We start from the raw sequence: 60,948 nt of genomic DNA, 5'->3' as shown, positions 1-60,948 counted from the left end.
GTTGATGTTTTCATTTAAAAAAAATCTTTAGAATCGAAATTCACTGGTATCTTCCATCATTCATTGTTGAAATGATATCTTAACTTACAACCGAAGATCAATTTTCAAACTTCAGAGAGTTAATTCCTTTTAAAATATATAAATTATCAAAACAAATTGTATCTTCTTTAATAAAAGGTTTCTTATATATGGTGAAAATAAAATCTTAATCACCACATTAGAAGATTTAATCATCCATCAATTAAGTCAAAATTTGTAGATAGTTTGGGTGTAAAAGCTAGGAATTACTTATTGGGGGCATGTCGGTGTTGGTTGTGAGCTTCCATCGGCGAAGGTTGCACCTTTCTGCATGCGAAGGAGGCGTGGCAATAGCAACGCAACGGCTCCATAATTAACAACTCGACGTGGCATCTCCTAAACTCTAGACTTCTCCTGAATTTACAACCTACCATTTCCAAATAAATAAATTGTTTCTTGTACGTCTACCCTTTTTCTTTTTCTTTTTCTAACAATAAAAAAATCAAATATTTAACGCTTGTTATGGAGAAAAGCTCACATGAATAATTAATTATTAAGAACAAAGTGTAGACTATATAAAATCGTATCGTTTTGTTTACTACAATGTTTTTGTAAATGGCATTTCTTTTATTTGATTTATATTACAGCACAGCAGTGAACCCCACCCCACGTCATCCAACACCAACAACGTAGATAGTAACGAAGCTATACCTGTCTGTCACATTTGGTATAAGTACAATTACAGCTCCTCTTCCACTCTGAACAACACTCCGTTTGGGGAAAATTTGATTTGGGTAAGTACGTTTATGGCTTTTTTACCGTACTATGTGTTTGGATGCTGGGGAGAGTAATTTACTCCTTTTTTTTTTTACAAGTTAGTTTAACCTCAGTTATTATACATCTATACATATATTTTTTGCAATTTTGCTATAACTGCTGTGGTTTGTGGGATTATGGGATGAGATTTATGATTCAATCTTCAAAGAATAACAATGATCTTTGCTGCATTTAATCATTAATCTATAGAAATGATTTTTGCTGTGATCAGTTATTCAATGTTCAGAAATTCAAGCGTGGATTTCTGTTTGTATGCTTCGTTTTGATTAGTATCCGAATTTGTGTATTGTATTTTTTAAAATATCAATAACCGAAGTTAGTGCCTGGCACAATTTTTGCAGGTATTGCCAGCTGAAAGAGTTGTTTGAAATGAGTTTTGTCTTCCGAGGGGGTAGGGGAGATATTGAAAGTGGATTTTCAGAATATGTTCCCGAAAGAACCTCCATGGTATGCTTAATGTGTGTGTGTGTGTGTGTGTGTGCGCTCGCTTTTTTCCTCACTCATTTCAAATTGTAATGAGTTAATAGCAATTCCCTCTGTTTTCTAAAGCTAGAGTTGGACTGTAATTCTAATGCTTCTTTTTCCCTCTTTTTCTATCAGAGGGTTCATCCAGCTAGGCCAGTTAATAGCAATTCTCTAGCTTTTCTTATTACAGGTGATGTAATCACTACAGTGTCTAATGCTTTACTGCTTCATGCGAGTAGTTTCTTAATCTGTATCTGACATGCTTCTTTGGCAGTTATTTTGATATTCATGATATTAAACTCCCCTCAGATGTTACATCATTTTTTGGTGAGTAATCACTTAAAATATTGCTAAATTTGATGCCATCACTATTTGGGATTTTACTTTCTCTTCTGCATTAAATTAAGGAAGTAATTGTTGCACAAATCCTTTCAGCTCTGGGTTGTACTGGCTATCTTTGTGATGGCTACAAGTCTGAGGATGTATGCAACTTGTCAACAGCTTCAAGCACAGACCAGGATTCATGCTGCTGCAGCCTCTGGGTTGCTTGGCCATACTGAATTCCGTCTTCACATGCCGTCCTCGATTGCAATTGCAACTCGAGGAAGATTGCAGGGACTTAGACTTCAGCTTGCACTTCTTGACCGTGAATTTGATGAGCTAGGTATTATTCTTCTGAGTTTCACCTCTGGACATTTATTTTGATATCTTTTCTATGTTGAAGATGCCTAAAATGGGTGCGGAAAACAATAAAGGCTTGTAAATATTTAATTTTGTTAAAATATGCATATTCATAAGCTTTTTGCTTGATTTTGTGGCAGATTATGACACTTTGAGAGCTCTAGACTCTGATACTGCTTCGAGTACTCATTCAATGACGGACGAAGAGATAAATGCCTTGCCTATTCACACATATAAAGTTCCAGCTCCTACAAAGTGAGTTCTGATTGTTTTCTTAAAAGAAATAATAATACCAATAATTCAGAATTTGGCATGCTGCATATGTGTGCATTTTTTGTCTCTATTTTTCTTTTATAGGTCAATGTTTGGAGGGTCACTTCGTCCTATTCTGCTGTTCTGTAGAACGCACCAACAGCTGAATTGTTGTTAGTGATTTTAAACTCCACAGTATTTTGTTTTAGAAACCCATTGAATGTGAAACATAAATCTTACTCCAGGCAGAAATAGGCATGCCACCGTGAAGCTGCTGAGTTGTATTTTGAAAACTTTGTGGAATATAGTGTGCAGACACCATCAGTTGCGACTCAAATTAGAAAACTAAATATTTCTTGCTAATGTTCATACAAAATTCGTGGTAAATTATATGTCATGCAGAAGAAACAATCACTGGCACTAGGTAATAAAATGATGATTTTGAAGGACTTATTGGCACTCATGCTTACTAGTTTACCGTTTGCAAGAAAGAGGCTGCACTGTTATTGGCTCAGGAAACACTATTTGATAAAGAGGAATGTGACAGACTTTCTAACATACTCTTTCTTGTTAGCTGAAATTTATTAGAAATTACAAAGTATAAGTGAGAATCATTAAATTAAGAGTGAAACTCACATGTTTTTTTTTATGATTTCCAATAAATTTAGCATATAATAGTGTGTTTGAAAGAGCGTGTTAGATAGTATGTTTTTAGCACTTTTCTTCAGTAAAAGCTTATTGAAATAAGTGCACCGGTATTAGGTTTCTTTTTATATGTTTAAGGTTCTCAAGGAAGGATAAGTGGTCAACAGGTTTAGTTTTCTCCTGTGTGGGACTATGTTTAAGTAAAGAAGAGCTAAACCATAATAATAAATTGATAAAATTTGTTATGTTAACAGAGATGGCTCAGCTGGTTTGGCATCCTCTTCAGGTGCAGCTGAGGTAAATATCTTTTATCTCTGTTTCTCCTTTTGGTTTTTTCAGTCTCACTAGTTTATTTGTGTTATGGTGTTCATGGTAATGATGATGTTAAAGTATCACTTGTTTTACTCGATTGTTAGCTTCATGCACCACCGGTTGTTCTGTATGAAGTTGCTGACTGCCACAAGTATTTTTGGAAATTCCCTGGCATATATATTGCAAATTATTTGATTTTTAGTCCTTTGTGATGTCCTCTTTATTGATATGCTTTTATAAAAAAAATTGCTTATATTTTATTCCATTCCCACTAGTAGTGTATGTTGGTTACTGCATCATTATGTAAATAAATAAAGTGACTATTTTGTATTCTTAGGAAGATCTTGGTTGAAATTGCCTCCTCTCAGTCTCAGTGGCTTCCCAACCTTCTTATTCCTTGAATGAAAATGATTTTTTTGTGACTTTCTTTAATGTTTCAATCAGATTAAACAGGAATGTGGAGGAACAGAGGCAGGTATCATCAAAGGTCCAGAAGATGAGTTGACATGTACTATATGCTTAGACCAAGTCAAAAGAGGGGAGCTTATTCGTAGTTTGCCATGCTTGCATCAGGTTCATTCATTGCCTATCTTTTTCTTTCTTCAATTTTTTTTAATTATTTACCACTAATGGAAATTAGTACTTGTCTCTTGAATTATCAGGTTTATTTTATGATAATCAATGCCATATTCAGTTAAAATTGCTGAATAAATGTAGTCAATATTAGTTGCTCGTTGTTGTTCTTGTGCTTTTGGCAGGATTGTGCTTCTATTTTTTCCAAAACACTCTCCTCAACGTGCCTAACTAACACATAATAATCAATTCTACTTAGCATATATCTCTGCTTTCTACTAAACTTGATTCATTTTCAAATCTGTAATCGTTTTGCATAATTAAAACATAACTACCGCCACTTAACTTCGTTCCAACTCATTCATCCTTCACTGAACTGACTAATACTTCAATATTACTTAATGCTGTAAATCGTGATTATGTCATTAATGACTACTTTCCTTCTTGATCTTCTTTCAGTTTCATGCCAATTGCATTGATCCATGGCTCCGGCAACAAGGAACATGTCCTGTGTGCAAATTTAGAATAGGGTCGATAAGTGGTGGAAGCAGGGAGAGCGAGACCAACGGTTCAGATATTGTGTAGCGTTATTCATATATGGCTATAAACTGCACTTTTTCTTATGTACAAGTATGTATATATTATTTGGTATTGGCGTATACACTAAGCTTGGCATGAGTATAAGAAGAATGCAGACCATGTTTAGCCACTTCACCTAACAAAAAGGGTGTAGCCTCTGTATCCACAAAATTTCTTAGATTTTCCGTAACATGCTTATTACTTGATGTATATATAATATAGCAATGACATTGATGTAATTAAGTGAGAAGTGAGGATGGTGTGATGCATCTTATCTTATAAAGATTAACATTTTTCTTTTTGAGGAGCACTCAAGTCCATCTCGATCCTCAGGCATGGTCTCTGAATGAACACCATTACAACTTCTGACTTAACAAAGTTTAAATAAGATTTGGATTAATTATACTTAGGCCCACTTAGGCAAGGGTGATTAGTTGTGACTATATAAATGCGTAAAATACTTGTTCTCTTGTAAAGTTTCCAAAATGTTTTTCTCTGTCGCCTTTGTTTTGCGTTCAAACCAAGAAAAATGATTTTGTCCTAAGCACTAATTTCTAAAATTTTGTGGTACGATAACGCTAATTTTTCCTTCATGTGATCGTCTCAACCAATGCCTATTATTAATGCATGCCTCCAACTCAAATCCGGCCAAGTGAATCCATGTGAACAGTTCTATAGATCTAATGAATCTACGAAAATAGTAGAGCTAGATTAGGTTAACTGTTATAGAAAAATTTGTGGGGTCATTTGTTTTTTTCAATTAAAGGTAGCCTATTATTAAATCTAGACCTTTTGATATTACTTTAAATTTGAGTTTATGCTTAATTCAACCTAAAAGTTAGAGCGTAAAGCGAAGGTTATTTTAAGGTTTATTATAATTTTTGTTTCAGCCATACAGTGAATGTGGGACTTCAACAAATGATGGTGGTTGGGTCTTTCGTGATGGATATGTAGCACAGTTTATTCATTCGTGAAAATATAAATCGTCAGCAAAAGTTATGAATGCAGAGAACAGGTTCGATTGTACACATTGGAGAGAGAATAAACCGTAACTGAATTTTGATGTCAGTCAAGTCTTAAAATCGGATAATTGTTATGTTGGCGCTTGATTGTTGTACCAAAATAAAAATGTTTCATTACTTGTTATTTTGTAGATATTAAATTGGTATAGATTAAATTCTAGTTCTAGGATGTATAACTAGGTTTATCCGCCACCGCCAGTTGAAACATGAAGTTTAATACTAACATGCTAAAACATTATAGTATTTGACTACTGCATGATTTCAAAATACAGTACTATCCATACAGTGTTTTTTAAGTATTTGTTTCATTTTGGCCTCATTTGATCAGTCACTCATTGTGCTGCATGTGATGAAGTATTGTATTTATCCTTTAAATTTTAAAATAAAAAAGCATCACGTTTTTTCTTGATCAGACGCAAAGAAGTATTAAATCAAATCTCTATCATACTATTTGGGATAAATGAATTGGCAATTGCACTTGGCTCAAGACAAGGAACATTGAAAAATAGTAAACAATGAAGATTTTAAGTTTGTTTAGTATCAAATATGAACTCAATCCATCATTGTGAATTTGACAGAAAACTGATGGATTGATTTTAGATGAATAAAGCCATCTATAATAAATTCTGTCTAACATTTGCATTTTAGTTTATGAAAGGAATGTTTGGTAGCTAAAAGGGTGTAGAAAAATAAGATAATACTATCTTCTATGGGTATGTCTTAAATAATTTAAGTAGGGCGTGAAAGGAAGTTTTGGGCAACAGTCAAATGGAGAGGGTTACACAAAAGGCTTCTTATAGTTGGCCTTCCATTTCTCTAATACCTGGTTTTAATGCTGTAATCTTGTAAGATGTGCAACTTCCCATATTTGGAATCATCTTAAAGAAAGAATAAATGCAGTGCCTAATTTCATTGACTCGTCAGACACTGAAAGAGAACTTACATAACATGCTTCAACTTCTTTGCATGCCTTTATAGTTGGAACCTATAAATATTGTATATTAATATTAGTGTTTATGTGAGATATAGAATGCTATGACCCTTTGCAGAATAGAGAGAGTTGCGAACTCAAAATCTTCCTCGTTGCTCAAGCTAAATGAATTATGACTTCTTCCTTTTAACCATCATGGTAACAAAATAGGCATTACTACAAAGTAAGTTCATGGTTAATATAAATTCGGTTATTTTTCACTAATAGAAGTTGAGTTCTGTGGGTCCCCAGAACAGAGATGTATTTCAAAAGCCCAATTTATATCAAAGTTCGTAGATTGTTGTCAATGTTGCTTTGATTATTTTGGCTTTATAATTAATCTTTCTATCTTAGTGATTAAGCCTACGATAGGGACGTTGATCCTAGACTAATTAACCGGAGAACCTACTCTGTGCCTGATTATGTGTCCTTTATTTTCCTTGCTAGAAGAAAAGGTTGATCAAATGTCCTTCTCCTTCTTTTGGCTCTGACTCACTTACTTACGGTACTGTTTAGTTGAGAAGTGTGCCATCACCAACCAGGCACACCCAATTAAGTCTTTAGTGAAAATGAGATGATTAATGTGACTTGAGCTAAGTGAATTTTTTGAGAAGGATTTGGAATTATTAGTATGGCTTAGTTAGCAAGCCTTAACGGTTGATTTGAAAAATGCCATTTTCCTCCTAAACGAATTTAACTATACGTGGATATGGTTGAGCCTGCAAACAATCGCTTTATCAAATTATAAATCGGTTTTACAGTTAACAATGTAAAATAAGAAATTTTATTTTTAATGCATTATGTTTTATAATTTTAATAAAAAATATTATATATAATTTTTTATTATGTGTCGTGAATACACATTAAAAAAATCAATTATAAGTTTATAAAAAATATTTCCACACCAAAATTTCATTTTTTTTACTGATATGCAATTCTCACAAATTCTGCCAACTAACAATGGAAAACTTGAAATACATTATGATTTTACTATTTTCAAACTCAGTTGTGTTCTAGTGTGTTTGAATTGCAATTTGGAATCTCAAATCATGGGTAAGACTTTTTTTAGAGGAAATCTAAACACACCTTTAGTATGTTAATTTAAGTTTACAAAGTAATACACTCTCACCATGACTTTATTGACCAAAAATTAAGTATTGTTTCTTATAAAACCTAAATTTGCACATATTTTTGGATATTATAACGTAATAACCGCAAGTTTACTCTTTAATTTACACAAACTCGAACTCATTAGTAATATCGTACAAGCCATGTAATTTAATTTACACCTGTCAGCAACTTGTTTCTATTTGCACTTTCAATTAATTAATAAATGCATTGGTTTTGTTTTGTTTTTTCCAAATTTTCTAGGAGACCACTTTTGTAAAATAAATCGTTGGCAAAAGTACATGAACAGCAGATGTTGGGTGCACATGGAAAAGAAACCTGTAATTAGGGAGTAAGAAATGGGCAAGTAAGTGAGACAAAAAAATGTAAATTAACGTTAGTGGCACTCCAAAGTATAAGAAAAAAAATGGGACCATACAGAGTAGGTAAAAGCCAATCTTATTCGGGTATGCTTTGTTTTGAAACATGGACACACTAAGATAAACCTATTCGACCAAACATTAATTTGTAATTTGTGTCTCAAACTACTCTATATATACAAACGAGTTCAACATGCAGTCAGTGTGACAAATTCTCTTTTATCCAAACTCACTTACTCACTCACTCTTTGCGACCCGAGACAACGTTTGTGCAGAACAAAATGATTGCAACTATTCCTTCATCATCAGCATTTTTTGTGGCATTCCTCTTTGCTACCAGCTTCCTCTCGACCTTTCCTGAAGTTGTTCTGGCTACTTCAAAGCAAGGAAGTGTCACAAGGCACTATAAGTTTGATGTAAGCATTGTATACTTATATGACAAGTACTAGCAATATGCGATTTTGAATACACTATTCAGTATACTCTTTATTAGTTTACTTCTAAAAAAGTGATACTTAATTTGTCTTTTTTAATTTTTAATTTAATTAATTATAAAGATTGTATTGAAAAGTGTATTGCTAGCAATCATACTTATACTGCAAAATGTTAGTAATACACTTTTGAATATATTAGTCAAAATTTATTAAAAAAAAAAAACTTGTAAGTCTTATTTTTAATTTAATGATTCATTTGCATATTTTTAATAGTTTTTAATAAATTTTAATTAATAATAAAAAATGTGTTAATCTTTTAACTCTTCTTTATTACATATATACACATGTACAAAGTGAGATGAGTTGATCTAAACTATTTATTTACAGTTGTACGTGTCAAATTTAATTAATTAGTTAAAAACATATTCACAATATATATATACACCTGATTTTATAGCCAATTAACGCGGCTAAACTAAATTAGCCTAAATGCCCACCAATTTCTACGACTTTGTGCGGAAAAAGTGTTACTAATCGATTTCTTATTACTTTTGCAGATAAGGCTGAAAAACTTTACAAGACTATGTCACACTAAAAGCGTAGTCACTGTTAATGGAAAATTCCCTGGGCCTAGAGTTGTTGCAAGAGAAGGTGATAGAATAGTAGTTAAGGTGGTTAATCATGTTCCAAATAATGTCAGCATACACTGGTATGAACTTGATTTCTTTAACTCATGATTTTTCATTAATTATTCTTGGCCTCTAAGACAAGCCAGTACAAAATAATGATCATATATTTTTTAGCATTTCTATGGTATGTTGTGCATCTTCTAGCTAGGATATGCCCATGCATGCGTTGGATTATATATATTGTGTGGCTGGTAACTAACGTATCCTCTTGACAATAATGGTTTGGATGAGAACAAAAATAGGCATGGAGTGAGACAACTTCGAAGTGGTTGGTCAGATGGTCCATCTTACATAACTCAATGCCCCATTCAAACTGGCCAGAGTTATGTGTACAACTTCACCATTGTTGGGCAAAGAGGGACTCTCTTTTGGCATGCCCACATTTCATGGTTAAGAGCCACTTTATATGGACCTCTTATCCTCCTCCCTAGGCGCAACGAATCTTACCCATTTCAGAAACCCTACAAGGAAGTCCCCATCCTCTTTGGTACATACTTCAGCCATTTATATTTTACACAAATTTTTCTAATTTCAACACAATGATTTGCATTTTCATTTCTCTATATTTTTTAAAGAAAATGATAACGAAAAAGAAATAATCTTTTTGATCTTTATCCTTTTAATGATCAATGTAGGTGAGTGGTGGAATGTGGATCCAGAAGCTGTCATTGCACAAGCCCTTCAGACAGGTGCTGGCCCAAATGTCTCTGATGCCTACACAATCAACGGACTTCCTGGACCCCTCTACAATTGCTCCAATAACGGTAACAGTTTCTTGAAGCTACTTAAACTAATATTAACCCATAGAAAAAAGCTACTTAATGAAAAATAAGTCAATTTTCCCTAAACCATATTTATAACCTAACTAACAAATTCACTAGGGTTATATTAATAGGTACAACTAGTGATCTTCTAAAAATATACTATCCTTTGGGTTCTATTTATAAAAAAAGATTTAATATAAATATATTAGTTGTTAATATTTTTTTATATTTTCATTCATTTAATGTAACGTAAAAGAGATCAATCGAACTTATTAATTAGAATCATATTAATTAAATATTTTTTTAATAAATACGACTAAGAAGTAATATTTATTGAGTTGTTAATTACTAAGTACTGATAATGAATTAATTGGTTTTGATGTGCATGGCGGATCATGGTCAACAGAGACAGACACATTCAGGTTAAGGGTGAAACCAGGGAAGACATATCTTCTTCGTTTGATCAACGCTGCACTCAACGATGAACTTTTTTTCAGCATTGCAAACCACACCCTGGTAACCGTTGAAGCTGATGCATCTTACGTTAAACCATTTGAATCTGAGATCATACTCATTGGGCCAGGACAAACCTCAAATGTTCTATTAAAGACAAAACCACAATACCCAAATGCCACTTTCTTCATGCTAGCAAGACCATATTTCACTGGGATGGGAACCTTTGACAATTCCACAGTTGCTGGCATTCTAGAGTACAAGAAACCACTTGCTTTAAAAAACGTTACCCCTTTGAAACCCTCACTTCCAGCCATCAATGACACTTCCTTTGTTGCCAACTTCAGTAGCAAATTTCGAAGTTTGAATAGTGCCAAGTACCGTGCCAACGTGCCTCAAACTATTGACAAGAGTTTTTTCTTCACGGTTGGACTTGGAACAAGTCCATGCCCAAAAAATCAAACCTGCCAAGGACCAAACAATAGTTCAAAGTTTGCTGCTTCCATAAACAACATATCTTTTGCTCTACCTTCTGTGGCACTTCTTCAACAACATTTCTTAGGGCAAGCTAATAATGGTATTTACACCACTGATTTCCCAGTTGTTCCATTGATGCCATTTAACTATACAGGGACCCCACCAAACAACACAAGGGTCACCAATGGAACCAAAACAGTGGTGATTCCGTTTAACACTAGAGTGCAAGTGGTGCTCCAAGACACAAGCATTTTGGGAGCTGAGAGCCACCCCTTGCACCTTCATGGATTTAATTTCTATGTTGTGGGTCAAGGTTTTGGAAACTTCAATCCTAACACTGACCCTCCAAAATTCAATCTTGTTGACCCCGTTGAAAGGAACACTGTTGGTGTGCCCTCTGGTGGTTGGGTTGCAATTCGATTCCTTGCTGACAACCCAGGTGCTCACACTCAAGCAATTATTATATATCATTCATATATCCTAATTTGAATTCTCTCATGATTATAAGTAATATGATATAATCACGTCAGAGAAAGAAAGACAATTTTTTTTTTATCAAATATGATCCATCCTAATTGAATATTATAAGTTTCACTGGTTAAAGTTGATTAAAAATTGTGTATTTTATTCACGTTAATATAATCATATCGTCTTATTTAACATTAGGAGAGAATAAATCTTTTATATTTTCACAAAAGAATATTTTTCTTTATTTACTTTGATCAACTTTTTGGATAATTTTTTCTTAAACTAAAAATTAACTATATTTATGTTCTTTTCTTTCTTTTTTTAGGGTTAACACATTGCACACAATTCAATTTTAGTTATTTTATTGGTGATCCACATACTAATCAATTTGATGAGTTATATGTGCAAAACAGGTGTTTGGTTGATGCACTGCCACTTTGATGTGCACCTTAGCTGGGGGTTGAGGATGGCTTGGATTGTTGAGGATGGGAAGCTCCCTAATCAAAAGTTGCCTCCTCCACCAGCTGATCTCCCTAAATGTTGATGATTTCTGGATCACTACCCTCATGCCAATTTTTTCTTCCTAAAGAAGCTTTCTTCTGCACCTTTTGATTTCCCAATTCTAAGTTAATTTCCGGATTTTTGGTTTGCCTACCATCAAAGAGTGAAGAGTCGTCAGTACTGGCATTTCAGTTTATCTTTATTTGTATTGATTTGAGATTCGGGATGACTTAACTATCTACCTGATTCCAGAAAAATAGAGGTAGGTGGTGTTATATCATCTGGAATATCAATGTACTTCCATTTCAAAGTTTAATAATAACATGCCTCAATTTAAATAATGTGTTTCTCATTTTCTCTCATTCTCTAGCTTAGTAATTTGTTGTCTTTGTCTTTTTGTTTTTCACTTTCATAATAGAATTGATGTAGTATCAACAAAATCACTCACACTGCTGGTATGTATATGAGCCACCATGTATTAGCAATGTCCCGAAGGAGTTGCTAGATGCATTTTTAACCTAATTATTTCCTCATTCATTGATTAAAATAATGAAACTATATAAATTTTATTTTCTCTTAAAATGAATAATTATCGCCTAATATAATTAAAAAATAATTTTACAGGTTTGTAGAAATTCATCGCTTCTTATTCAATAAATAGAAAAAAATTGAATATAGTTATTTGAGATCCAAATCTAGAGGGTATGTATTGTTGTTTTTACGTTCTTATTATCATTTTAATTTATTTATTTTTATGTAAAATTTAGTAGGATTATAAGAGAGAGAAGATGATATTTTAGATAAAAGTCACTTAAAAAATAATAATAAATATTTAGAAGTGATAGTAAATATATCTCTAAATTTATCACAAATAATGTGTCAAATATAATTTTAATTATTATCATTAAAAAATGTAAAGTTATAATTATACAAGATCAGCGAATATGATTTTAAGTTATTATTTTATAATTTATCATTTATTATTATTTTATTTGTATTTATAAGAAAACAATTTATTAAGCATCCATAATGGAATATTTTTAGGCATCGATCTTTTTATGTTTTTGAGATATATTATTAAGATGTAAGTATACCAAAAAAATTGAGATAAAAATAATTTAATATAATATCATACACGACAATATTTTTAGTGGTTCAAATTTCATTAATTTTAAGAAGATTTTATCATTTAAATTTTATCCTTTATTTTAAAAGTAAGTGATTAATATATTGTTGCAAATGGCATAACATAAATTACAAAGATAATTTTTACTGTTTTGTAAATTAAAAGAATATTTTATAAAATAATTATTATTGTTAATTTTATATAAATAAATAATAAAATTAATAATTTATTTAAAAAATATAAATAATTTAAATTTCTAAATATTAAAAGAATCACTCATAGCAATTAATTTCCCCCACTTTTTTGCGAGAAAAATCCACGTAATCGTACCTGTTTGCCATTTCAAGTTTCAGAAAACAAAGCCATCGTGCAGCTCCGTTGACTTAACACTCAAAGAGTGGAGGGTGCTTGCTCGTTCGTTGCAACAAACTCTGCTTGATATTACCGAATTCGTTGATCATACTTTATCCTTTGGTTCTATGCTGTCATAGCAACAATATTTGTTTCCTGGGCTTTGGCCAACATGTTTATAGAAAAAAAAAAACATCTTTTGATCTTATCAGCGGTGACAGAGAATTAGATAACATTGTTTCCTCCAAGCATGAATTTTTCAAGGATTGGGTGCTCCTTCTCGCGCTCGTCTCGTGCCAGAGTAAGCTTTCGCTTCTCTTTCACTCAATTCAATGCACAAATTTACGAGCAAACCAACAATACTTTAACTTCGACGACGCTCTTAAATGGGTCATAGATTTTTTCGCATGGTGATCGGAGACTGGGAACCCTTCTCGGAGCGCCTTGTGCGAATGTCTATTCCGACGAAGCCGAAGGGCTATTAGGGTTTTTTTAGGGGCTACTTGTCTTCTGCCAGAGGTCGCAGTAATGCCCTCGTTTCCAATTTCCCTGATTTTAAATGTGCTGCCGCAAAACCTAGGCTTCATCGATTGCTGTCCAGCGAAGCCCCAAAGAAGAAGAGTAAGTTTTATTGGCCGTTAGAGTGCGATTGAAGCTGCTTCGATTGCCTTCAGCAACTTTGCTTCTGGATTACAGTGCTGTGCTTCAGTTAGTGTTCTGATTAATATTTCTCCTTTTTGGCAGATTATGAGAACTTCTATCCCAAGGAACAGAAGGAAATTCCAAATGGAAATGACAACAAATATGAGTCCCAAGGTAAAAGAGAAACCTGGTGTGTCACCCTTTCTTATTCTGAATTAGGAAGCTGTCATGGCGAATTGTTTGAAAGTGATGGTCACAACTGATGTAATGAGCAAAATGGAAGGATGCCTTTCTCATGACTTAGATATTGATTATTCATGCGTTGTTCACTGGTGTGTTCGTGTGTTTTGATTTATATATACTCATGCGGGGGTTTTGTTATCCTTTATTTGCTATAATTTTTATATGTAGTTTTCTGCCATGTTGGAACTTGAGATGGTTTGCTCGTCTTTTGTTAGTCTAGACTTTTTAGAGTTGAGCTATTCTTTTATTGCATTTAACGCATGAACTTCATTTGTGATGGGAAGATGGAGAATCAAGTAGGATCCAATTCTTCTTGCCCATGGCCAAGGTTCAATTTTCGGTTGAGTCCAATTTTAAATCAAAACTTCACAGAATGGACATTTTGGGTTTTGAAATTTATGTTTCAATCCAAAAATATGCTCTCCCTCTCTCTCTCTCTTTTGTTGGTCTGCAATGATTTATCATATATCTGCATTCCAGTTTATCTTGCAATAAAGTGGCACCACTAACAACTTTTAACCCTTGACTTATCCTTTTGATGTCAGACGACTCAAACACAGATGCAGATAATCATGAAACTTTTGAAGGAGATTTTATAGAGAAATTTCTGAAAATAAGCACCCCATTTTTGGTGATGGGGCTATTTTTTACTTTCCGTTATCTGAGTTCTCTTAAACAAGACCAGGTAAGCATTACTTCAAATGTATTACCAGGGCCAGTAGTGGATTTAATTTGTTTATGTGGGTGGATTTGGGTTGAGTTGAGTTGAGAAACGAAATGTATGAATTTATACATTCTATATGACGAGTGCTGAGTGCAATGTTTCAAATGCTTGAGAAATGAACTTTTTTCTGTTAGACTCTATATGCCATAATGCCACGCTTATCTTGAAACTCTTGATGAATGGGAGAAAATGGAAATATACGGGAGATTATGAGAGATAAGATTTGAGTTTTTTCTGTTAGACTCTATATGCTGCTGGAATTGCCTGCTTAGATTGAAGCTTCATTATGCATCTGGTTGCAAGTCTTAAAATAGCTTGGCTTTTGAACTATGCTTGATATTTTTCTAGTTCTCTTTTGTTCTGAGGGTGCCTTTGCATGATAATTAGGGTGTGAATACAATCATTTGCCATTTGGCAATGAGATGAGTGTTTGCATCTGGTTTTTGTAGCTTTCTTATCTTTCATTTCGTTGTTATCATTTTTCTGACATGGACTAGAATTTGAATTTTGCAAGATTAGCTTTCAGGAGTTTAAAACCAAGCTTTTGGAACCAGGATTAGTAGGGAAACTTGTTGTCTTTGACAAATCATTTGTCAGTGTATATGTTCGCAGCGCTCCCTGTAACTAACCAGACAGTGAAGTAGTCCAAGGGACCCTCCCTCCTGCAAAGAGATCTGGAGACCAATATAGATATTATTTCCTTATTGAAAGTGTTGAGTCTTTTGAGAAGAGGCTAGAGGAAGTGCAAAAAGCACTAGGCATTGACCCTCATGATTATGTCCATGTTATTTATTATGATTCACTTTGGGTTGTGCAACTGATGAGAATTGTACTAACACTTTTGGTTTTGGGACTCCTCTTGTATATCGGAAAGAGGACGCTAGATGGTCTTACTGTTGGTGGCAGTGGAAAGAATGCTCGTGGAATATTCAACATAGGAAAAGTTCATGCAACTAAATTAGACAAAAATGCCAAAAACAAGGTTGGTAGATTTCCTTTTCTTCTATATATGAGACAGCCCTCTGTTTTTTTAATTTGTTTTTAACAGCATGTCTCTCGTTTGGCATGTTTGCCTTTTTAGTTATAGTTATTTCTTTTAAGAAGTGGTGGTGAATAACTTAGCTGTAAAGTCAATTAAGAGACTATATTTTTCTCATTTCTGTTCATTTTGTTCAGGTCTATTTCAAGGATGTTGCTGGTTGCGATGAGGCAAAGCAAGAAATTATGGAGTTTGTGCACTTCCTCAAGAACCCAAAAAAATATGAAGAACTTGGTGCAAAAATTCCAAAAGGTGCTCTCTTGGTGGGTCCTCCTGGCACTGGAAAAACCCCTTTAGCAAAAGCAACTGCAGGGGAGTCTGGTGTGCCATTTCTTTCCATATCTGGTTCTGATTTCATGGAAATGTTTGTTGGTGTTGGACCATCCAGGGTGAGAAACTTGTTTCAGGAAGCAAGGCAGTGTGCTCCTAGTATAATATTTATTGATGAAATTGATGCAATTGGTCGAGCAAGAGGACGTGGTGGTTTCTCAGGAGGAAATGACGAGCGTGAAAGTACTTTAAATCAATTGTTGGTGGAGATGGATGGTTTTGGAACTACTTCTGGAGTTGTTGTTCTGGCCGGAACAAACAGGCCTGATATTTTAGACAAAGCTCTACTTAGGCCTGGGCGATTTGACCGCCAGATATCCATTGACAAACCTGATATTAAAGGCCGTGACCAGATCTTTCAAATCTACTTGAAAAAGATCAAGCTTGACCATGAGCCTTCATATTATTCTCAAAGGCTCGCAGCCCTTACTCCTGGATTTGCTGGAGCTGACACTGCTAATGTTTGCAATGAGGCTGCTCTGATTGCTGCAAGGGGTGAGGAAACCCAAGTCAAAATGAAACATTTTGAGGCAGCTATTGATAGGATCATTGGTGGTTTGGAGAAGAAGAACATGGTATGTCTTTTTAAGATTTTATATTACTGTGAGATAGGCTTGGGGGACGTGAAGGGTGGAGCTGGGTGTTTTAGTTTATAAAAATTTGCATATCATAGGCAGAGTTATTGTTGTCTTCATTTTTCTCGTATATCTTTTGTCATTGTGGGAGCAAAATGAAGTTTCACCATAAAATAATATAGTTTAGTTTTAATAAACTGATGTCAAGTTTGATTACTTACTCAGGTTCTTTTCCCACTGTTATTTATAGGATGTAGAAAAACTTTTCTTATCTCCTGAAATAAGACACTTCCCTGAAAACTTATCCACCTAAAGTTGGTCTTAATCTATCTGAATCTTTTAATCTCTCTGTATCTAATCTACAGAAATAGTTGGTCACTTGATCTTTGGCTGTTGTGAGTTAAACTTCATGATGTGGAAACTTGTTCACTACATTGAATTGAAAATGTTGAACTATTTGAAATTTGGAATTCTCATTCTACTTTTTCCATTACCTTGTTAGAGTCTCTAATACTCATGTTTCTTATTCAGGTAATAAGCAAGCTGGAAAGGCGCACTGTTGCTTACCACGAATCGGGCCATGCTGTTGCAGGTTGGTTCTTGGAACACGCTGAGCCCTTGCTGAAAGTAACTATTGTTCCTCGTGGCACAGCAGCTCTTGGGTTTGCCCAATATGTTCCAAATGAGAATCTTCTGATGACAAAGGAGCAGCTTTTTGATATGACTTGCATGACACTAGGTGGTCGGGCTGCGGAGCAGGTATTTTTGACTTTTCCTGATGTCTTTCTCTTATAGATTTTTAATACGACTTGTATGACACTTAGTGCAGAACTTTTTCCTGAAAAAGTTTAACATGTTCATGTGCATTACGCATATTTTTCAACTGTAAATCTCATTACTGATTTCTATGTCGTGTTCAATGGCTTTTTCTTATCTGGTTCTTGATTCTTGCCAACCTTCAAAGGCATGAGCGTGAGAGTGATGGTTCCCATCCATTGTTACTGCAGGTTCTTATAGGGAAAATCTCAACAGGAGCACAGAATGACTTGGAAAAAGTGACCAAGATGACATATGCCCAAGTAGCAGTTTATGGTTTCAGCGAAAAGGTGGGTCTCCTCTCTTTCCCTCCGAAAGAGGGCTCGTACGAGCTGTCGAAACCATACAGCAACAAAACTGCTGCAATCATTGATAGCGAAGTGCGGGAATGGGTGACCAAAGCGTACGAACGCACAGTACAGCTTGTCGAGGAACACAAGGAAAAAGTAGCTCAAATTGCAGAGCTGCTGCTTGAAAAAGAAGTACTTCATCAGGATGACTTGTTTCAAGTTTTGGGTGAGCGGCCATTCAAGGCTGCTGGGTTTTCACGAGGAGGAGGAAAAAATGGCAGAGAGCACCGGGCATGCGCCTGAGGAAGGTGGTGGCGCATCACCTTTAGATTGTTCCCACGTAGTTATAAGTTTCTGTTTCTGTTTGTACATGAATTTCTTGTTTCGTCAAAATGCTAACTTGGACAAAACTTGGACGTTAGCTGCTTAATAGAATAATTCGTTTCTGATTTTTCTTAGATGGATAGATTGGATGTGCCATAGAGTGCCCAATTCAAATCCTATTTTCAGTTGTTCGAGCCTATCTACTTATTCTCTTGCGATCAAATTTTCGTGCTATCATCGGACGACAATGCGTGTACATATTCATCTTATTATGTCATCAACTCTTGTCTAAATTGTTATAATGTCTTTTATGATAAAGAATACATAGTAGTGTTACTAGTACTATCTTTTTAATACACTTTCTATTATTAGTTAAATTGTACTGAAACTTATAAAAATCATACAAGTTTTATTTTTTTTTACTCTTAAGTTAATTTTTTTTCTTTTACTTTTTTTTAATTTTTAATATATTCTGGTCAATAATAGATAGTTTGTTTAATGAGAGTGTTTTAAAGAATGTATTGCTAGTATTTATTAAGATGTCTTACATTAGTTAAAATTAGAGTCAAAATAAAGGTTAAGACTAAAGGTTAAGATAATCCTCTTTTGAGTTAGTCTTTTAGAATGAATTAGATCTAAATTTTTTAAGATGGTATTTTTTCTGTTTCTGCTGTTGATCAATTATTTTTTTACATTAATCTAATGAAAAGGGTTAAAGAAGATAACAGAAAATTAAAGACGTCATTTTGTATTTGTAGAAAATTAAAATAGCAAAATAATTAGATAAATATTAACAATTTTTTTATGAATTTAGTTTAAATAAAAAAATTAAATTGCTATCTAATCATGTACTATCATATCTATTATATATTCTCGTTCACTTACACTATAGAAATCTTTATACTAACAATACTTCAAAATTGAACACATTTTTTATTTTATAACGACTAATACATAATTTTAAAATATGAATAATTAAAAATTTATTAAATTATACATTTAGTTTTTATAATTCACACTTATTTATGAATTAATGATATTTTAAAAAATTTATTTTATTTTTTACACAAACTTTTTATTATATTTAAGTCGTGTTGTTATAAGAAAACTACCTATATAAAAATTAAAACATAAATTTTTTAAGTATAAGAACTAATTTATAAATAAATGTTAACTACAGAAATTAAATATATATATTTTTTAAAAAATTGATAAACTTATTTATAAAAAATAAAAAAAAAGTGTCAAATAAAAGAATTATAAATTTTAAATAACTAAAAACTCATATTTAAGTTAAAATTATTATTTATGATCCAGAATCATGCCTATTGCTGGTTGAGATGTCAACATAACTATTAAAAAAATAATAACTATATTTAATAAAATGCTAATAATAATTTATATATGACAAAAAAAATGTATTATAGTTGACAAAATGACTTAGATATACTTATATATATTTTTTATAAATAAAATATCTAATTAATAGAGAAATTACCATAAAAATTAATTAATGGTACAATAAAGTTGATCTTGTAAGGTTTTAAATAACGATGTAATTTTATATTTCAAATATAGTAAAAAGTTTTTTCTTGTAAAAAGGTCTTTTTAAAATATTTTAAAGAAATTAATATGTCAATAAAAAATTAAGATAGTTATATATTAAAATATTATAATGAGAATGTTAATGTTGATATTTTATTAATTTCTATAAAAATAAGATAAAAATATAAAATTAAGTTAAATTTTTTTTGTTAGAAATGAATGAAGTGTGTTATAAATATAAGATTGAATTATAATACAAGTATTTTTTAATTAAATTTAATATTTTGTATTATTTTAAAAATTATAGTTGATTAAAATATATAAATAACTTTTATAGGTATTATGCCAATAGATTAGTTTTTATATATAAAAAAATGCTTACATTTTATTTTTATATAAATATTTTATTATATTTTAATCTCTTTCTTATCATTAATTAGGTGATAATGTCAAAAATTAAAATATAATAAATGCTTAAACAAATATTAAAATATAATCTTTAAATATATAAATTAATTTACAAACGAGTATTAACTATACAGACTAAATACATAGTTTTAAAAAAGTTTACTTTTTAATTTTAGAATAATTTTATATATTGCATTGAAGTTGTGTTCCATGTCATATCTAGCTCCCGAGATTATAAGTTGGAAATGACTCATTATTATTTTGTGATTTCATAAAATTACAATAAGAGTTATAATCTATTTATTTTTTAATTCCAAACTCTAATCCATGTTCAATTCCCACATTCACTCTCAAAGTTGATGATATCTGTTCTGTTCGTATCGTTCTGAAATTTTAGCGATGATGTTAATTATCGGTTAGCAAGTACCATCAAATGGACATTTGAAAATTAAGCCTTTGGTGTCGTAAAGTTGGTTTGTGATCTAGTGCCTGCTTTAGCTTGTGCATCATGAAACAGACTTCATCTAAAGTCGTTTCGTGATTGGGAATTTAGGAAAATCTATCTTTATTGGGGGCAAACGTTTGTGTTTGCATAATCCCATGTTAAAGCCGCACAAGAATGTTCTTTGATGTTGATGGTCTTTCCAACTGATAGAACTCCTCCATTAATATTTGTCTTGTTTTGTAGCTATTTCAAGACACCATATTCATATTTAATGGCAAATGAGTACATCTTATTAGCTTTTGTCTCCGTATAAATTCATGGCAGTAAATATTATTAAGATTTCATATAAATGAATCGACACCAACTTTAAAATTTTACACGAAACATTGAGACTCAATATGTGAATGCCTTCATATTTGAAGTGAACTAGTGATTTCTCCTTATACTCACATTTTGGTGAAAACCGTGAAATCTTATAAAGTAAAGCCTAATTAATGGTTGGTGTACAACATGGACGAGTTGGGGTGGGTTAAAGAAAAAGAAAGATTCCATCGTTACAATTATACTGTCACAAAAGAGGAGTGCCTTGTAAGAAATTTTTTAACGCATTTTTTAATATATTTTTAATTATTTGTTAAAATTTATTAATAATTATAAAAATATGCATAAGAATCAATAATGAAAAGTCAAATCCACATATTTTTTAATAAATTTTAATTAATAACTCAAGTGTATTACTAATATTTATGATTGTGAAATTATGAATTGCACCTAAGTTAGATAGCAATTTTCCCCTTTCGAATGTGTTAAAACCAAAAAGATACTTTAAAACTCAGCTCTGGTAAGTTTTAACATTTTGAGCCAAACAGTCAGGGATCACTTTTGTTTTTTTATGGGAAAAACGAAGAAGGAATGTGGCTTGCATTTTCAATGCAGATCCAAATACTAATATACTAATACATAATGGTAAGTTGAACCAGATGAGTTAAATATCTCTACAATTTCATTCTTTGTACGTGAAAATTTTAATACTAGGTATAATATTGCATTTAAATTATTTTTTTCTCTCACATTTTTATTTATTCATATATACACTATACACTTCAAAAAATATACTCTTAAGATCATAGGACAACTTTTTTTTGTCTACTTTTGCGTTCAAAAAACAATTTCATATTCCTTTGCTTTACCATAAAGTGATCTTTCCTTCTTAACACAAATAATATAGTGAAAGAGAAATAAAGAGAGATGACAGAATCATGGAGTCAGGATGAGATTAAGCACATTAAAGCTTCCAGAGGATCCTGAACCAATTTGTAAATCTTAATTATAACTCACCTTTATGTAATTGGTAATTACAAAACGAATATATTTGAAGTAGAAAAAACCAGATCACTTGAAGATCACACAGACCAACAGACCAACATGTCCATTTTGCAACTATACCCATAGAATCTGACATGGGATCTGAGCAATTTTCAAGAATCCCCATGCTTGTGCCAGCAAACTAACATGGCAACACAGCGCCTCATGATGTAAAATCTGGCTCTGTGTTCCTTAGCTATACTGGTGCATTTCCGACCTATAGATGGATTCTTCTGCGAAAAGCTCCTTGGAAGATTGCTTGTGGATGTGGAAGAACTCTTTTGGGATAAGCTCCTCAAGAGAGGTGAGTTTGAGGAAGAGCCTCTTGTCGAACAACTCCTTGAGAATAATGACTTGGTGGATGTGCTTGCATGTTTGCTTGAACCTGCTTCCTTCTTTGATAGCTTCCACTTTTCATCCATGAGAAACAAAGGAACTGTAATATCTAGAACTAGCTATGTATTACACTGTGTGTGTGTACACAAGGATTGAGAGGGAAAGGAGAATAATGATCGGAAAGAAGAAAGAAAGTTGGTTGAAGTGTGACTGATAGTGTATAAAAAGGGTTCATAGAGGGATCATAAAAAATTCTCGATCAGATTTGATGTTATAATGAGCTAATTAAATATTGAGAATATTAACTTCGTTACCCTTGATCAACTCTGAAGACAAACAACTAAAAAGTTATAAATTTTTATTGAAACAAAAAATTTAGTATCTTAAAAATATAAAAATGTAATAAATATCATATATTTTTAATAAAAACTTGCTATTCATGTGCGCTTAGACTCAGTTGGGACTGAGATTAACAAAATCATTAAATATTAAATATACACAAAGTACATATGCTTACTCATCATACATTTATGAAAATTAGTTTAAATAGTTAAAATATAAACAAAGATATGTTGAAATTTGAGTAGTGCACTACCAACATTTTAAGCATTTTATTTCTTCATGTCTTGTGTTTTTCTCCACTTTAATTATTCATCCCTACTTTTCACTGTTTTATCCGGGCTGGAATTTGGAAGTGGAAAATTTGTGCTTTTAGTCGATATGAGTGGCTTTGGGAGTGATACAGGAAACCTTGTCCGTTGAAATAGGGTCTTGTGCTTTTCGGAGACACACCTCTTGTACGGTTCTTAAATGAGAAATCACTTATTATAATTGTCCACTGCAGTCAATGTTGGCTGGTTCTCATGTGGAGGGTTGTGACACCTTGTGCCCGTTACAAGCATCTTATCACTGCAGCTTCCAAATCTTTATGACTTCACAAAACTAGTGCCCCAATTCGCTTAAGAATTTGCACATGGATGAATGAATCAACCTTGACACTAATCAGCAATATATCCATTATAGTCAAAAGGTGTGTTTGAATCACGAGTCATAATGAGTAGCTTACTTAGGAGCAGTGTTCATGATCCATATCTTTTTGGTATGAACGTGACTCTTGTTTGTCAATTATATATTGCCATTGACGAAAATGGTTTTGAAACTCTGTTTTAATATATATATAAACATAAATAATATTTTCACTCTCACCCTTATAATATATATAAATATAAACCTGTATACACGTTGTCTTTGATGAAGATCGATGGTTTTGAAAATGGTCAATCAACTTGTCATCACGGCAATAGCATAGAACTTTAATCTGCTTCCTGAAATATATTCGGTTAACGCATCTTTTATTCCTTTTTACCTTGGATATAGGTTTCAAAATTTTCTACTCTGAAGAAAAATAAGCATCACTTGGAGAACCTACAAATCGATCCTGCCAATAATTTCGTGACAATCACAACCACTGCAAAGTATATTCTAGGATACAATAATACCCGTATTATTGTATTCGATAATTTATTTATTGTAGGCATGGATTCACAGGCACATGATGACTTACGTAGCTAGAACAGTAGTGCTATCAGATTTCAAATTTTTCAATCTGAAAGTATTGACTGAATTGAATATTTTCAACGAGACAGTCCTGCTCAACTTAACATGTGAAGGAATTGATATGTGTTTTTTTGGAATACTGAAATAGAGAAATGAAATACAGCTAGCAATTTATTTGGTTGAGACAATGACCTCAAAAAAATCGATTAGGAAATATTAGAATATTTCTTTTTTTTTTTTTTTTTTTTTTTTACTCTTTTCATTTCCTGAGTCTCTTAAACTCATAATATGGAGAAGTTCTCGTATATCCTAATTACAGATTTTAATTAAAAAAAACTCACTTTAAAGGTGATTTTCCCTTTGAAGAAAATTATATAAAGAATTTCTTTTTATTTTTGGGTATATAGCTACCACTATACAATAAATGTGAATTTTCGTTCTTAAATTATTTTGAATGAAAGTATTTGTATTTTTTTCATTATGTCATATAATTTTTCCTACAGAGCTTTCAATTTTTTTAATGCAATAATTTCTATATATTATATTTTAGTTTTAAAATTTTATCTCTTTGATTTAGTCATATTTAATATAATAAAATAGTTTTTCTTTTTCTAGTTATAATATTTGTACAGGGTACAAAACTTCACCGGTGTAAAATAATTGCTTGACTAGCTGCACACCAGTAAAAATTGACAGTAAAATTTGAGTCTTTGCATAGCATATATTCAGCATATACAGTCAAATTTTGAGGTACCCAAAAATGCAGCTAGTGAAAAATATGATTTTGTTAACCTCATTTTCTTAAGTTAAGATTAATTTTAACTGTATAAAAATAGTATTTTTTAATTAAAAAGTAATATTATTATATTTTCAACATAATAAATATTTTTAAAGTAAAAATTTGCTGTTTTTGTTGTTTAAAATTAACCTTACAAAATTAACAATTTCCTTTTAAAAGATATTTTTTTAGTTCCTCAAAATATGAATTTTCATTTAATTTATTAAAAGTTGTAATTAATCTTTGTAATTTTTTTAAAAAAATTATATAGTATCGTTATTAACCTTTGGTTAGTTTTGTCTATTAAATATTATTTTTTATTTACTTTCTGATTTCTTACATCAACAACGTTTACGATATTTTGGTTAGTTCCTTTACATAATTTTTCATTTGATCTTTCACTTTTTAAAGTTACGTGTGTACTTACAAACAAAAACCGAGTAGAAAAATTACATGGGAACGAAAAATTTGAGGACTAAATAACATTTTTTTAATAAGAGATCAGATAAAAATATCATGACATGATAAGGAATAAAAATATAATTAAGCTAAAAGATAACAAGAGAGAAAGAAAGAGTGTTTATTTCAAAACAGAGACTATTTATTTATTAAAGAAGAGAGAAAGGGATAGAAATAATGGATCCGTAAGTGTTTTTTGGGTTTTCACAGTGGTTTTGCTGGCCATGTCGGCTTGGGAGAATATGAACAATGAGGAGTCCCACATGCAGACATGTGAGCTGCACAAGGAATGGTCAATTGATTTTCTGAGGAAATAGGAAGATTTTGCTGTAAAATAAGAAAAATGTTACTTTAACATAAGTGTTAAAATATTTGTTTATGATTATTTTATATTATTCTTTATTATATTAGTATTATTTAAATTCCTTTTTACATAAAATATTTTTTTAAAAATATTTTAACCCTAAAAAAATACTATGTAGACACTTATTTTGGGTGTTAAAATAGGACCCTTTATTCCCTGAACAACACAACTCTTCTACGTCCTCAACGGCTGCACCTCAAAACAAGACTTGGCGTGGCATCAGAGACCAAAGCATTGCTCCTATTATTATTATCTACAAAAAAACTCAAACATTACTACGATATTATGTTTTAAAAAAATTTGGTAAATGGTAATATACTTTCAAACAATTTTTTCTAACATGTTTTAAATTATTAGATAAATTTTATTGAAATTTATAAAAAAATTATGTGATATTTTTTCACTTTCAATTTATTTTTTCAATATATTTTAAAGTGCCTTAAAAAATATATTTATAACACCTTATTTTATATTTTTCTGTGGGAGAGACACAGCAATATACATAAACATGGCAAGTACACCAAACCTGAAAATTTTGTGCATTTACAGCGTACAATACAACTTGCGACACTCTAGAAACTTATTGTAACGTATGTCGTAGTGTGTCTATCATAAATATGTTATTGTATCTATGTATGCGTGCGCATGCTTTAGTTAATTTTTTCTTTTTGTGAAATATCACTTATTTATATTAATTTTTTGAGATTTTTTTTAATAAAAGATAATTTTTCTAAATTTGAATTGAAACAAACATAATAATATATCATGTGAAGTAATATTAAAAACATACTTTTAACGATTTCTTTTTTTATTTACAGAGGTATATTATTAATTAATAATAAATTATACTGATTAATTAAAAAAATGACATACAAAAAATTTACCTAGCATTATTTGTATAGTAAAAAATTGTTAAATAAGCAACCACATTCAATGTGCAATAAATTTAATTTTAAGTTTGGGCTTTTTTGTGCGTGTGTGTGAACAGAGCCCAGGCTCTTGCATGCTTTTTTCCTCCACTATAAAGTGTTGCATTCTCCCCTTTGCATTAACTTTTTAGATTACAAAGTTAGAGAGTTTACAATTTGTTGACCTAAAACCAAGGGTTTACAATTCACTGTTGTTAGAATATTACGAGATAAAATTCTAGCATAAAAAAATTATTATTATCGAGTATAATTCACGGCCGAAAGGAAAAAATATTTAAGGGAAACAATTTAAATTATATTGAAATGAGTTAAATTATATTAGATAATTTTATTTTAAAATTATTTGTTAAATTATATAATTATATTATATAAAATATATTTATAAAACTTTAAATTAATCTAAAATTATTTATTCGTTTATGTACATTAAAATTAATGTTATAAACTTTTATTAGCTTTCAAGCTTTCTCCTCTCTTTTTTTAAATAATAATGATGCACTTTAATATAATTTTATTTTTTTTCGTTTTCTATAATTTATAAAAAAAACCACTTTTTCAATTTAGTCATATACTAACCAGAGATAAATTCACCCATCTTATTCAGTTGCACAATCTTGATTGGATTTAGATTAAGCTAACCAAAATTACGTCTATTATTTCACTATAAAATTGTTCATATGTATTTCACATTAAGTGCATTTATTTTAATTTTAACATAATTTTTTTACACACAATTTATTTATTTCATAAAAGTAAAATGTTGTCATCAAACCTTAATACAAATATTTAAAATATTTACATAATAAATTTAATTTATAATACTTTTTAATCATATATGAAAACAATTATATACACGATATGATAGGTTACTTTTTTTTTATTTGGCAAAATTGACTCTCCATTCTTTACACAACTATATGTATAATTTATTTTGTCATTTATGAACTTCTATGTTATATTAATATTTTTTATCTTTACTTAGCTATTCAATTAAATAATTTTTTATTGAATTTTATTTTATAAACTTTTATTTTTTTTTAAATTTGTGTTAAAGAATGTTGCAAACATATTCATTAACTTATTTTTTATTATTAGTTAAAATTTATTAAAAATTAAATAAGACAAATATTAATTTATGAGTAATAAAAAGTGAGACTCATATAATTTTTATAATTTTTAATAAATTTTAATCAATATTAGAGATATCACGTGAGTCATGAAATATATTATTATTACTCTTAACTAATAGTTGTTAGATGATAATTAATCAACTAATATTTTATGTAATATATGTTAGTTTCATATACCACACCACATAATTTTAACAAATAATTAATTCTAAAAATTTATTCACATTTAAAATTAATTATTTTTTCAGTTATTCAATATTTTAAATAAGTTAACATTTTATCATTACATTCAACATCAAAATATTTTATTATTTGAAATCTATCAGGATACAATGTTTCAAAACTTTCTAATTTTCTTACTTTTATTGTTACAATAGAATGAAATTATATTCTTATTGTTTGGATGAAACTATAAGTAAGAGGAAAAAAAATGCAATGATCAAAAGAATAATTTAGTTTACAAGAGAAATTACTTTTACACTATTTTTAAATTAAGATTAGATATAAAATTACAAATGATGTTCATAATTTACTAAAAAAAAGATGTTTAAGAAAATAATGTTAGAGTTGAAGAACTGTTGTTTTAAAAAATTCTAAGAAGTCTTAGATAATGGTAGAAAATTTGCCTACTTGGAGAAAGAATTTTTGGAGATATAAAAGAGAAATTCTTCATTTATTATTGATGAAAATTTTTTCATGAATTTAAGGAAATACAACGTAAGAAGTCTTCTTATCTCATATAATACAATTATTTTTTTTACTTTGAAATTATTTTAAAAAAATATATATTTTTGTTTAAAATAATACTATCTCAATGAATATTCCTAAGACAAATCCGAGGTTTAAAATGCCATCTAAATCAATAACATTAATTTAATATATAATTGTAAAATTTATTTAAAAATAAATGAATTTTACAAGACTAAAAATATATATTAATTTTAAAAATATTTTTTAAAAATTAATTACTTATTTAAATTTGGTTACATCTGAAACTAACATTTCATATAACAAATTATTACATTGTTCAATGTTTAAAAAATAGCATTTCATATAACTAACATTGTTTACTTAGTTATCATTTAACAACTTTCAGTTAATGGTATTCATTATTTAAAAAAAATTTACAAAATTAAAATCAACTAAAATTTTCACACGACTAATTCAAAAAATATATTTTTTTATGACTATTTACTTATTTAAATTATCAATAAATTTTATTATTACAAATTATAATGAAAATATAGAAAAAATTAATAGCATTACATATAATAATTTTAATAAAAGATTTCACTTTTAATATTTTAATAATTATTATTATAAAATAAACGTAAAACTATAAATGCAAGATCAAAAATTACAATTTTGATAATTATATAACTGTCATTATTTTATCATAATCTTAATTATTATTTTAGTTAAAACTAGCTGAGAAATGGCTTTTGAACATTTTAAATAAAATATCTTTAATTATTTTTTCGAATTATGAGATATAATTTTAGGACATAAACATAAAAAAAATAGAAATATATAGTATTATAGATGGTATTATTTTTTAATAATTCAAATTACATAATTGTAATTTTAATAAGACTTTACTTTTTAAACTTTATCTTTATCATAAACGTAATTAAATATTATTATTATAATTAAGGTGATGAGTAACATAAGTTATTGTATTATATAATCCATAAATAAGTTAGTAAGATGAATTTTTTATATATTTATTTTTTTAATTTTTAAAATAATTTATAAGTTATTAATATTAAATATTTAAAATTAATCATTCAAAGTTTTTTTAAGACATTTTTTTAGAAAAGATATCACTGTTACAATTTTGGAAATAAATTTTTTTCACATGAAATTCATTCATATTCTCTTAAATATATTGTCTTTCATCTTTGTCTTTTTAAGTTAATTTGAGCTTTTTATTTTATGTTTGTAACAACTAATTCGATATATTTAGTAATTATGGTTGATATAAGTAGAAAGAGATATTAAGTTAAGAGATTGAATGAAATTAAATAATTTTCAGTGAAATTAAATAATTTTCACTTAAATTAGCAGCATAAAAGCTCGATTTATTTTATGTGAATATTATTTCTCCCTCCTAATATGCAAAAATGTTTTTCAAATCCAATAACTCAAATAATTGTATTCTTTTTGTATTGTCATATTTTAAATTGTGAATTTTGTAAGTGTAACTAGTTAAATTTAAAAACATGATATACTCATATCAATTTTCTTAACAATAGACAAATTGACTAAATTGGAACAAAGGTAATAACTAAAGAGATGCAGTTAAATCTAAAGAAATGTAGGAAAATATTCTCTACAAAATTTACTTAAGTCATCCAATATTCGTTTAAGTTAAATTTATATAGTGATGATCATACACTTAAGTACAATTTTTTTCATTTAAACTAAAATGAAAGGATTATTTGTTAGCACAATTTGCTTAAGTCATATCAATTTTGTTTAAGCTAATAGTGATTCACTTAAGTGAAAAGTCATATTCTTAAATTACTTTCAATACAGGTTAAGTGATATTTTTCTAATAAATAATTTATTTTTCTGTAACTTTTGTTTAAACAAGATTAAAATGATTTAAGCAGATTTTGTAGATTATGTTACTTAGTTAAAAAGGTACAACTAAGATCTGAAATGACATTGAACATTTTATTAATATAAAAGTTATTTTTTTTTTAATGAAATAGAAGTGCGAGAATGCATGTAGAAACTTCCATTATAAAAATTATGAATTATATACATAATATTTTTAGGTTGATGCCTAAAATTTTAAGATGACATTCAATGTCTATTAATTTAAAAGCTACTTTTGATTATTCCGTTGTGAAAGTTTTAATTATTAAAATAACTACTTACATATAAGATACATACGAAATTTGTGTAAAAAAAATAAAAAATGACTATCAAAATAATTTTATAAAAATCTAAAACAATAACTTTTAATACCTAAAAAATAATTTTACAAATTCTTTCACAAGAATAAATCATAAATTTACCAAAATTAGTATTATTACTAAAGATAAAAAAATTCAAATATTAATTATTTAAAATATATATCTAACGATTTATATATACTAACTTACTCATGCAACCACTTGATTACTACTTCATTTTAACTTCAGTATTTCAAGATAGAATATATATTAGCATGTTCAATTTATTTATTTTTTTGTTTGAGTAATTTAGTTTAAATTTTAAAAAAATTGAACACACATTTTTAAAAATAAATTAATACGTATTATTATTTTGTAGAGAGCGATTAGTTTTTTTCCCCCTTATTGATCACTTCTCTGGAGAAAAAATCTATGGGCTCGTACCGTGTTTGCCAAGACAATTTTTAGAACGAAGGCAACGTGCGTCTTTGTTGACCTCAAGCTAAAACTATTTGCGTTATAAAGAGAAGGCTTCGTCGTAAGTTCTAAGCCAAACACAGCTTTAAACCACCGAGTTTGCAAATGATGTTTTATCCTTTGGTTCTATACAACACCAACAGCAACAATAATTTTATCGTTTCAGTGGCGACATAGGATTAGATTAAGTTGTTTCTCATTTTGATTGCTTCAGATCTAATTTCTATTTTCCCTTTTAAATAAGATTTTCAGTTCCACTTAGATAACATTGTTTCCTCTAAGCATGAATTTTTCAAGGATTGGGCGCTCCTTGTCGCGCTCGTCTCGCGCCAGAGTAAGCTTTCGTTTCTCTTTCACTCAATTCAATGCAAAATTTTACGTAGCAAACCTAAAAGAATTTAACTTTGACGACGCTTTTAAATGGGTCATAGATTTTTTCGCATGGTGATCGGAGACTGAGAACCCTTCTCGGAGCGCCATGTGCGAATGCCTATTCCGACGAAGCCGAAGGGCTATTAGGGTTTTTTAGGGGCTACGTGTCTTCTGCCAGAGCTCGCAGTAATGCCCTCGTTTCCAATTTCCCTGACTTTAAATCTGTTGCCGCAAACCCTAGGCTTCACCGATTGTTTTCCAGCGAAGCCCCAAAGAAGAAGAGTAAGTTTTATTGGTCGTTAGCATGTGATTGAAGTTCTATTGCTTTCAGCAATTTTGCTTCTGGATTATAGTGCCGTGCTTCAGTTAGTGTTCTGATTAATATTTCTCCTTTTTGGCAGATTATGAGAACTTCTATCCCAAGGAAAAGAAGGAAATTCCAAATGGAAATGACAAAAAATATGAGTCCAAAGGTAAAAAAGAAACCTGGTGTGTCACCCTTTCTTATTCTGAATTAGGAAGCATTCATGGCCAATTGTTTGAAAGTGATTGACACAACTGATGTAATGAGCAAAATGGAAGGATGCCTTTCTCATGACTTAGACATTGGTTATTCATACGTTGTTCACTGGTGTGTTTTGATTTATATATACTCATGCGGGGGTTTTGTTATCCTTTATTTGCTATAATTTTTATATGTAGTTTTCTGCCATGTTGGAACTTGAGTTGGTTTGCTCATCTTTTTGTTATTAGATTTTTTAGTGTCGAGCTACTCTTTTATTGCATTTAACGCATGAACTTCTTTTATGATGAGAAGATGGAGAATCAAGTAGGATTCAATTCTTGCCCATGGCCAAGGTTCTATTTTCGGAAGGGACATTTTGTGTTTTGAAATTTATGTTTCAATCCAAAAATTTTCTCTCTCTCTCTGTCTTTCTCTTTTTCTTGTTGGACTGCAATGATTTATCGTATATCTGCTTTCCAGTTTATCTTGCAATAAAAGTGGCGCCACTAACAACTTTTAACACTTGAATTATCCTTTTGATGTCAGAGGACTCAAACACAAACACAGATAATCATGGAGGTTTTGAGGAAGCTTTTATGAAGAATCTCCAGAAAATAATCACCCCATTTTTGGTGATAGGGCTATTTTTTGCTTCCCTTTCTTATGATCCTAATGAACAGAAGCAGGTAAGCATTACTTCAAATGTATCACCCAGGCCAGTAGTGGTTTTAATTTGTTTATGTGGGTGAAATTGGGTTGAGTGGAGAACTTGAAATGTATGAATATATATGCATTCTATATGGCGAGTGCAATATTTCCAATGCGTGAGAAATGAACATTTTTTGGTTAGAGTCTATATGCCACGTTTATCTTGAATCTTTTGATGAATGGGAGAAAATGGAAATATATGGGAGATTAGGAGAGATTTGATTTGAGTTTTGTGTCTTGTATTATACTACTATACTTGAGGAGACCTTCCTCTGGTACTTTCTTTGGTATCTCTCTATGGTATCTAAAATGAAAATCATGTTATTATGATTGCTGTCTTTTTTTCCCACCCTTTTTCAAGAAATTTTATATTAATGGACCAAATTCAATTCATATTACTCAGTAAAATCAATCATGAGATGAGCATTATGCTGCTACAATTGACTGCATAGTTTAAGCGTCATTAAATAAGAGTGCTACAAGGATAGGCTTTCTAGTATCTGGTTGCAAGTCTTAAACTAGCTTGGTTTTTGTTATCTTCTTTCTGACATGGAGAAGAATTTGATTGTTCGCAGATTAGCTTTCAGGAGTTTAAAAACAAGCTTTTGGAACCAGGATTAGTAGAGCGTATTGTTGTCTCTAATAAATCAGTTGCCAAAGTATATGTACGAAGCACTCCCCGTAACCAAATAGACAGTGAAGTAGTCCAAGGGACCCTTCCTGCAAAGGATTCTGGAGGCCAATATAAATATTATTTCAATATTGGAAGTGTTGAGTCTTTTGAGGAGAAGCTAGAGGAAGCACAAGAAGCATTAGGCATTGACCCTCATGATTATGTGCCTGTTACATATTCTTCTGATGTGGTTTGGTACATGGAATTGATGAGACTTGCTCCAACACTGTTGCTTTTGGGATCTCTCTTGTATATGGGAAGGAGGATGCAAAGTGGACTAGGTGTTGGTGGTGGTGGTGCTGGAAAGGGTGCTCGTGGAATATTCAACATAGGAAAAGCTCATGTTACTAAAGTTGACAAAAATACCAAAAACAAGGTTGGTAGATTTCCTTTTCTTCTATATATGAGACAGCCCTCTGTTTTTTTAATTTGTTTTTAACAGCATGTCCCTCGTTTGGCATGCTTGCCTTTTTAGTTATAGTTATTTCTTTTAAGAAGTGGTGGTGAATAACTTAGCTGTAAAGTCAATTAAGGGACTATATTTTTCTCATTTCTGTTCATTTTGTTCAGGTCTATTTCAAAGATGTTGCTGGTTGCGATGAGGCAAAGCAAGAAATTATGGAGTTTGTGCACTTCCTCAAGAACCCGAAAAAATATGAAGAACTTGGTGCAAAAATTCCAAAAGGTGCTCTCTTGGTGGGTCCTCCAGGCACTGGAAAAACCCTTTTAGCGAAAGCAACTGCAGGGGAGTCTGGTGTGCCATTTCTTTCCATATCTGGATCTGATTTCATGGAAATGTTTGTTGGTGTTGGACCATCCAGGGTGAGAAACTTGTTTCAGGAAGCAAGGCAGTGTGCTCCTAGTATAATATTTATTGATGAAATTGATGCAATTGGTCGAGCAAGAGGACGTGGCGGTTTCTCAGGGGCAAACGACGAGCGTGAAAGTACTTTAAATCAATTGTTGGTGGAGATGGATGGTTTTGGAACTACTTCCGGAGTTGTTGTTCTGGCCGGAACAAACAGGCCTGATATTTTAGACAAAGCTCTACTTAGGCCTGGGCGATTTGACCGCCAGATATCCATTGACAAACCTGATATTAAAGGCCGTGACCAGATATTTCAAATCTACTTGAAAAAGATCAAGCTTGACCATGAGCCTTCATATTATTCTCAAAGGCTCGCAGCCCTTACTCCTGGATTTGCTGGAGCTGACATTGCTAATGTTTGCAATGAGGCTGCTCTGATTGCTGCAAGGGGTGAGGAAACCCAAGTCAAAATGAAACATTTTGAGGCAGCTATTGATAGGATCATTGGTGGTTTGGAGAAGAAGAACATGGTATGTCTTTTTAAGATTTTATATTACTGAGATAGGCTTGGGGGACGTGAAGGGTGGAGCTGGGTGTTTTAGTTTATAAAAATTTGCATATCATAGGCAGAGTTATTGTTGTCTTCATTTTTCTCGTATATCTTTTGTCATTGTGGGAGCAAAATGAAGTTTCACCATAAAATAATATAGTTTAGTTTTAATAAACTGATGTCAAGTTTGATAACTTACTCAGGTTCTTTTCCCACTGTTATTTATAGGATGTAGAAAAACTTTTCTTATCTCCTGAAATAAGACACTTCACTGAAAACTTATCCACCTAAAGTTGGTCTTAATCTATCTGAATCTTTTAATCTCTCTGTATCTAATCTACAGAAATAGTTGGTCACTTGATCTTTGGCTGTTGTGAGTTAAACTTCATGATGTGGAAACTTGTTCACTACATTGAATTGAAAATGTTGAACTATTTGAAATTTGGAATTCTCATTCTACTTTTTCCATTACCTTGTTAGAGTCTCTCATACTCATGTTTCTTATCCAGGTAATAAGCAAGCTGGAAAGGCGCACTGTTGCTTACCACGAATCAGGCCATGCTGTTGCAGGTTGGTTCTTGGAACACGCTGAGCCCTTGCTGAAAGTAACTATTGTTCCTCGTGGCACAGCAGCTCTTGGGTTTGCCCAATATGTTCCAAATGAGAATCTTCTGATGACAAAGGAGCAGCTTTTTGATATGACTTGCATGACACTAGGTGGTCGGGCTGCGGAGCAGGTATTTTTGACTTTTCCTGATGTCTTTCTCTTATAGATTTTTAATACGACTTGTATGACACTTAGTGCAGAACTTATTCCTGAAAAAGTTTAACATGTTCATGTGCATTACGCGTATTTTTCAACTGTAAATCTCATTACTGATTTCTATGTCGTGTTCAATGGCTTTTTCTTATCTGGTGCTTGATTCTTGCCAACCTTCAAAGGCATGAGCATGAGGGTGATGGTTCCCATCCATTGTTACTGCAGGTTCTTATAGGGAAAATCTCAACAGGAGCACAGAATGACTTGGAAAAAGTGACCAAGATGACATATGCCCAAGTAGCAGTTTATGGTTTCAGCGAAAAGGTGGGTCTCCTCTCTTTCCCTCCGAAAGAGGGCTCGTACGAGCTGTCGAAACCATACAGCAACAAAACTGCTGCAATCATTGATAGCGAAGTGCGGGAATGGGTGACCAAAGCGTACGAACGCACAGTACAGCTTGTCGAGGAACACAAGGAAAAAGTAGCTCAAATTGCAGAGCTGCTGCTTGAAAAAGAAGTACTTCATCAGGATGACTTGGTTCAAGTTTTAGGTGAGCGGCCATTCAAGGCTGCTGAACTCTCCAATTATGATAGATTTAAACAAGGTTTTCAGGAGGAGGAAGAAAAAATTGCCTCAGAGAGCGCTGCTGAATCGCCTGAGGAAGGTGGTGGCTCTCCACCTTTAGAGCCTCAGGTTGTTCCCACATAGTTAAGAGTTTCTGTTTGCTATTGTACATGAATTTCTTATTTCATCAAAATGCTGACTTGATCGAAACTTGTATGTCAACTGCTCAATGAAATAATTCGTTTCTGATTTTTGTTACATGGATGTGCCATAGACTGACCAATCCAATTCCCATTCTCAGTTGTTCAAGCCTTACTAATTCTCTTAACGTTCTAATATTATCATTCTACCATTGGAAGATGTGTACATGTTCATCTTGTTATGCCATCAACTTTCTTCTAAATATTATTTCTTTCATTTGAAGGAATATATGGTTTGGAATCGGATTCCTGTTAATTATCTTTGTGTGCACTTCAATTATAACAAAAACGATTAAAAAAAAAAAAGAAATATGAAAGGGTTACTTTTGACAAATTCTATTTTACACTAAACCTGTCTTTTCATTTTTTTCTTTATTGTAAAAATTGTTGTACAATTTTCTTACAAATACAATTACTTAATTCTATTGAAAAACTAAGAAGAGATCCAATCAATTACCATAGCTCTTTCTAAAGCTCTTGTTACAGTATCATTCTCAACAACTGCATAAAACAAATTTAAATAGAACACACATATTTTGAACAACTCTAAACTAATTGTGGAATATGATCAATCCACACCAGGGTATCAATTAATTTTGCAAACTTTATCTATCTTTCTAGAATAATATATTCAATGTTAAAATTGAAAAAAATATTCTGATAAAAACTTAATAAATGTTATTTTATAAAATTTGACACTGATATAACTAATCTTATTCATCTTTACTAATATAGTGAATATTTAAAGAGTAAAATTTATGTCATACTTTTCGAAACTAGAAGAATAATTTAATTTCTCTTTTAAAAAGAGTTTTTAATTTTTTTTCTAAATATAATATAAATTTATACTATATTTAAAAAAAATAAAAACTCTTTTAAAAATAGAAGATAAACATACCCTAAATAAGTATTTTTTTAACAAAAATCAAAATACTCTATCTTCATAACAATTTAGCACGTCACCAGTGACCGCAAAAACGAGTACGTTTGGTGATCATACTAGACCTTATGTTTTAAACTTCCATTCGAACAAAATTAAATAAGTATTGACCAAAAGAAAAAAATAACAAAATTAAATAAGTGGAAACGTGAATTTTAATTTAACATTAATTATTGTTTTGGTCTTGTTCTTTTAATTTCAATTAAGTAATATCAATGATATGATTCAAGTGATAATCCATATGATTGATTGCTTTTAATAAAAATATAATTTATGTTTAGGAGTTCACAGTTTTTTTGGCACATAGTTCACGCAGGTTATTAAAATTTTAAAAAAAATATATACATATATTTCTTCTTTCCTAAGTTCACACGTACCGTTCACATATCGTGATTATTGGAACATTTCTTTTTTAAGACGCGTGATTATTAGAACTTAAAAATGAAAATAAAATATACATTTTTTTTTATACTTGTAGTTTATTTATTTATTATTAAAGCCTGGAAGTAAAATGTGATGAAATAAAACTGAAGTCAAGATATGTTAATATAAATGGTCAAATATTCGGGGAAAAAAAATCTAGCCTTTATTAAGAAGGCAGCTTATAACACTTTCGAAACTAATTAAAGTTTTGTATGATACATGTACAGTTGTACTTTTGATTTCTATTCCTTTCTTAACCTATGTGAGATTTTAATCTCTTAAGTTATAATTATTTATATTTAATTTTTTTAATTTTCAAATGTTTAAATCAAGTTCTTCATGTCAAAATTATTCTTTTATAATATTTATACATTTTATTTATATAAATTAATAAAAATATATTTTATTAATTATTGAATAAAAATTTAAAATATAAGATTTAATTTAAATATTTAAAAAATTAGAAGAACTAAATGTGAGTAATTATTAAATTTACACATACATTGAAATACAGATTATGAAAATTATAATTAAACCTAATTTTAATTTTATAAAACTTCTTATGATTTAAGCATGTGTAAAAATTCAATAATATCCTAATTAGTAAGAATGAAGGTCTCATTTCCTTATTATTACTTCTTTTCCAAAACATTAAAAATTGAACCAAATTCATATTTTACAGAAAAAATTAATTTTAATTTATTATTAGTATTTTAAAGACATAGGTATTTTAAAAAATTTTGAAGAAAAAAAAAAGCAGACGCAGATGGTAGGGTACTATGGTAGTTGTAACTGTTAATGAAGTATTATTATTATTATTATATAAAGAAGAAGTGAAGAACGTGGGAATTGTTAATAGAGCCGAATCACATGATTGAAGTCAGAAAGGGATGGCTTGAAACGGAAAGTATTGGATGTTTTTATTATTAATTGGATTCTAGATCTTCAACTCAAATTAAATAAAACGTCGTCGTTGACAAGTTACGACTCAACGATCAAACGCGATTATTTTTTCCGTTCAACGTTTGTTTTCTGTTTAAAATCTCGTCTCCTCAGTATTCCCTCTGTTCTCCATTCTCTCTGTTCTGTTGCTTTCGCTCTCTTCTTGCAGTAAGTTGTTATTCTCTCTTGCTTTTCAATGCCTCGTCCTTCAATTTGCCCATTTCTGAATCTATTTCGCTTTTACTGTAACATTATCGAACTGTTTTCCACCCCCCCACTTTTTTTCCTCCGTATAAAACAAAACTTTTTCGCTTTCAATCATTGCCCAGTTTCTGAAATCGTTTGTTGGCGACGTCCTAGTTGTTTCTCGTTTATTTGCTCATATTGGAACTTTTCTTTACCATGTTCATTTTGATTTGGACATAATAATAATAAATTATAAAAAAATTATTATTATTTAATCTGCAATCTCTGTGTGAGCATTTTTAGTTGTTTTCATCAATGTTAAATTTGATTTTTTTTGGGTATTAAAATGCATATTTGGAACTAATATGCGGTTTCATTTCATGTGTCTGTCTCGGGGATTATTATTTCTTCACACTGAGTGTGCTTTTTACCTTTGCATTTGTAATTAGGTCCACTAAAGTCAGGTCAAAATGGAAGGCGGGCATAAGTTCCAGGAAGCATCAAAGGCAAAATATGATTGTCTTTTATTTGGTAAACGGCTACTTCCTTTTCTACTATTTATTCTCTTCATAATCTTTTAATTATTGTATTAATCGTTAAATTAAAAAATGCTAATATATTTTTTTACAAGCATAAAATATATTTAATGGAAAGATTTTTTTAAAAAAAATAAATGTGAAGGAAATTTTGAATTGTTCATTTGGTAACCCTCACGACCAATGCTAAATTTCTACCTTGCATTCTTCATTATTCTGCCTAGGTTATGTATAACTTGTTTTGATAATTTCAGATCTTGACGACACCCTTTATCCTTTGTGTTCTGGAATGTCAGCCCAAACAGCAAAAAACATTCAAGGTGATGAATTTACCACATGTGAGCCTTCTATATGTGAGGGCTCGGTCGTGTGAAAAATTGCCTGGTATTGAAGCTGAACATTTTTTTAATAAAATATTGTGCTCATTGCAGAGTTTATGCTTCAAAAGCTTGGGATGGAGGCTGCTGAAGTTCCCGAATTATGCCATTCATTATATAAGACTTATGGGACAACAATGGCTGGTCTAAAGGTAAGCTTTAATTAACCTCTTAGTGAATTGTATTAGAAACATTTTTTTTTAATGCAGAAATGATGTTTAATGATGTATCTTGTCCTCTCGCCAGGCAATTGGCTATGACTTTGACTATGATGACTTTCACAGGTAATTTGTTGACATACGTATTTTTTGTCCAATTTTCTATTTGACCATTCCTTTCAATAAAGCTCAAACCGTGTGCAATAGACATTTTTATTGTATTGAACAGTTTTGTTCATGGGAGATTGCCATATAATATGTTGCTGAAACCAGACCCTGTTCTCAGGAGCATTCTGCAAAGCTTGCCGATTAGGAAAATTGTAAGTTCGTGTTTTATTTTGTAATGATTAAAATAGTACCTAATTAAGAGGAAGTTTTTCTTCACTATGACGTATTTATGACATCTACTCTTGGTTTCCCTTTTCAGATTTTTACAAATGCAGACTCAAAGCATGCATTTAGAGCACTTCAAAGCCTTGGATTGGAGGACTGCTTTGAAAAAATTATAAGTTTTGATACTCTGAATTCTTCCAACAACATTGATCCTTCTTGTGATGAAGATGGCAGTGAAACCACACCAATCACCTCGGGAATTTTTGACTTTTATGAGCACATACGCCAACCTGATTCAGATGTGGTGCTCCCAAGGACCCCAGTTGTCTGCAAACCCTTTGATGATGCTTTTGAAAACGTTTTCAAGTTGGCAAACATTGATCCTCAAAGAACAGTATGAATGTGGACACTTCCCTCTTTAATATTCTGTTTTCTTTTGTCTCAAATTTTTAGTGTACACTTTTAACAACTGCTAACTAAGGACAAATATTTTTATATTTACACGATCCTAAATAGTCATTAAATAATACCAAAGGGCACTATTATCATCATGCTAAATTGGTCATTTTTGTTTCTATTTTTCAGACATCTTTTTGTGATAAAAGACTTTATGTATTTACTTGTTTTTGCTTTTATTGTTTTTGTTCTTTGCAGCTGTTCTTTGATGACAGCTTCCGCAATTTAGTAACAGCCAAACGCTTGGGCCTCCACACAGTCGCTGTAAGTAATGAAATATCAGTTACAGGAACCATATTTTATGCGACATCTGATGTAGTTAGTGGAATGGAACATTAAATTAAATTGAATTAAAGTAAAGTAACATAATCAGAATTAAATTAAGTAATATAGTTTGGTACAATACGAATAAAATTAAATGTCAAATCCAAATGCCACGTGGATGCAGGTGGGTACATCTGTTCGTGCAACAGGAGTGGATCATGCATTGGAGTGTATCCATAATGTCAGGGAGGCGTTTCCAGAGCTTTGGGATTCCGACGAGAAACATGAAATTGTCCAGTACAAAGTTGCTATTGAAACATCAGTAAAAGCATAGCATAGAATTTGTATTTGTATTTGTATTGGCACCTCTTAGATAATTGTAATTTTAATTGTTATTTAAATTTGATATATATTGAAATATGAATCTTTATTCAATTTTTTGTCTTTCTTTCGATGCAACGATGTAATATTGCTTGAAGAACTGCGACACCGTGTGTATCTCTCTTCTATATTATCTACGGGTCAAAATTAGTAGAAGTTTAAATATGTCCTCTTTGTATAAAATCTCAAAATACGTCCTTTCTTTAATACATAAATCGCGTAAGGATGTGTCCACTTGTAATTGGTACCTTAGGTTATAAGTTGCGACTAAGTAACTTATGTTTATGTTCTGTTTTCACAATCCAAATCTTTTTTATGCAATGAAAAACATTTTGGCGTAGAAGGGTTATTTCAACATTCGATCTTATGAATCAAGGCACGATTTTAAAATTTTAATTGCAAGGTTACTAATAAAAATGAGGTTACTAATTGAAATTTCAACTTGATTAAGTAAATGTTGGACCAAAAAAATTATATCGAAAGGATGGGGGGAAGAAAACAGAAAAGTAGCCTAACAAGAATCAACTTCTTAATGAATATTTCTTTCCGGTGAAAGCTTGAAATTTTGGCTCTTCTGCCTTCTGAGGTGACTCTTCACTCGTGTTCAGAGAAGCCTAATAACAGAATAATTGGGTAAATCCTTCATTGAACCATAGGTTAAGATCAAGTCACTTTCTCCACAAAGATCACCACAGATAATAAAACTCACCTTTGTTGGTGTCTGAATCTGGGGTGCATTTGCATTTGACCCGAACACAAGCTTTCCAGAAGGTCTACATGAAGCAGTATTCGATGGTTTAGAATTGGAACTCTTGGTTTCATTTTCAGTCTGTTGGTGCTTTAGCTTTGATGAGGAAGCTTGTTCAACTGATTCTGTTGAGGCTTTTCCATCCAAACGTCTTCCAGAACCAGTAAATGGAATGATCTTGGTAGTCTTTGTTGCTGGTTCTTCATGAACTGTAAAAAGAATGTAAACAATCAGAATCTCCTAATGAACTTTACACTACAGAAAGCATATTCCAACTGAAAATAAAAGAATCACAACCTGATGGCAACTGTTTCTCAGGTTCTTTATAGTCAAGAGGTTGGGCAAATTCAACTTCACAGTCAGTATCAATTATACAGATTGCAGGCGAGGGTTTTGTTTCAACTACATCAATGTAATATTTCTTCTTGTTATAAGAAATCATTAGTGTCACCGGTTGTTAAACACGAGTATCTCCTCAGTGAAGTCTCTAAGCTGCAAAATAACCAAGGGAAAGAGTGAGAATATTAATTGACACACAATTATGAGATTTGTCAAATATGGACAAAACTTATTTTATAAATGTTAACGTTATTTACCAATTAAAGTTAATTTTTTTTATTTTAATAAAAAGTTTACATTTAATGTTATTGCTGACAACACCTAGTAATAACACTTAAATTTGGTTCTATGTTGTATTTGTACATGGCTTTTGGATTGGAGATATCCATAAAGTCAGTGGTGCGAGGCTGCAGCTTCACAAATTTTCCTTTTGGAAGGCTGGCGCTTCTCAGACTCACACTTTCTCCCTCTTCTAGGCGCATATTTTCCATCATCTGACAATAACAACAGCAGAACATGGAAGTTGTGAACAAAAATGACCAATCCATTGGTTGAAAGAAATAAATATGAACAAAGAAGGAAAGAAAATCACATACCCACTTTGGCACAAATATGCACCCTTCATTAGCAATGAATTCTAGGACCCCACAGTGAGTAACTCTTTCACGAGAAGAACATCCCAGTTCAAATAACATGGGGTACTCTATTTCCGAAAATGCTGAAAGGGTTTCACATGCATAAACCAACTAATTTAGCAGGAGAGAAGAATGAACCAAATCGTTAAAACCAGACAAATATATATAGACTTACCAAGGCTTCTAAGGACTGAAGGGGGCATGATAACTGGAAGCAAAAAGAGTTAGCATATGCAAATTTATAGGCATGAATAGTTATCAAAACATCATGGACATTTCATATCAAAGAATAAAATGTAAGCTATTGGTATACATACTTTTATCACCGTCCTCCAAATTAGACTGCAAAAACAAGCATAAGCATTAAAAAATTAAGTTACACCATATTTCAAATGATGATGAGAAAAACTTTAGTTTGAAATAGAGGTTGGATACTTAGTTATGCATCAGGTGACATCAGTGATCATACCTTTCCAATAAAAGAGGCAGGGAAACAACGATAAGCATTTGCAAAGAGCACATCCTCTTCATCCCAGTTACCTTCGTCAGAATCCTTAAAAAGAGGTTAATGCAACCCCATCATTCTCATAAAATGGACAAATGCCAAAACTATCAAGCAAGTTGACAAAAGAATGAGGCCACTTGGACAAATTTCTAAAAAAAATCCTTATAAAAAAATCAGTATAAAAAATAAATAAAACTCTATTAGAAATAAATTTATCTCCTCAAAATTTAGACGGTTTAAATAATGTTTTGGTCCTTATACTTATTTAGATTTATAAATTAGTTTTTATATGTAAAAAATTAGTAAATTAGTCTTTATACATGCATTTATTTTCAATTTAATTCTTGTCATTAAATTTAAAGTAAACGACGTTAAATAAGTAAGAGACTTAATTAAGAATAAACGTAGTATAAAAACTGATTTATAATTTTTTTACATATAAGAACTAACTTACAAAATTTTACATATAAAGATTAACTTACAAATTCGAGTTAAAAGTATTTTTATAAATTTGTGATACACCTTTAGTTTGTATTATGATTTTATGATATACAACTTTGATTTATATCTGATTTTGATAGTGTTGAAGGAGTGGATAGAGTCTAAATAAATGTGTTGATAATTCTGGTGCTAGTAACATTGATGAGGGTGCATTCGAGAAAAATGTTTTAACGATGGATTGAGGTTTAGAGTTGGTAAGTGTGGGTGAGAGTAAGGATGAAAATGGTGAAGTGGTTGAAAAAAGAAGAAAATATTTAAAGATTGTTAAGAGTCGATTGAGTTTCAGGGATGAAAAACTAAAAGAAAAAGAAACTATAGCTTCTATTAAAGTTTATAAAGAAGAAGAATAATAATAATAAAGATGGTGAAATTAGAGGTGGAAGAGAATGAAAGAGTGTGGATGAATCGTAAAATCATAATACAAACCAAAAATGTATCACAAATTTATAAAAATATTTTTAACTCGAATTTGTAAGTTAGTTTCTGGTTGTAAAATTTTGTGAGTTACTCCATATATGTAAAAAAAAATGTAAATCAATCATTATATTATATTTATTTTTAATTTAATTATTTATTTATTTAATGTCGTTTACTCTAAACTTAACGGTAGAGACTAAATAAAAAATAAATATATGTATAATGATTGATTTGTAAATTTTTTTTATGTATAAGAACTATCTTATAAATTCAAGTCAGTATAAAAATTAAAATATTATTTAAACCAAATTTAGAGTATTTGAATGAGAGCCTAAAAAAAATCAAAGCATAATTTATTTGTAACCTTTGAGAAAAAATTTACCTAAATTAGCCAATGTCATTTATCCACTCTAAGTTTTAAAATTTCTGTATACAAAAGTACAAGTGGAAAATACTTTGAATCTGAAAAACATTAAAAAGAAATTCAACGTACCATGTTTGATAAGCTAATGTAAAGTTTTCTCGTGGACTCAAATGATAACCGATGATCTGCGTTAAAAAAAGAAGAGGCAAAGATCCTGATCGTTTTAAAATACAAATGCGAGTAATAACAATGATTATAATCCAACTTTCATGGATAGTATGTGAATCCCCACTAAGAATCTTAAGAAAATTTATCATTCAAAACCTTTCTCCTTTTTTAAGAAATAAATAAAAAAAAATATCACCAGTAGTAAGGAGGATAAACCGCACTAATATAACGAAGGTGTAAAATAATTTTCTGCGATGTTGTATTTCTCAATAATATGCTGTATAAATACATGAAGTTGTTGCTGGAAAATTTAACAATTCTAACCGATATAATAAATCTAAAATAACAACTCCTATAACAGCTTGAATTTAAATAACAAACTGTTTGCTAAGCATTGTTAACAGCAATTTGTTATAGCAACAATTTGTTACAATATTACCCCCCTCAAGTAGGAGCATGAAGATTCAGAATGCCCAACTTGCTCATCAAGAGCTCAAACTGAGGTTTGCCCAACGCCTTGGTGAAGATGTCTGCGAGAAGTACTATTGTAGAGACATAAGTGGGAAGGATATTCTGTTGTAGAACCTCATTGCGGACAAAATGACAGTCAACTTCAATATGTTTGGTGCGTTCATGAAACACCAGATTTTTGGCAATGTGCAATGCCGCTTGACTATCACAATGAAGGACCATAGGTTTGGGGTGAGCAATGCCAAGATCAAAAAGAATCCCTTTTAACCATTTGAGCTCACAAGTAGCTGTGGCCATGGAGCGATATTCAGCTTCAGCTGAAGAGCGTGAGACAGTATGTTGTTTCTTGGTTTTTCACGAAATGGGAGATTGGCCCAGTTGGACAAGCCAACCAGTCACGGAGCAACGGGTAAGAGGACAACTAGCCCAGTCAGAATCACACCACCCGTGAAGCTGGAGATCACAGCTACTTGAAAGTAATATACCTTGTCCTGGATTGCCTTTGAGAAAGCGAACCACCCGGAGAGCAGCGTCCCAGTGCACAGTATGAGGTTGCTGCATAAACTGAGATAAAGTGTGCACACTAAAACATAGCTCAGGACGGGTGAAGCAAAGATAGATCAGGCGCCCAACCAAGCGACGATAACGCTCCGGGTTATCAAGAAGTGGCCCAGCGTCTGAGGACAAATGGTGATTTTGCTCTAATGGAGTGCTAGTTGGTTTGGCACCAAGAAGACCAGCCTCAGAGATAATATCAAGCGCATATTTGCGTTGACAAAGGAAAATTCCCGTAGGACTACGAGCAACCTCAACGCCCAGAAAATACTTCAATGTGCCAAGATCTTTCATGTGGAAGCAGTCACTAAAATATGTTTTAAATCTTTGGATGGCGGAAGAGTCATTTCCCGCAATAATGAGATCATCAACATAAACTAAAATAGCAAGCTGAATGCCATCGCGATGCAAAGTGAAGAGAGAATAATCAAGACATGATTGCTGAAAGCCATAGGAAACAAGAGCATGAGACAGCTTAGTGAACCAACAACGCGGAGCCTGCTTCAAGCCATATAAAGATTTGCGTAATTTGCACACCTTGTGAGGTGAAGAAACTATAAAACCAGGAGGCATGCAGATGAACACCTTATCATGGAGATCCCCGTGGAGAAACGCATTATGTACATCCATTTGATGGAGTTCCCAAGACTTGGCTGCTGCTATGGCAAGAAGAGTGCGTACAGTTACCATTTTGGCAACTGGGGCAAAGGTCTCTGTATAATTTATGCCTTCCTTCTGATGATTTCCAAGAACTACTAAGCGAGCTTTAAAGCTCTCAATGGTACCATCAGAATTGTATTTGATACGATACACCCATTTGCATCCAAGAGCTTTCTTACCAGGAGGCAATTGTTGTATGGTCCAGGTATCGTTTCGTTCGAGAGCATCAATCTCATCCTGCATAGCCTGCCGCCACCAAGGATCTTGTACTGCCTCATGAAAGTACAAAGGTTCTCTCTCTGTTATAAGTGCTGCAAGGAATTGCCTATGGGGCACAGAAAATCGGTCACAATTAACATAGTGAGCAATAGGATATGGAGTACTTGAAGACGATGATGGAGCTGATGAAAACGGGAATGGACTCAATATTTGTGCAGTATTAGTGACGAACCCCTGTAATCTGGTGGATTTTTGTTTGACACGATGTCCGCGTCCAAGAAGTGAAGAGGGAGGTGTATCATGAGAGGAATTCAGAGTTTCTGGCGCCTCTAGGTCCTGGGCAGAATCATCAGTGCTTGCAACAACAGGAGAGGACTCAGCGACAGTAGTGGAGAAAGTTGCAGGTTCAGTTATAGTAGCAGCAGAAGAAGAGACAGCAGCGTCCCTGATGTGTGCTGCAGGAGATGTTGATGTAGCAGCAGGAACGTCCATTATAGAACGACTTGTGCCCCCCCTAACTCGCAAGTCCTCTTCATCATCGAAGACCATGGGCTCAGTAGGTATGAGAAGAGAAGAACAAAGGTCGTTTTCTGAATTTGTGAAGGGGAATTGATTTTCAAAAAACTGAACATCTCTTGATACAAAGAACTCATGAGTTTCTAAATCATAAAGTCTCCAACTCTTCTGCCCATAGGGATATCCCATAAATACACATCACCTACTTCGACTTGTAAATTTGTCACCACGAGTATTATGATTGTGAGTATAACAGAGAGAGCCAAGAACACATAGATATGTATAGGAAGGCTCTTGTCCATTTAACACTTCATATGGGGTCTTGCCTTTTAGTGTTGTGGTTGGAGTTCGATTGATCAAATAACCGGCTGTTAAAACACACTCGCCCCAAAATTTAATTGGCAAATTTCCTTGGAATCGTAAAGCACGTGCAACATTTAGAATGTGACGATGTTTGCGTTTGACTCGCCCATTTTGTTGAGGTGTGCCTATACATGAAGTTTGAAAAACGATTCCATGGTCCAAAAAATAATTTTTCATACAGATAAATTCTGTTCCGTTGTCACTGCGCACAGTTTTAACCCTTTTTTCAAATTGTCTTTCTACCATAGAAAAAAATTTTGTCAACGTTTTCGTGACTTGTTTCTTATCAGTTAACAAAAATATCCACACTGCACGCAAACAATCATCAACAATAGTCAGAAAATAAGAAGCGCCACAAGATGAGCGAGTTCTATATGGACCCCATAAATCGCAATGAATCAAATCAAATATATTAGAAGCTTGATTAATACTCAAGGGAAATGTGTCTATAGTTTGCTTTGCCCTTTGACATGTATCACAAACTTTATTAAAATTGCTAACACTGCTGTCCTTTGAAATAAACTGAGTAGTTTTCCATGAAGGATGTCCCAACCTCATGTGCCACACTTCTAGTTCATGCATTCCTTCAACCTTGCATACTGTCTTCTTAGGGGTTGGTTGAAAGAAATAGAGTCCATCCCGTCATTCACCCACTCCAATCAGCATCTTCGAAGTTTGGTCCTGTATGGCACATATGTTTCCAGTGAAGAATACATTACAATTTAACTCATCGGATAATTGAGAAATAGAAATCAAATTGCAGTTTAATTGAGGGACATAAAGGACATGCTGAAGGTGTAAATTTTCAGTAAACTTTATTGTTCCTTCCTTAGTAGAGCGAGCACATTGCCCATTAGGGAGCCCAACAGGACACCCAAAGACGTCTCTCACATTGTGAAAATGATGTAAGTTACCTGTCATGTGATTTGAGGCCCCACTATCAAGAATCCATGCATCATTGTTAGACTTACCAGTCATGCTTTCATTTGGAGAGACTTTGGATGAATTGAGCATTTCTACCAAAGTTTTTCACTGTTCGTTGCTCAAACTTCCAAGTTTCACATTATTATTACCAACATTAGACCCTATATTCTGAGCTAAGTTGGCACGGACAGGGCCTTTAGGAGCGCGAGAGCCAGTTCCATCGTTGCCATTTTGTGGGCGTTGGCGCGCAGCAGTGCGGTCTCCATTGCGGGGACGATCCCCCCACCATTCTGAGTATCCAATGAGCAGAAAGCAGCCTGCTGCCTCATGACCACTTCGGTTACAGTGAGTGCAAGTCACCTTGCTGTTGTCACGACCCCTCGCCTTCACATTTGCTTGAACGGCGAGAGCCATAGCGTCGGGTCGTACATCTCTTTCTTGGGTAATGTTGCGCACACGTTCTTCTTGAATAAGAATGGCATACATTTTATTCAATGAAGGCAATGGATCAGACGCAAGCAAATTGGAACGAATCGGTCCATATGTTGCGTCGTCAAGACCCATTAAAAAAGTGTGACATCTTTCTTCTTCCTTGCGTTTCTCAAGTTTCGTAGCAACTCCACAGGTACACCCGCTGCAAGTGCAGATGATAACCGGTTCATGAGTTGCGAGATCATCCCACAGTGCTTTCAGTTTTCCATAATAGGCTATTATGGTCATCCCTTCTTGCTTACATTGTGCTAGTTCTGATTTCAACAGGTTAATACAGGGTCCATTCACAATGGAAAATCTTTCTTTAATGTCATCCCACACCTCCTTGGCTGTTTCCAAGTATGATATGGAAGTTCTCAGTTTTGGTTCTACTGTATTCAAGATCCATGAAACCAACATGGCTTGGACAGTGCACCAATCTTCAAAATGTGGGGATCCTTCTTTGGGTTCTGCTATGGTTCCGTCAATGAAACTCCACTTTCTTCTGGCTCTCAATGACCTCTTTATAGCTCTAGCCCATTCATCATAGTTATCACCTTTCAATTGCACCTGAGCAATTATGTTTCCAGGATTGTCACTGGAGTTGAGATCATAAGGAGAAGTTTTCTTTCTTTGAGCATCTTCAATTGCTGAAGATGTCGCAGCACTCTCACCACCATTTGTTGGGGTTTCCATGTGCAGGTCTCAAGGTTTTCGGCCACGCTCTGATACCATGTAAAATAGTTTTCTGCGATGTTGTATTTCCCAATAATATGCTGTATAAATACATGAAGTTGTTGCTGAAAAATTTAACAATTCTAACAGATATAATAAATCTAAAATAACAACTCCTATAACAGCTTGAATTTAAATAACAAACTGTTTGTTAAGCCTTGTTAACAGCAATTTGTTATAGCAACAATTTGTTACGATATTAGAAGGTGAACACAAGAAAAGGTTTCAGTAGGTGATCATAAACTCTCTGAAACATGACGTCTACCTTTGAATGGATGATCAACGATGAAAAAAAGAACATCAACGTTTGCGAAGTGACACAGTCAACTCTGAATGAACAAGGTTCCAAGTTTTTATAGGAACTTGAGGGTAGGGTTACTTATGTCCTAGAGCTTTTGACCTTTGATCTTTTTTAAAAGGAAAGAACTTAGTCTAATAAAGTGTTTTATTCGATATCAGTTTAAAATTTATATTAAAGTGAATTAAAGTTATAAAAATATAATAAATATTTTTCATCAGTACCTAAAACCTAATCGAAAATATTTGTGGTGATTTATTTTGCTGTTGGTTATAAACCACTAGAAAATTTGTTTTTTCAGTGATTTCAACCGCCACAATTTTCTTTAACAGTAACCTTACCTAATTTTCGTGTATTATATAGATAATATTAAATTAAAATATTTTTTTATAAATATCTAAAGTATATTATATCATTATTCTAAAATTTTATAAATTTAAGAAATAGTGAATGATATAATAATGATAATCATTAAATATTGTATTACATTAAATAAAAAAATAAATGTTAATTTCAAATTATGAAGATTTTAGAATATCTACGAAATTTAGTTTTTTTTTTTTCAAAATTTATAAATTTAGTAATTTTGTTACAGTATATTGAACGAGTAGTGAATTTACAGTATATTGTAGGGATATTGTAAATTAAAATAAATTTTAAATTAAAAATTTAAGGTATATTGTATTGTTTTTTAATTTAATAAATTAAAATATTTTTCAGAAATAATAATAAATAATTTATTATATTAAATAAAATAAAATAGAGATAATATTTTTAAAATATAATTTTTTAAGATTTCAAAATTTAAATTAAGATTGAGTCCAAAAAAGAATTTAATGTCAAAATTCAAAATTTTAAAATTAAATTTAAATTAATTAAGATTAAGATAACTTTTAACGTATTTGATTTTATTTTTAACTATATAAAGACTCATGTTTACTTCAACATTATTGGCTTTGGCTGTAAAAGACTCAAGTAGGATCACTTTGGTGGCAAAAGTCTTCTTCCAAGTGTATAATTTGATAAATTATGTCAAGATTTAAAATTAAAATTTAAAAAATATTATTTAAACTTATTAGAAAATTATAAATAAATAAAATTATAATTTAATATACAAAAGTACATAACAAATATACTTCTTTAAAAATATTTTTTCATTTTTTGATTTATACTACATGTATACATTGGAGATAATTCTATTTCAGTTGAACATGACTATTGTGAGTGGCAACGATTTCGTTGAGTAAAAGATATATTATCATTTGAAAGAGAAAAATTATATTATAAAATTTGAAGGTATATTGTTATTATTATTATTTGAACAAGCCATCCAATTAATTTTTTCGTCTTACCAATTACGGGCTTAAATCATTGGGCTGAACTCATGGTCCAATATTCGTCGTCTCCTTTTTGCCTTATGGATATTTTATTCATTTCTCAAAAATATATTATCAAAATTTGAAAAAAAATTCCTTTTTAACTAACCCGTGTTTATCTGTGTGTGTAAATTTTGTTCCTGCCCCACGTAAAGGAGATAAAGGTGAAGTTTCCAACTTGGAAATTACTGTGGCAAGGAGAAAGCTTTCAACTACGTTCAAGAACACAAAAAATCTTTTGGATCGTGTAATGGGTGGATAAGACTTGATCGTGTAATAGCTTAATTAACTGACTGCTGAAGATAACATCTCAGATTATTTCTTAAATTTGATTCTATCTGCATTGTTTCAGAGAAAATAGCTCTTCAATTGAAGGCCAGAATGCTCTAAATTGGACAAAAGAAGTTATAATGCTAATGGCAACGTTAAAAGGAAACGAGTGGAAGCAATCTCTGAATCACCCAAGAATGACCAAGCTAATAGAGCATCATCATCAAAAAATAGTTTGGTCTCTTTCAGAAAACCGACATGAGATAAGCTAGATTGGACTGTTCTTGGGCCCTGGTATTTATGGGTCTCTATTATATCCTTTACCTTTTTGTTTCTATTAACCTGCTTTTTACTTTGTTGTGTCAACCATTTTCATCAATTTTTTTTTCTTGTTGAGCTCTATTTAGGTAGTTGATAAAATATTTTTGATTGATAGTCCATATCTGTGTTTTATTGTCGTACCAATCACTCCCTCCATTATGTTCAAATGATACATTGCTAACATTTTATTATGTAATGAAGTTATTAAATAGCCTCCATATTAAAAAAAAAAAGATTTATTTTGACTATCATCTTTACCCGAATATTTAAAATATAATTCAATGTACTGGTGCAGATTTCAACACATAAGAATCAGGTGAAAAAACCACACTTCCTTTTTTCCTCGTTAAAGGAGCAACATTTTGAAATAAAAAATAGTTTCTAATTAATTTTGGGAATGAGACAACCTTTTCTTTCCAAACTTCAACTTTTTTTTTTCAAACAAATATGAAACGTTATTGATGAAACTTTAACATGATTAGGAAAGTATTTTTAGATTCGGAAAAACCTATTAAGAGTTAAAAAAAATCGTTCAAATAAATTAATTCCTTCTAAATGGTACATGATTATCTATAAATAAACGGTAGCATATATATATATATATATATAGATAGATAAAAATTAAATGCCTTCCAAATAATTTCCTGTGGGAAATGATATTATGATGTGTGTAAGGTAGATGCGTTCTCTTGGAGGTGACGGGTGGTGCATTATTGCACTCAAACGTGGAAAAGTAACCAAATGGCTACGGAGGGTGGCTTTGGAGACATTATTCGAAAGAGATTAATGATTGAAAGAGTAGTGAGGACCATAAAGTTTAGAAATGATATTGAAGATAACCATCATCACCTCTACATCAAAGAAGGAACAAATGTAAGACCAAAGAGAAAAAGGTTTTGTCTATTATAGAATTTTCTATCCATTTGCCAGCACCATTTAATTTAATGACGTATTTTGTTGGAATTGTTGGAAGGTGATAGGCACGCCTTTGTCAGTTTATGGCTGCAGATTTCACGTCTAAAATTCTCTTATCTCCATACACAAGCTCAACTGTTGTGTCTCGTAAGACTAATAGGTCAGAGACTGATCCAACTAAGACCATCTTTATCCACTAATTAAAAAATAATTGTTTTTTTGTCATTCATGATCACATATATGCGTGCGAGTTCCATCTTCTCACATATGAGAATTATTTGCATAATTATTTTTTCTTTTTAATGTAATATTCTCTTTTTCTCATAAATAACTTTAATTATCAAAATATAACCTTTTTTGCGAGATGCAGATATCACTAAAGTATATTTTGTATGTCTTCGGTCTTCCAACAAAGTATATTTCATACATAAATCTTTTGCTAATGCTATTATTGTAATAAACGTATAGATATATAAAACATATTTTAAACGGGTGTGAAATACAATTTAAGTTTTTATAAGTTTAAACATGTTAAATTTAGGATGCCAAAATATGTTACTTTATCCTATTTAGAAAACAAGTTGCATTTATAGTAAAAAAATTTGTATGATCCGAAAACATGATAAGCTTAACATTTATTTTAAATTTGAGTATGGGGAACATGGAACACACAATAATTTCTCCATTTGTGGGGGTAGTCAAACTGAGATGAAAGTCACGCGTCAGCTCCGAACAATGGAAGGGGTAGATTTGGTCGGTCGTCAAATTTAACTCTTGTCATTGTGGAAATTATTGTCCTCTGTCTCGATGTTTCTCTATCGAGAGTTAAATTACAAATTTATCCTTGGGTGATATATTAACTTTTTTAGAATTAATATTGATTTTTATATAATTATTTTTATTTTAATATCTATATTTTTTTAAAATATTTATTTTAATCTCTCATTCATATGACTTAAAGTGATAAGTGACACAAAATTGACATGTGATATCGAAATTAGTTACATCATGTTTTACCACTCGCACCAATAATTTTTAAAAATACAAAAATTAAAACTGAAAAAATTATGAAGACAAAAATTAAAATTTATACCTTTTGAAAAGCTAAAAATATATATAATCACTGATGTCAAATATATTAGCCGCTAACAGTTCCTAAAATGAATTGATATTACTAATACTAATATTTGTGATTGCTAAACTAGCGTGAGATTTTTACAAGCTGGCAATCAAATTAAACATTAATATCTTGAACATAAACTCAATTGGATAAACGCACAAACAAAAAGAAAACGATAGAAAGAAGATATCATATTGCAAATGTATTCACTGAACAAGGCACAAACCCCTCTATTATAATATAAGCTTGTTCATAAAGTGTACAAATAAGAGTGTATTTAATCTTAATTCAACTTGAAATACATTACAATAACGGTTCACTTAAATTCAAGAATAAATATACCCCTAGTCATGCACTTTACACAAAAACTAACCTAAGATCTAAGACAATTTTCCTTGGCAATGAGTGGATTAAGAGTTGATCATTGCTTAAGCAGGAACCCAAGAAGAAACAGCAAGAAGAATACGCCCTTTCCATCCCTGCAAAACCCATTTGCCATCCACGTCAACTACAAAATCTTTATGATATTCTTTTTTCACCATGTCCTTAACTTTATTCAAGAGTTCTGTGGCCAATGGAATTTGCTTGAACCCTGCTCTCTGGTTCCTAACAAACCACTGCTTGTAGGTCTCTGGCCTTTCAACCCTCTCTGCCCCCTCACATGCTATCACATTGATTGCATTCCTTCCAAACAAACCTTTCTCAAACATAAGCCTCGATGGATCTTCGCGAGGTAGGGTAGCTTCAAACATGTCAAACAATGATGAGAAGTGGAAGAGTGCTTCCCTGAACCGTGTCAAGAAAAACGGTGCATTGTAAGTGCCATTCACAACCCCATGTATGAAGATGTTTGGGTTGATCCTCCTGATCAACCTTAACAAAGCATCTCTTGGACAATCTGCAGTCACTGTTTCATCAGTTAAGTTCTCCAACCTAAACAAACAGTTAACCACAGTTACTTCATTCCTATCAATCTTAAGGTCCTCAAGTCTTATAGTATCCCATTTTTGTGCAAGGCAATTGTACTCAAATGGGACTCCAAACCTGTTGCAATACTTCTCCAATCGCCGCCCCGTCTCCTCAACCCTTTCTGCAGGCCTAAATCCTGGCTGAGGAAGATCAATTCCTGTGATATGAAGCTTTGGAGGCCCTCCTGCTCTCTCTGAAAGACGTTGGATGAGGCAAGGCCATTGAAAACCATAGCTAATTCCAAAGTCAATAATGTGAAGACTGCTCTCATTTTGTACAAGCTTCAAAATAGTTCGGTTAGCCAAGAAATTTGTCATCCTCTGAAATGGCGATGCTGTGATATATACTCTATATGCTTTTAACATATCTGCAGCAGATGCTGACTGAAAGAGAATGAACTTGGGTGTATCAGCAGCTAATCTTGTCTCAAGGCCAATGGCAAAGTAATGCGCCAAACGCTGAAGTCCATCACCACAAGGCGTAGAATGTTGCCTAATCTGCTTGAGTATTTCACTTGCAGTTCTTTGATCATAGCTAGCAACAGCTTGTGCACATTGAGTTAACAAAGTCCATAAATCCACTGTTGCACTTGCACTTGTCCCCTTGTTGGAACCTTTCTTCGAACGTGTTGTCTTTCCATTAGATCCTCCTGAATCAGCTATCTGTGATGATGATGAGGATGGTTCACAGAAAATGGATGGACTTCTACCATCCTTACAAAGCAGCACCTCATCAAACATGCTTGATAGCTCAGAGTCATCAACGTATACAGCTGAAAGCTTGTTGCCTCTCTCCTCTACTTGATCTGAGATATCATCATTCGTGAGATGGCTTCTCTTCTCCCTTGATCCTCTTGCTGTCATAGAACCCCGCATCACACCCTCATGAATCATGTGTGGCTTTTCCTGTGAGTGAATCATATTCCACACCCCATTTGAAAAATAAATACCACCTTGTGTCTCTCTAAACGGATCAGGAGTTACATAGGCGTTTTCTGGGGAATGAACTAAAGATTTTTGAAGGAAAGAAGACTCAAACCAATCAGACTCATTTGAATTATCAGTGGTGTAACTGCTATAACTCTCAGAACTAGTAGTCACACCAAAATTATCATCTGGGTCAGGGTTATCATCACGGAAACAACCGTGAGATTGATGAGGCGATGAAGGGTAGCTACGCCCCAACACATCATAGAATGATTTTTCAGCAGCCTGGAGTCTCAAAGAATCTTGCAACATGCAGGGTTTGCGCTCCAAGTCATCTTCTTCATCCATGAGGATGTCGCTTATGTATCTGAGAATAGGATTAGAATGTTTACTACTCTCTGAATGTTCTCCATTTGAGCTTGTGGCAGTAGAAGGAGAAGAATCAGTGCCAGATTCTGAATGGTTAGAAGGGGATGTTGAATCATCCAACTTGAACCCATTTTCTGGGTTCTGATTCGAAAATACCGAGATGGGACCGTTCTCAAATATGAATCCATTCACAGAACCAGGAAGATTTTCCAAAAGGGAATCCGCAGAAAGCATGTTGGATACAAAGATCAGAATCTGAACTAGAGAGATGAGAGATCTAGTTTCAGAGGTGCTAAAAATCTTATCTTTGACTAGGACAGAACAGGAACAGAACCAATGATGTGATGAATAAAAAAATAGTAAAGTAAGAAGGAGTAAATTTCAGAAATTTAAGCAACAATGAACCCCCACTAGTCCTTTTGGATAATAAGCATTCAAATAAGAAGAATGAATAGAAATTAGGCAGAGAAAAGGTAAAGATAGACAAAGACAGTAATAGTATGAGATTATGTTGGTTGTGGCAGTGCACCTTAGACTTTTGGAGAATTTGAGAATCGAACTAAAGAGTGAGGAGTAACCGGCAGTGGCAGAGGCTTGGTGAATACTGAACGGTGACTATGGTATCATTTGTTATATAATTTACAAAAAAAAAAAAACTTTCTTGTCATGCTGAAGTTTCTAGGAAGGAAGGTAGGCAGGCATTCAAGAGAGACAAAGTAGGCCACAGCCGCCATCTTTTATTACTTTGTTGTAATTATCGTGGGAATAATTAGGCAAATGTTATGGTTAATCATTTTATTAAAATATTATTAATTAATCCTTTTGATATGTGTATAAAGTATTTATAATTTTTATTAAAAATCACATGATATCATTAATCTTATAGATTAATTATTATCATACTTATACTGTTGTGAATTTTTAACTTTGTAAAAAGTTTTGAATCAATAAGTAAGTGCATGTATTTGTTAACTATAGTATTTGAAAGCTTTGCATTATTATTTGTTAACACTTAGCACTATTATTTCTTAAATATTAGATAAATTTAAAATTTAAAAATATTTAAATTAAAGTAAAGTTTGAATTTAAAAAATAAAAAAAATTACAAAATTAATTTGATATAGATAAAAATTTAAAACTTTAATTTCTTCTTATGAGTATCATTACGTCCCTAAATTAATTATATTTAATTATGTTAAAATAATTATTAATTATCTAATTTATTATTATTATTAAATTATTATAGCATAATGAAAATCTTCTTATCTATATGTTATCTTAATGATTAAAAAATAATAAAATAAATAAAAATATTAAGAATTATGAAATTTGTTAAACTTAATTAATTTATTGAAAGTTTAAATAATAGATTGATCATCTTAATTTAAACATTGATTATTTTTTATTCTGTTAACATATTAATGGTATAATCATCTGGTTAATTGATTAATTAGGATTGAAAGTTAATGTATTTAGTTACATAATTATAATATAAATATTATGAAATTAAATTAAAGTTTCATAAATAGTTAAATTATAAGAACTCACTTCAATCACATGATAAAAAGTATTTAGTTACACATAATCATAATATAAACAATATAAAATTAAACTCGAGAGTTCAAAAATAGTTATCTCATTATTATTCATCTTAACCACTTAGCAAAAAGTTTTTACTTACACATAGTCATAAAATAAAAATAAAGGTAACTAAACACAAAAAATTTATAATCACATATAATAAAGAAAGAAAAATACTCATAGTTGATATGCTATAATAGAAGCATAATTTTGTTAAAAAAATAAGATAAAAAAAAAGTTTGAGACAAAAAATTTAAAGTTTTAGTATGCAGAGAAAAAGATAAGTTAATTGCATATTTACTTAAAATAGTAGAGTCTTTTTTTTAAGAAAGTATAATTCAAAAGATATAGTTTAGTCTCTTGAAAACTTTAATTTTTTAATGGCTAACGCCACAAGTTCAAGTATAAGGCATGTTCTATTAGGCACGCCCTTAACATAAAATAACATTATCTATTTAACCATACTTTGATTAAAGACTTTGGTATTTTAATATGAGACGTATTCTTCCTAATCCCACCCTTAACAGTGTTGTTGTAATTTTAGCATGGAGCATGTTAGTATAGAGTACAGGGTGTATTTGTTTAAGATTCAGCATTGGGTGTGTCAATACAGAGGATACCTTCTTCAGAAAGTCTATCAATTGAACACATAAAGTGCTAATATCAACAAAGCTTGTTAGATGTATTTTTATTTTACAAAATTCACACATTCTTTACTATTATTTGCAACTATTTTTTCGTAAGTTATCATGTTTTATTTAAGTTGCATTGTCACCATTTTTATAATAAAATTAATAGAATTTTTAACTAATTTAAATAATAAAATATTAATTCAAACGATAAAATAAATTAAAATTATCTAAATAAAATAGTATAATAACATTCTATACTACACTATAATTTTTAAAAATATAAAATATCTTTATTATAAATATAATTGTAACAGAAAAATATTTTAAACAAAATCACTTAAAAAATATAATAAACATATAAATGTGATAATAGATATATCCTAAATTTAATGCATTGATGATATCATATTATAATTTTTCATAAAAATTGATTTATTTTATCTTACATTAGTGTCATGTAATACTAATATATGTAATTTAAAAGTCAATTTAATGTTTGACTAAACAGCAGAAATATTTAACACAAAAACTATCTCACGAAAGCCATATGAAGTATACGTGGTAGTTCATAAAATAAATTAAAAATGAAAACCATGGTCAATTTGCACACAAATTATAATTTACTTTTCCAAACCCTTTAGCATTTCTCTTTCCTCAATCATTTAAAGTGTATTATATAGTAACTTGTGTTTAAATTTTGTCCATACCAGAATTTATAAATAAATTCATAAATACAAATTTTGAATAAAAAAATGTCTATGATCAATTTATTTATAAATATTTTGAATAAATTTAATTATTTTCTTTCACTTATTTTAACCTATCTAAATATAAAATATTTGTTATTTTATTTCTACTTTATTTCTCATCTTTTTATTCTTGTTCTTATTCTTATTTTTTTTCTTTATTTTACCTCACATCCAAACACATCATTACTGTTTGTCTCAAATGATTTAGATATATATAAAAAAATTATAAAAATTTAAATAAAATTTGCATGATAAATTACGCTATCATTAAAAATTAGAGAGGGAAAATAATTAAAAATTTATTTAAAAATATATTTAAAAAAATGACATCATTTTACTTCATGTACTGTTAGGTCTACTCAATGAGAAAACACTTATTGTTATTATTTATAGCATATTGAATTTGCTAAGTTATCTCGTTTTCGCTTAATAATATTAAAGGCAAAAAGTTGTCTATATTAAATTTTTATTCTTTTGAAATTCAGCATCTTTAATTTTTGGTAACTCTTAAATGAAGACATCATTAATTAAAAAACCGTGACATGTCATTTTGTTTTTGAAGTAGCATCAATGAAAAAACAAATGGAATAAAAGACTTAAAAGAATAAAGATAAAAAGTTGTAAAAATATAAGAAATAAAAGCTTATAAAAAGGGTGAGGAGTCAAAAGCACACAGATGGGGAAAAGAGATCCTTGACCATCAAGTTATTGACCAAAGCCATTATTCAATGTGAACGCATTTCATCGTCATAAAGGGATAACATATTCTGTCCCATCATTCCATGCCATGTCCGAGCAATTGACTTGCCATGGTCACACACATCAAAAACCTCAACCTATTATTTTATATATCATACCATACAAGGAAAGGAAAATTCAAAGCTTACTTTTTACTCTTTTCTACGCACAATATTATGGATTGGTTAGAAGTTTTAAATTGCGTTTGGTATTGAAGCGATCCAGATACATTCCCCTAATACAAGTTAATTTATGCAGCGACTTTCTCTTTTGTTTTGTTTATTCCCCAAGTTATGGTACTCTCTTTAGTGAAACCCAGAAACAAAATCCAAATAAACAATCAATGAATCAAATCGTAGATCTGCTGTTGTTGAGTTGATACTTGGTCGCCACTCAAAGAACCAATTAAAAAACAAAGGGAAATAGGGTACTGAAAAATGAAATAATATTGATAAGGTTTGGGGTTTTGGTCTTCATGGAAGTCTGGCTCCCCACCTAACATAACATCAACTGTAGTCATATTGTTTATTTTATTTTATCTTAAAAAAAAAGCAGAAAAAAACCTGCATACTTCCTCCAGAATGCTAGCAATTACAAGATATAAGATATTACGCTTGTAGTTTTTTTAATATTTTAAAATTTTAAAAATATTTTTGGTTGAAATTTGACGAATTCTTTGAGTGTTTTATAGGAAATAAAGCTTAATTTTAAATGGGTGTTGGTTATACAATTACAAGCATAAATAATTTTCATTTGAGCCGTCAGCACAGGAGATGGTCTTGCAGGGACCCGCTAGGGTTGGACTATAATGCACAGATTGTGGCATTTGATAGATAATTTTGTATTTTGTCTTGTTCTTTGTCCTTGATACTTTCATCAATATGTTACTGAAAAATTGAACCGAATTTGAAATTCGAAAAGTAAAAGACATGTGGTTCTCGTAAATCCGCGTCTTTAATTATTTGGTTTACACCATTACTCCACTTACTCTATGATTGTTTCTCTCGTCCATACATTAACTAATGTTTAATATTTTAATCTGATTCTAAGGTTTATTTAATAATTTCCCTGATAGTTAGAGAAGGAAGAAAACCATATATTTATTAGATAGATACATGCCCCTAAGTTGTGTATCTGTCAACACCATTATGACGTAGCTTCAAAATTCATCGTG

The 60,948-nt window shown here is 31.4% G+C and overlaps 6 protein-coding genes and 2 pseudogenes across 7 annotated transcripts; 5 read left to right on the top strand and 3 right to left on the bottom strand.

Moving 5' to 3' along the window:
- The first annotated feature begins 762 nt into the window (after nucleotides 1-762).
- On the top strand, nucleotides 763-4,597 carry LOC113858984 (E3 ubiquitin-protein ligase SDIR1-like). Its single transcript, XM_027491798.1, has 9 exons — nucleotides 763-812; nucleotides 1,197-1,302; nucleotides 1,456-1,510; nucleotides 1,595-1,647; nucleotides 1,756-1,984; nucleotides 2,142-2,256; nucleotides 3,153-3,195; nucleotides 3,655-3,783; nucleotides 4,243-4,597. The coding sequence occupies exons 2-9, from the start codon at nucleotides 1,225-1,227 to the stop codon at nucleotides 4,366-4,368; spliced, it is 828 nt and encodes a 275-aa protein (XP_027347599.1). The 5' UTR covers nucleotides 763-812; nucleotides 1,197-1,224; the 3' UTR covers nucleotides 4,369-4,597.
- Nucleotides 4,598-8,122: 3,525 nt separating this feature from the next.
- On the top strand, nucleotides 8,123-11,670 carry LOC113859325 (laccase-2). Its single transcript, XM_027492132.1, has 6 exons — nucleotides 8,123-8,257; nucleotides 8,833-8,984; nucleotides 9,207-9,451; nucleotides 9,600-9,728; nucleotides 10,135-11,097; nucleotides 11,540-11,670. Exons 1-6 carry the CDS (start codon nucleotides 8,123-8,125, stop codon nucleotides 11,668-11,670), a joined length of 1,755 nt encoding a protein of 584 aa, XP_027347933.1.
- Nucleotides 11,671-13,333: 1,663 nt separating this feature from the next.
- On the top strand, nucleotides 13,334-18,193 carry LOC113859323 (annotated as a pseudogene).
- A 3,770-nt stretch (nucleotides 18,194-21,963) lies between these two features.
- Nucleotides 21,964-22,272, bottom strand: LOC113857382. The gene has a single exon (XM_027489193.1). It carries the CDS (start codon nucleotides 22,270-22,272, stop codon nucleotides 21,964-21,966), a length of 309 nt encoding a protein of 102 aa, XP_027344994.1.
- An 8,476-nt stretch (nucleotides 22,273-30,748) lies between these two features.
- LOC113857381 (ATP-dependent zinc metalloprotease FTSH 3, mitochondrial-like) lies at nucleotides 30,749-36,204 on the top strand. The gene is made up of 8 exons (XM_027489191.1): nucleotides 30,749-31,117; nucleotides 31,215-31,437; nucleotides 31,557-31,628; nucleotides 32,207-32,346; nucleotides 32,944-33,417; nucleotides 33,612-34,379; nucleotides 34,909-35,136; nucleotides 35,385-36,204. Exons 1-8 carry the CDS (start codon nucleotides 31,067-31,069, stop codon nucleotides 35,865-35,867), a joined length of 2,439 nt encoding a protein of 812 aa, XP_027344992.1. The 5' UTR covers nucleotides 30,749-31,066; the 3' UTR covers nucleotides 35,868-36,204.
- Nucleotides 36,205-38,884: 2,680 nt separating this feature from the next.
- On the top strand, nucleotides 38,885-40,872 carry LOC113858936 (uncharacterized protein C24B11.05-like). 2 transcript variants are annotated; one of them, XM_027491742.1, is made up of 9 exons: nucleotides 38,885-38,945; nucleotides 39,205-39,270; nucleotides 39,382-39,479; nucleotides 39,574-39,611; nucleotides 39,715-39,805; nucleotides 39,913-40,051; nucleotides 40,118-40,212; nucleotides 40,473-40,538; nucleotides 40,723-40,872. In XM_027491742.1, the coding sequence occupies exons 1-9, from the start codon at nucleotides 38,885-38,887 to the stop codon at nucleotides 40,870-40,872; spliced, it is 804 nt and encodes a 267-aa protein (XP_027347543.1). The 2 variants fall into 2 exon arrangements, with proteins under 2 accessions (XP_027347543.1, XP_027347542.1); XM_027491741.1 differs by having other exon boundaries at nucleotides 39,913-40,212.
- A 568-nt stretch (nucleotides 40,873-41,440) lies between these two features.
- On the bottom strand, nucleotides 41,441-45,364 carry LOC113859322 (annotated as a pseudogene).
- Nucleotides 45,365-54,025: 8,661 nt separating this feature from the next.
- On the bottom strand, nucleotides 54,026-56,658 carry LOC113857705 (scarecrow-like protein 14). The gene is made up of 2 exons (XM_027489843.1): nucleotides 55,957-56,658; nucleotides 54,026-55,893 (listed from the first exon to the last, which is right to left on the bottom strand). The coding sequence occupies exons 1-2, from the start codon at nucleotides 56,306-56,308 to the stop codon at nucleotides 54,239-54,241; spliced, it is 2,007 nt and encodes a 668-aa protein (XP_027345644.1). The 5' UTR covers nucleotides 56,309-56,658; the 3' UTR covers nucleotides 54,026-54,238.
- Between the last annotated feature and the right edge of the window lie 4,290 nt (nucleotides 56,659-60,948).

Source organism: Abrus precatorius, unplaced genomic scaffold, assembly GCF_003935025.1.
Source record: "Abrus precatorius isolate BTA unplaced genomic scaffold, Abrus_2018 Scaffold2, whole genome shotgun sequence".
Classification (NCBI taxonomy): Eukaryota; Viridiplantae; Streptophyta; class Magnoliopsida; order Fabales; family Fabaceae; genus Abrus; species Abrus precatorius.
This window is presented reverse-complemented; position numbering and strand designations above follow the sequence as displayed.

Coding starts and splice junctions, on each gene's coding strand:
- LOC113859325 (XM_027492132.1), top strand. CDS start 8,123: ATGATTGCAACTATTCCTTCATCATCAGCATTTTTTGTGGCATTCCTC. Junction 8,258..8,832: donor CAAGGCACTATAAGTTTGAT/GTAAGCATTGTA, acceptor TTACTTTTGCAG/ATAAGGCTGAAAAACTTTAC. Junction 8,985..9,206: donor AATAATGTCAGCATACACTG/GTATGAACTTGA, acceptor GAACAAAAATAG/GCATGGAGTGAGACAACTTC.
- LOC113857382 (XM_027489193.1), bottom strand. CDS start 22,272: ATGGATGAAAAGTGGAAGCTATCAAAGAAGGAAGCAGGTTCAAGCAAA.
- LOC113858984 (XM_027491798.1), top strand. CDS start 1,225: ATGAGTTTTGTCTTCCGAGGGGGTAGGGGAGATATTGAAAGTGGATTT. Junction 1,303..1,455: donor TTCCCGAAAGAACCTCCATG/GTATGCTTAATG, acceptor TTTTTCTATCAG/AGGGTTCATCCAGCTAGGCC. Junction 1,985..2,141: donor CCGTGAATTTGATGAGCTAG/GTATTATTCTTC, acceptor ATTTTGTGGCAG/ATTATGACACTTTGAGAGCT.
- LOC113857381 (XM_027489191.1), top strand. CDS start 31,067: ATGAATTTTTCAAGGATTGGGCGCTCCTTGTCGCGCTCGTCTCGCGCC. Junction 31,629..32,206: donor CAAAAAATATGAGTCCAAAG/GTAAAAAAGAAA, acceptor TTTTGATGTCAG/AGGACTCAAACACAAACACA. Junction 35,137..35,384: donor GTGGTCGGGCTGCGGAGCAG/GTATTTTTGACT, acceptor TTGTTACTGCAG/GTTCTTATAGGGAAAATCTC.
- LOC113858936 (XM_027491741.1), top strand. CDS start 38,885: ATGGAAGGCGGGCATAAGTTCCAGGAAGCATCAAAGGCAAAATATGAT. Junction 38,946..39,204: donor ATATGATTGTCTTTTATTTG/GTAAACGGCTAC, acceptor TGATAATTTCAG/ATCTTGACGACACCCTTTAT. Junction 39,612..39,714: donor GACTATGATGACTTTCACAG/GTAATTTGTTGA, acceptor TGTATTGAACAG/TTTTGTTCATGGGAGATTGC.
- LOC113857705 (XM_027489843.1), bottom strand. CDS start 56,308: ATGCTTTCTGCGGATTCCCTTTTGGAAAATCTTCCTGGTTCTGTGAAT. Junction 55,894..55,956: donor ATTCTATGATGTGTTGGGGC/GTAGCTACCCTT, acceptor ACCCTGACCCAG/ATGATAATTTTGGTGTGACT.